This window comes from Mercenaria mercenaria, chromosome 5 (assembly GCF_021730395.1).
Source record: "Mercenaria mercenaria strain notata chromosome 5, MADL_Memer_1, whole genome shotgun sequence".
NCBI classification, from domain to species: domain Eukaryota; kingdom Metazoa; phylum Mollusca; class Bivalvia; order Venerida; family Veneridae; genus Mercenaria; species Mercenaria mercenaria.
Genome location: NC_069365.1, coordinates 46,687,762 through 46,759,850, shown reverse-complemented (window position 1 = coordinate 46,759,850; position 72,089 = coordinate 46,687,762). Strand labels below are relative to the sequence as shown.

At 35.6% G+C, this 72,089-nt stretch overlaps 2 protein-coding genes across 2 annotated transcripts; one reads left to right on the top strand and one right to left on the bottom strand.

Moving 5' to 3' along the window:
- Positions 1–1,653: 1,653 nt before the first annotated feature.
- On the bottom strand, positions 1,654–3,336 carry LOC123558389 (uncharacterized). The gene has a single exon (XM_045350270.2). It carries the CDS (start codon positions 3,334–3,336, stop codon positions 1,654–1,656), a length of 1,683 nt encoding a protein of 560 aa, XP_045206205.2.
- Positions 3,337–16,168: 12,832 nt separating this feature from the next.
- On the top strand, positions 16,169–65,353 carry LOC123557164 (sushi domain-containing protein 2-like). The gene is made up of 20 exons (XM_045348464.2): positions 16,169–16,379; positions 38,584–38,714; positions 39,132–39,503; positions 39,902–40,000; positions 41,970–42,138; positions 45,118–45,227; positions 47,367–47,526; positions 48,907–49,088; positions 49,803–49,969; positions 50,779–51,069; positions 52,007–52,275; positions 53,064–53,204; positions 53,913–54,095; positions 55,461–55,597; positions 56,429–56,546; positions 57,284–57,449; positions 57,774–57,856; positions 58,552–58,737; positions 60,480–60,594; positions 62,534–65,353. The coding sequence occupies exons 1-20, from the start codon at positions 16,304–16,306 to the stop codon at positions 62,598–62,600; spliced, it is 3,222 nt and encodes a 1,073-aa protein (XP_045204399.2). The 5' UTR covers positions 16,169–16,303; the 3' UTR covers positions 62,601–65,353.
- The last annotated feature ends 6,736 nt before the right edge of the window (positions 65,354–72,089 follow it).

The following is a 72,089-nucleotide window of genomic DNA, read 5'->3' as shown; positions in this document are numbered from 1 at the left end:
GTCTTATCAAAAAGCAAACAGTCTTGATTTTTTCTTAAATCATCTCACAAGCGGATTTGCTTGTGTACAAGACCTAATTTCAACCTTTTAACAGCTTTTTTTAAAAATAAACAACCAAACATCAAAACAGTGCAATCATAAATCATATACTACTGTCTTTATAAATGGTTCTTAATAAAATATATCAAAAAATTTTGCTCCTGTATTTATTATTTTTTTTACAAACAATTAGATACAGTTGAATATCGTTACCTCGATATCGGTTAGCTCGATACTCCTGTTAGCACGATGTGTTTGTGTCGGTCCGATTTTTCCCTATTAATCTTAATGTAATTATTTATCATTACCTCGATATGATTAGCTCGATATTTTGTTAGCTCGATAAGATTTTTCAGTCCGTCAACTTATGCTGTACTATTTTACACCTGTTATTGCGTCGAATAATGCTGACAGACTTGTGAAGAAGAATTTAAAATCCATGTTGTTTGTAATGTGTCAAATCAAGCCGAGTGTCTAGTGCGTGCAGGTTGTAATTTATTTTCGTTCAGGAATTTGTGTCCTCATGTCTTTGTTAAGTTAAGATAAGCAGAGAATATCTGCATTTAAATTTTGTCATGAAATTGTCAGTCCTTTAATCAAATTACGGTATAAAACAAAAACACCGTTGAATTTGTATATGGAACAAATACAGATGTGCTAATCCACAAGTTATTATTATGGCCGCTTATTGAGTGTTACCATGAGCTGAATACCATATTCTTCAATCATTTAATTATAAATGTCATGTGTGAAGGAGACGGCAAGCTCTGACTGCTGAACATTGATAATTCATCCGGATGTCTGATGAACATTGTAGCATGAACACCTTTCGTTATTACGAAAGATAAGATTATGATTGCAGAATTACCAAATAATCAGTAGCGGTAACGACCAAATAAATTAAACTTTATGATAAATAATATGTTATATCAATCTACATGCATGCAAATAAGTGTCCTCCTTGTTAGGTAAGTAGACTCGTATATATATAGAAAAATTACACTTTACATTATACGATTCAAGTACGTGAAACATAAAACAATCGTGAACTGTCATAGAGAACTTTCTCAAAAGAAATAAGTAGACAAACAAATAATGAAGGTTCGATTGGAAACATCTTCTTGTGTGTGACTGGTGTGAATTGTTGTGTGTGATTGGTTCAGTTTATATGAATTATGCATGTATATAATGGCAGTTTTTTCATTTCGTTTGAATTGAGTAGTAACACTAATCAATGACTACTCATTCTGAACGCTTAGCTGTGCATTCATATACTTGTTTTCACGACTGAAAGGTAATTACAAAAACATGTAACATATCCTTCATTACAAGTAGACTTTACTGATCTAGCATTAAAAAATTACTGGGTCTATTGATGTGTTTTAGTCAGTGTAAATTCTTCCCTTTCGAAACCAGCTGTTTGCTTAAAATTCAAAGCGGATTGCTTGTTACAGACCTAATTTCAACTTAAAGCTTTTTTTAAAATACAACCAAACACAAAACAGTTCCAACATAATCATATACTACTGTCTATAATTGGTTCTTAATAAAATTATTCACAAATTTTGCTCCTTGATATATGGTTTACGATATTGAGTATTTACCTTTCAAACTCTACTCGAACTTATAAATTTTCAGTTCTTTCCCTTTGTGTTTGCACGTTTCTGCAAATTTTGTCATTATATCATTGAAGCAAATCCCGTAAGGCGAAACGATTCCATTGCTAGATGTTATCACATTTCTTATCAGCACACCATTTGTGTTGATCTGTTGGATACAATGCCCATAAGTTGATGCAACGTAAATGTTGCCGTCGTAATCAATGACACTAGAGGAGGGATAACTAAGATGTTCATTCGTATACTCGAATATGGTTTCACCTTTCTTGTTAATTGTGCATATTTTGTTAGACCCTGACGATAACAAATATAGAACTTTCAATTTGCTATCGAACGCAAAACTGTATGCGCTCTTTGCTGCCTCTTTTCCTTTTTGGTCGAGCAAAATCGCTGAACTTTGTGCACCTACATCATCCATGGGAAGTATGATAAAGGTTTCATTTGACTGCGACAACACTATTAGTTGTCTGTCATCTCTGTTGAATGAAACACCTGCAGTAGTCGATACTCCAGTAAGTTCTATTGACCTTATATGCTGGCAGCAGGAGTTTTCAATTTTCATGATTTTTATGCCATAAGACATTACTGCAAACATTGATCTATCAAGAACTGTCATTGCCCAAGGGTTGTTATTTAGTTGCTTTTCAAAAGAATTGCCACTTTCTTGATCAAATACCTTCAGCTTCATCTCACTCTGGAGAGAAACTACAATATATTTTCCCATCCAAATGCAATATCGTGGATAACAGTCTCCTTCCTGCAGGTCTATTTCTTTTATTAAAATAGCTTCGCGTTTTTTAAAATCATTATATCCTGGGCATGGCGGTAAATTGCGATTACTGACAATGGCGCCGATATCAAAACAATCGGATAAAGAATCCAGGAGTTCTTTTATTGGTGTTTTCTCAAAAAGTTCAATTGATCTTGCACTAGAGCTGGTATGCAGCTTTTTCATACTATCTAGTTTTCGCTGAATATCCCCTCGCAATTCTTTCTCCGTTATGTATGAGTGAACATTATGTCCAAATTTAGCTGCGAACTCTTGACTAGCCAATGATCTTTTCACGTCCGCTTTCAATTCATTAACTGCTTCCTCCTGTGATTTACTTTCTTTTATTGCATCCTCACTCTTGTTTGTCAAGCCGAGTAAAAGTTTCGTTTGTAACCTGTCATACGCTTCATCAATCTTGGTCTTGAAATTTAATAGAAATTCCTTTATTTCATAAGTCGATGCTTCGATAGACTTTTGATATTGTTTTTCATGCGTAAGCAGAGCATCTGAATGTTTGCCAATTTCTTGTAAACGGGCTCTGGTACTGTTTTCTGTTGAAGATTCTTTCACTTCATCAGCAAGAGAAACAATTAGTTCACACTTTCTGTGTGCTGCTATCGCGCACTGGTTACAACATAGTTTGTCATGGTTTTTGCAAAGATATTTCACTTCTTCCGATTCATGATTCGGGCACTTTGATAACTTTTTAATACTGTTCAGTTGGCTTAAATTTTCGTTTACTCCAATGTTATGTAGTTTATGGTTTGCTGACGGCGAATATTTTAAATGATGTCGTTTACATTCTTCGCACATTATCTCCATACAGTCTCGACAATAAAAGGTTGCACTCACGTTTAAATTTTCTCTAAGGCATGGTTCACAAATATTTTTAAATTCTGCCGACATTTTGAATACTTCCTTTAACTTTTAGCGTGAAATTTAACCTCCTTACTTTACATGAAGATTGTCGTCTTTATTGAGAGATAACACGCAGGGTATATTTATAAAGTCTATACATTAACTTCTATAATCTGTATGGCAGAGTGCCTATTGAAAATATTGTGATAAAGATTGTTGTGTTTCATCGCGTGTTTAAGGTTTAGCTGTATATCACAAAACAACAGATTTTTTTAGCAAATGAACAGCATCTTGACACACAACTTATCTATCCAATACATGTTTTACTGTTCTGTCCGACGGAGTTGGATACTTAAAATATTCTAAATGAGTTGTCCCCCTTTAAATATGAATGCCATTTGTAAAGAAATAGATGTAAACAATTGTCAAAATGATGTTTTACCTAGTTATGTAAAGTTTAAACACTCGCACGATGTTGCAAATGCATCAAAACGAAGACATGTAACAGCTTTTTAAAAATGGTGAGTTTTTAAAGGCACTGGACTGTCCAGAAGTATGGCCCCTTCATGCAGTCCCTTTCCGGAATTCAATAATATATGAATAAATTGACAGTGGTTTTGTACAGTAATATGAATGTTTTATATGCTGTTTTATTTTCATGTAAAACAATTCTTTCTTTCTATGATTTGAAGACGTTCGAACTTTTTTTCTCCGAAACATGGACCTATACCGTAAACAAATTTATACTTCAACAGTTACTATAATTAGATAAATCGATTGAGCTACGTATCGTGCAATGAAATCGTGCCATAAAGCTTTGGTAGTATCATGTCTTTCTGTCATACACACTACTGACTACATATTAAAAAAGCTGTTAATGATTTAATGTTTTGAAATGAAAAATTATGGATAAGATATATTTATATTGAAATATTGAGTATATTTATATTTATCGTTATAACTGAAGTAAAAATTTTATTTGCCCAAAAAGCATTTCTAGTAGTATCAAAGTAACAGAAGTGCTTTATATAGGTCAGACAACGCTATTGAATTTAACCTAGACGTATAATAATATAACTTGTAAGAAATGAATTTGTAGGACCCCCTTCAAAACATTCTTCGATCCGCGAGATCTGATTTTCCCAATCCAATAGACTTCCAAACAGGTATAATACCTTTTTTAAATGGACACAGTCAGTCTATTTTTAGCTCATCTGAATTTTGTTCAGGTAGGAGAATGGCGTCAATATTTTTACTTCTTCCCTATTACTACTAGCCAAAATGATACTAAACTTGATTGGTAACATCCTGGCATTGACCTCTATCCAGTGTGTTCAAGTAGTTTAGCTTAGACCCTTTGAGCCTACGCTAGATCTTCCTCAAACTTGGTGTGTAGCTTTATAATAAGGTTCACACAATCTTTTTTAAATGGGGACACTCGGATCATCATCAAAACATGGTCTGAAGCATTATTTTAAAGTTCTCTCATACTTGCATTCAAATAGGGGCACATAAGACACGACATCGTTCAATATGACACATTTCCGAAAACGTCAATTTCAATTCACTGAATTTTATACCATTGAGTAGCATTTTCTGGATGTAAAGTGACAGTTATTTTGTATTTTACATTTATATGACATTCAGAGCGCAGGAAAGGAAACATATCGAAAAGACTCGGAACTGGGCGTTGCACGAAAACTGACGCCAGGGGCCATGTTTGTGACACAATAGCAAAAAACACGAACAATATGGCGACAAAGTAAAACCGTAACTCAATCACATATATCCTGAATTTTGTACAGTATAAATTTCAGGACAATATTCGGCCGTGAAGTATTTCGACCCCCATAGAATAATGACCCCCGTTCATTATTCTATAGAAAAAGTGACCCCCCGGTCATAGTATTATGACCTCCAGATCATAGTACTATGACTCCCCCACGTGAAGTAAACTGAACCTCACGAAGAATATTGACTCCAATAAAAAAAACGACCCCCGGTCATTTGATCAAATTTAGTGATAACTCATGTATCTAAGGCCTAATTGCTGCATTTTATGCCCCCCACTCGGGGGAGAGGGGCATATAGATTTGCCCTTGTCCGTCCGTCCGTCCTTCCGTTTGACCATTAGCCCCAGATACTATCACTTGACACAGAAATCAGAGCATTCCGCAACGGGAAAAGGAATTCTATTTCTAGACGCTGTATCTTGGTGTATACATTTTTTTTCAGGAAAATAACAATTCACAATACGTTCACAAAACACACCAGTGTCAATAATCCCTGCAAACTTCGGTATGAAGTAATTCTTCAGAAGAAAACTGCACAAGAAACTGCTAGCATAGAACTTAGTATTAATAGAAGTTGCAATACTTAGCAGTTGCAGTAAAGTACGGTAGCGGCAACAATAGAAACTAGTAGTAGTAGTAGTAGTTGTGGCAGTGATAGTGGCAGTTGCAGTAGCAGCAGCAGCAGAGGAATAAGTGACAGCAACGACAGCAGCAGGAGAAGAAGAGGTAGATGTACAAGACGTATTAGTGGAAGCAGGTATAGTAGTATCAGTAGTAGCAGTTGTAGTAGTAATAGTAGAAGTAGTAGTAGTAGTAGTAGTAGTAGAAGAAGAAGAAGTACATGTAGTAATAGCAATAGAAGTAGCGGCACCAGTAGTAGTAGTACAATCAAAATGTTAACTATTGGCAATGGAGGGTAATAGAGTTGTAGATCTAGTAAAATTGTCCGTTAGGTTTGGTGGGGATCACTTTTTAATAGATATTATCGTCGAAAGTCTTTTTAGGAGCCGGTGTTTTACACGGAAAGAGTAACGTTTTTAAATAGAATAGTGTCCGGGAATCGATATTGTATGAGAGTTCGAATGTAGTAATTTCGGCAGTGAGTATTTTACATGGAAGGAGTCACTTTTTCTATAGAATAATAACCGGGGTCGTTATTCTATGAGATTAGAAAGGAGTCATCTTTAGGGAGTCAGTATTTTACTTGGAGGGGTCAGTTTTTCTATAAAATAATGACCGGGGGTCGTTATTCTATAGAGTTTTCAAAGGGAGTCAGTTTTTTATAAGGGGAGTCAATATTTTACAGGAAAGGAGTCACATTTTCTATAGAATAATGACCGGGGTGTCGTTATTCTATGGGGTCGAAATACTTCATTACACCGGCAAAAAAATTTGGGGCGCATTCCACCTTAAGTTCATTCAAGTACATCAGAGTGAGGAGCGTAGTATTGTAGAAGAATATAATCAAAATAGCAAAGAAGGGTACTTATTTTTATTTAGACTTTACGAGACTGCAAAGTTTACTCTGGTTACAGAAAAAAGATGGATCAAAGTACAAATGTAAGTAAAAAAATTTGAAACACACAAAATATTGATAACATGGATTGAGCTTTCGTCCACATACAGTGGAAAACAGCAGAATGAATTGCAAGCAAACATGCTTTTGTAGTAAGCGATGTTAACGGCGTTACATAGATGTGCGAATAGTTAAGCTGACCCCATGCCTGCTCATCGTCTGTTTGAGGTTTTTTAAGGTTAATCTCCATAAGGCCGTTACGATTGTCTATACATCTGTGACAGTCTGAAAGCATATTTTGCGATAGAAACCTTGAGCGGTGTAAACATGTTTCATCAAACTTCGGTTAATATGTACATACACTTATTCTAGACAGACACTTCTGTAATATACTTAGTGCGAAACGTCCCTTCCATGATGTGTCTTAATGACTATCATAAAATTAAAGATGGTAGGAAGTCTGATTGTGTTTTTTGTGCTTAAGCTCAGTATAAAATAACTGATTGAACTTTATTTATAACATAACATAACATATCAGTTATTTAAAAATACCAACTTGGCTTACGTGCCGCAAAATTGAAGTAGATGTCCTATTTGAAAACAATGCATCTTTTGTCTTGGTATTAAGTCGTTACCGGACCGGTGCAAGTCGTAACCGAATTGGTTAACTCGCACGAATTATTTGATCAACTTGCAATTAAACGTGCAAGTCAGCCCGTAACCATTTTTTTTTTTTGCAAAATCTAATAGTGCCCAGTCTCCTTAAAAATAGAAGTCAGATATAAGCCAACAAAATACACATTTCATTCATTTCTGTATGAGTACAATGGCTGACTACCAATTGAGACATCGCCTGTTCACAATCTCTTACTGACATGTTCAGACGTAGTTCTGAAGTCAGCTAAATCAGGCCTTTCCATATAATCAGTGTAAGATAAATATCATGCAAACAGTTTGTTTGCATACCCAACAATTCAACCGATATTAGAAAAATATTCACAAATTGCTGTAAAGCGAGTTTGGCAACAATTAACACAAAAATACAGTTGTGCCTGGGCGAAACATTTAGTTTATCATATGCTGTAGAGAAGCGACGTGTCTTTCAATTGTAAGAACATTGTTGATGAAAAAATACAATTGCCCACATAACAGTAACAATAAAGCGTGGAAGTATAATCAAAGGAAGAATAACTGAAACAAAAACATGTTTTGTCTGTCAATGGAAACCAGTCTGGCACAGAAAATCCAAATACCACCTTTTTCTGCATCAAAAAGGTACTGCAGCAAAACTATATGAACAGAAGATACATAGCACAGGACCGGAAAGGTCTGGATGAAAAAGGGTACCATCATTAATATTTCTGATGAATGAAATGAAAAACGCATAATAGATCATTAACATAATGTACAAAAATAAGAAAGTAGAACTTTTGGAAACACTGAATACATCTATTGTAACCAGAGCAACACATCGTGGATCAAGCTTCCTCCGTGTTGTCAACGTAACATATTGTTACTTAAATCAAAATGTGTAAAGAAGCTTACTGTATACCAACGAGATACACTTCAAAAGGAATATATTTAAGTTGAGAAGGTTTTATTTACCTCCAAAATTCTATATGAATAACACCCTATTGTCGACAGTAGCGCGATCAGAGATCTTATCTGTGAGGTTATTCTTTGAAAGCACCGAGCGTAAGTAAGTAAAATGATAGAAAACTTGTTTGATTGAACTTGTTTGTTATAGATTAATGTATTATGCAGCACACAACGCCTGCAGTCAAATTTTCTGTTTAGACAGCAAAATTGTTGAATTGAGGAGAAAAACAATATGGGAAACTAAAAAATGGTTGTCTCCCAGCATAAGCCATGCAAATTGTGATGTTTTCGTTTTCGAGTTAGACATCTAGGATAAGTAATAAGCTTGATTTCAGAAAAAAAATATTGCCCAAACAGTGATATTTAGTTGTTGAGAAATATCACTTTTGAGGTTTAGACACGCAGCAATTATATCGAGGGGGATGTCCGAAATTTATAATTTATTTTCAACGATTAAATCATTGCTTGAAATATTTCGATTTATAACATGATATCCATCAAAACCTTGCCCGTTTTGTGTCGTATTCATTGTTCATTGATGACGTTTGCCGCTAAAGCGTACTTAAATATGGCTTTTCCCACCATTGGTTGTTAAAGACACGGTACATCTGAAAAAAAGATTCGGGGCTATTCAGATGGTCGAGATATACTTATAAAGGCAGAAACTCTAAGACGATTAATATCAAATAAAAAATTTTGGGAGTTTAAAATGTTCAATGCTAAAATGTTCAACTATTTTGATCATAACTGGGCACCAGAACGAGTGTACATTGTTTTGCTAACCATTAAATGCAAGCATGAACTAAAGTAAAAAAAAAAACAGAAGGAAATCTTCCCGCGTAGCAAGGATTTCCTCTACAATTGATGTAAAATGAATAAGATGGCAACACATTTCTGCATTTTTATCAATTCCAACAAATCAAACTGTCAAATTTGGCGTTTTTAAGTAATCAATGATATTTTGGCAACATTTAACGCCGTAATACAGACATGACTAGACGAAAGACTTATGTTGGAAGAACGTAATTTCTAATTTTGATTTAGGATGTATGTGCTTTTGATCTTCCGCGAAAACAGGGATGAAAGAGGTATTAAAACCGTTATATATAATTATTTGATTTGTGTTTGCAAAAAGGTTACGGCAAAAAGCTAGCAGCTAATATTTAAGCAATAAAAAACTTCAAGCACAAATTTTAACGGCCTAGAATAACAGCCAAGAAAGAGAAGTGAGAAATATATTTTAAAAGAACAGTCCAAACAGATACACATAAAAATGATATTTTTAGAATATAAGTGTATAAATTGTCGTGAAAGTTGTCTGGAACTTCCTATGGGTATATCACTGCACTGATATTACGACCGTCTAGATATTTGTGAAACAGTTTTAGTGTCAAAATTGTAATGGAATATCTTACATAGCTGATGTTATGCTGGTATCTATTCTAAGATTTGCGCACACGTCACTTTATTAGCTGCTCTGACTTTTCGAAGTTACACTTGATAGTCATTTTCAATTTTCTAATGCTGCTTATAAGCAAACAGATAAAACATCTTTAGTAACAAAGTTAACACTTAACTGTATATACCGGACTTTGTACAATATAATACAATATATGAGTAAAACTTTAGTGAGAAAAAAACTGCGTTTTACATTACAGAAACTTTTGTTTGTTTGAGATATAGTGTCGTTTTACAAACAGTATTTCAAATATGTAACAGTCGGGAATTAACCTAAACAGTGTTGCTGGAGTCTTTACAAGTTCTGTTACCTGTTATCCGCAAGTAACAGCCAACTTCTCCACATAAATGGGATATAGAAGATGGAAGATTTCAAACAAAGTCACTTCTATCAAATTGTTAAGGTGAATGCACGCATTGACTCTACCCCATGATCCGTAGAATAGCAATGCTGTTATTGAGTAGCTTTAGAAACTTAACAAACTAGAATTAATTGAATGCCTAATGGTAGTTTAAAACGCCCTTTCGGTAAACATATGTAATTGCCACATTTTGTTTTGTTCGATGTAGCATTGTTTACAAAAATGCCATAAATCAGACCGATTGTGAGAATGAGACTAAATGAGGAACTGGCACAGAAATCTTTTATAGATAATGCTGCATGTATTTACAGAAAGTCTGTGAAGCAAAGCAGCATCTTGCCATTAATTTTATTATAATTCGATGGAAGTCTCTGTCAAAAAATGACCTGTAACAATTTCATCTTTCCAGTTATAGCCATAATGCTTTTTCATCAACGTTAAAACATTGTGGATTAAGTCAATAAATAATGAAATTGCTTTTTGTGATTACCAGTAGTAGTATATGGAACCATGTTTGCATTATGCTGTAATTATAATTTATTACTTTTCCACTAATCAAAAGTTCTGCAGTTGTGTACCGTGGTCTAAGTACCCTTTTCAAAGTACACGTTTTGATATTCTGTTCTCGATGGGGATATCGTTTCTGAATAACAAAAGAAAATGGTCATCTAGATGCCACTAGCTGTAAGAATGATGATAAAATGAAATTTTATTTAGGCTTGCATTGTCAAGAAGTACCATATATGACCGTACAGTGACAAAGAGAAAGAAAAAGCTACTTTGGATTTGAAATCGGAGAAGCATGTTATCTACTATTTTATCCACAGTTTGCTCTTGATTTCTCTTTAAATATAAGACATTACATTGATATTATTTATAATTCAAAAGATACTATAGAGACATTTGAAATTTTCAAAATTTCTTGATTGATTTTGACCATTTTGGACACCAACTTAAGTTTCTTAAAATTTAGAATTTCACTGTATTTGTTGATGGATTATTATTAAACTTTCATGATATCTTTGTTAGCATCAAACAAATATTTCCATGCTAAACAAATTATCAAATTTCTAAAAAGTATTTGCTGACGTTGTGATATAGCTTGGTTTGTACAATGGGAAAATACATTTTGCTGGAACTTTGACATAAAAAGTTCTTATAGATGCTTTGAAAATTCAAAACACTTTCTGCTATCATCCCTTGAGACCTTGACAGTAATGTGCAACTATAACTTATATCTGGATCTTGGAAAATATAGCTGCAAATCTCGACAAACTCTGTTTAAGATTAGGTGGATCAAACAGTGGAACCTATCGGTTATACACATTCATGGTCTTTTAAAATGTTTAACACAATATTCTCTGGTTTTATGTCTTGAGAACGATACAGGTAATTTATAACGATTTATCTTTTGCTATTCAGACATAAACCTTTGAAGGATTGTAATACAATAATATGTTATAGTTTTTGAAAAAAAAAAAGAATACGTTTCTGTGGTGGTATTTCAATTGTAAATTCTTCCATTTTAGATCAAACTGCTTCATTCTAGATAAATTCATCTAAAACTGATAGGAGGAAACAATATAATATGTATCTTTCAATAAAAGTTTAGAACTGTTTTGTTACGGAGGGAATTTGGCCGTATCGTAAAAATTATTAAATCGAAACGGCTCCTCTACCACTATAGGGTTTTAGAATGATCCATAGTATCAAAACCTTATCTAATATGAAAGTTTGTCCTTGCGTAAAATGTAAATCAAACAATTGCATACCTATGTCTGCAACTGTGATGTCTAAAGCACTGGCACCAGACCAGAAAGAAAATGCCGCTGTACATGCTATACCCCATCCCAAGGTATACTATAAGAACCACGGTCATGAACGAGAAAATGCCCTAACCCGTTTCAGACGTACACTTTTAAAACGCACAGTTCGACGAATGAGTACCAGCGTTAATTTATCTTCCATCGTGCACCAGTCACATTGTCTCAATATTTCATATTTATATTGAGATATTCAACATATTTTATACTTTCGCCAATGTTACAAAAATATAAACAAACAAAAACAAAATGCAAACTATTCATAGTTATACAATAAAATGGAATTATCCTTTGAAATAATTTTGAATTTGAAGTCATACATTGGTTCGTATATGTATTGTATATCTAATTCACATTGCTGCATATACACATTTTATCGTACACGTGTAGTAAAACGACGACTGACATACATTTCACATCAGCCAATCAGAATGATTTTGTAATCTAGGCCGGAACTTCTGTAATCATTAGGAATTTAGGGAATTTCAGTTCTGCAACATTGATGAAACTTTAAACTACGCATTGTTTCTCTGGGATAAGAAATATTGAAGACACGATGGAAGATGAATTTACAGTAACCGCTTGCTCAATATCCTTAGTACACATTTACTGAAATGCGCGTTTTAGGTGAGAAATGCGCGATGGTACAACATGTACAACATGTACAGTACTGTGGGCATTTTCTTCTGGTCTGGTGCCAGTGGTCTAAAGTGTATGATTGATATCATGTTTATGAACTGAAAGAAAAATCTGACAGTGTCGGCTGAACTCTATTTGCAGATTTGAAACAATCTGACATGTGGAATATTAACAATCAGTTTCATATCTTCATGCAATACTTTTGCGAAAATATTTCGTTGATATTCGTGGTTCTATTTGCGGAACGAGAAGAAGGTTTTAAAACATAAGGTATTAAGCAATTGCATCACAGAACGTGCTATAAGCAAACTTGCTTTAGAATCTAATTAACCAGTGAAACAAAAAGTATTAGCATTCTAATCTATTTAATTTCACTTTAACAATAAAATGAGTGAATAAAATGCATACAGGAAAAACGCAATACCATAGGCATGCAGAATATTTCTTGTAATCATTATTTTAGGCATGAAAAAGGACTAAACATTAAAATGCATCATTGCCTTTTACATACATCATTTAGATTCTATTGTCGTCTGAGTTGTTGACATATTTGCAGCAGCCACAAACTACAACATATAAGGCAATGACGCGTTTAAAAACATTCACCACTGTCACAGTTCAAGAATAGCTAAATATAATATACATGAAACCGTTCTATGCTAGAAATGGCTTCCACTGTGTTCCATTGTGTTCCTTTCAGAATGTGGCTTGATCCTGCTGGATATTCATCCTTACTTTTTTTCCATTATGAATGAACACATTTAGCTTTATCCACACCCATTTACGTAATATATAATTACTTTGCCATCTAAAACAAACAAAACGTAAAAATAAATCTTTTTGGTATAAATTAATGACAATACTATTTATTACTGCTGTTGCAGCGGTATATCTGCCTTACCCATGACTACCGGTTCGTTGTGGCTGATCACTACCTAATCAAATGTAAGCCTACGCGCGCAGATCTGATCTCAAGTAGTCTAATAGTCTTTCTTCATTTTCTTGTGCCATTTCTCAAAAGCATCGTGTTTTCTTTTATTCTGCTGCATTTCAGTATGTATTTGTCGAAATCGGCATGTTCCTGTTTTATGCTCGATAAAAATGGCAAGAAGTGAACTTTAAGTCTCGGAAAGAGACATTGAAAGAAGCCAGAAGGAGTAAATTCAGAGGGTTTTATTCAATAAGTTAAGAATTGGAGCTTTCTTACATAAAAATTAACACCTGGCCTTCTTATTTTCCTATACTAGCGATATAATTCGTTGTGGGTTTATAAGGTTCTGAAAATATGATGTTCTAGAAAAGGTCGAAATAACGTTATCAACTAAATGGATTTTATATGAAATAATGAACAGCCAGATTGAATGGTGTTCAGCTTGTCAGATGAGTGTTCCAATTAACTCTCAATTTATTGACAACGACCCATTCTTCATTAGACGTTGTTTTAGGGTTAATTTGTGTTATATACCTTTCCAAAACGGATGCGTTTTGCTTTTCTAAAATGACATTGATTGTCATATTGTGCAATGATTTATATTTTTGGAAGTTAGTTTTACTACTGTAACAATGGTTCTTTTCATTCTCCCTTTTTAACAGCATTAAATTTTATGCATTCATTTATCAATCAGGATTGTTCCTTTCTGTTATTATCGGTGTTCTTGACCATAGGTATTTGTTTCTTTTTAGCTCATCTGATTTTTTGAAAAAAAATAATGAGTTATTGTCATCACTTGAGCGGTTGTCGGCGTCGGCGTCGGTGTCGGCGTCGGCGTCGGCGTCTGCGTCGGCGTTGCCTGGTTAAGTTTTATGTTTAGGTCGGCTTTTCTCCTAAACAATCAAAGCTATTGCTTTGAAACTTGGAATACTTGTTCACCATCATAAGCTGACCCTGTATAGCAAGAAACATAACTCCATCTTGCTTTTTGCAAGATTTATGGCCCCTTATGTACTTAGAAAATATCAGATTTCTTGGTTAAGTTTTATGTTTAGGTCAACTTTTCTCCTAAACTATCAAAGCTATTGCTTTGAAACTTGGAATACTTGTTCACCATCATAAGCAGACCCTGTACATCAAGAAACATAACTCCATCTTGCTTTTTGCAAGATTTATTGCCCCTTTTTGACTTAGAAAATCAGTTTTCTTGGTTAAGTTTTATGTTTAGGTCAGCTTTTATCCTAAACTATCAAAGCTATTGCTTTAAAACTTGCAACACTTGTTCACCATCATAAGTTGACCCTGTATAGCAAGAAACATAACTCTGTCCTGCTTTTTGCAAGATTTATGGCCCCTTTTGGACTTAGAAAATATCAGATTTCTTGGTTAAGTTTTATGTTTAGGTCAAGTTTTTCTCTTAAACTATCAAAGCTATTGCTTTGAAACTTGCAACACTTGTTCACCATCATAAGCTGACCCTGTACAGCAAGCAACATAACTCCATCCTGCTTTTTGCAATAATTATTGCCCCTTTTGGACTTAGAAAATCATTTTCTTGGTTGAGTATTATGTTTAAGTCAACTTTTCTCATAAACTATCAAAGCTATTGCTTTAAAACTTGCAACAGTTTTTCACCATCATAAGTGGACACTGTACATCAAGAAACATAACTCTATCCTGCTTTTTGCAAGAATGATGGCCCTTTTTAGACTTAGAAAATCATGGGTAGGACAATATTTCTATTACACAAAAAAAATCAGATGAGCGTCAGCACCCGCAAGGCGGTGCTCTTGTTTATAAACTGCGTGTGAGTTTCGTTCACTGATCAGTGCTCTAGTGAAAGTGCTTAAAAAACAAAGTCATGGTATTGACCCCAGTTTGCTCTACCTATTTTATGTCTACGGGTGGTATGAGTAGCATCTAACACTTTAGAGAGATGACCACTGCCGAATGTACTAGCCAAATTTAATGCGGAATCCCCATGGTTTGAACTGAACAGTTTTACTAGTTACATTTAGGTGATTTAGAATAACTTTTTTTAAAATAAGAAATTAAATGTAGCTTCAGAAACTAAACGTCCGGGTGTGTGTGTAGTGGATGGGGGTTCCAGAAGGAGTCTCTAAAGTTGAAACCCGATGGGTGGAAGGGAGGGGAGGTGGGTAGTTTCCCATTGTGGCATGTGATATTGTTCTGTATTTTCATTTTAATTAATTTAATTGCTTTGATATCTAGGAGGACTACCTCTGTTATAAGGGCTTGGTCTAGGTTGTTTCTTACACCCCATCTATGTGTAGATGTTGTTGGTTGCTCACTTGTGTTGCTGCATTTTATAAGGACCTCAACAATTGATTGTTCTCTGTCTTGGTCATAAAGTTGTTGTCCCTGCAGTTTTGTTTCTCTATTTTAAACGATATGTTTGAGCTACGATTTATGTATCTGATCGTCTTTGTTCACTTGCTTACCTAATGATTTGGTAGTTTTTAAATGTTTTAGCACGTAATTAAGTTTATAGTTAAACAAAATGCCGAAGATCTATATTAAACTATCTGGGGATTAAAAACAGTATCCCTAAATATCCGAGAAAGCTTGCTAAATAAATACTTGTTTTGTCACTAGTTAAGAATGTGAGTGAAATAAAAGTATTCAAATTAATGTGTGAAAAACTAGCTTTAAACCGCAGTAATGTGTATTGTAAGGCTTTTTTTTGTGTGAGTTACGACACATTGTACCGTTATTGAATACATACCTAGTTTCTGTTTCGGTTTATATGGGAAACCGAACACCTCAAGGCCAGCTTGTCAGTGTTAAATTTTGTTCTTTTTTTTTAGGGGTTATGCAAATAATTATTTTGTAGGTGCGTTATCTGCTCCGATTTCCGGCATTTCAAATTTGAAATGGCAACAAGTACACATATTAATTTAAATGGAGTTTATCTAAGTTTTGTTTTTATTTCTATTCAGTCTACCGTAGGTAAGTGTTTAAACGTTTAGTATTCATTCTGAAATAATAATGATGATAATATAATGATAATGATAATAATGTTAAATAATAATAACGATAATAAAAAATAATGATATTAATAATATTACCAGTTCAAAAGTACGTCCTATGATTGTGGATATCAGAGGATATCGGTATCGGACATAAGATGTTTTATCTAATATTGAGTCAATTAACTTAAATAACTTGGGATAGAGTTTTCACATTGCCGTTCCATGATTATGTCCGTCCGTGCGTTTTCGTGTCCATTCCATATCTTTTAAAGACTTCAATCAGAATTATATTGTTCCATTTACCACGCCAAGATCATAAACATGGTCATGTGAAAACTTGTTCATATTTTCTGAGCCCATTAAAGGATATATATTCAACTTGAGTTGAATGTTTCAGAAGTCGAAACCACCTGTAGAACCCCTGTTCCAATATATATATTTTCACATTGTTATGTTGCTTATGTTACTTCAGCCCTGGCCGAAGGTCTTCTATCAGTCCTATAAGCCGATTTCATCCCTACCTCAAACCAGAAATATATAAAAAAGTAAATTGTTATAAACTTGGAATAAAGCCACGTCAGTAATTTACATAACATGTTTTAACACGTTAGTAACTCGTAATACCGGTAAACCAGTTAGTAACTGGTATAAAACAATATCGCAACTGGTAATAACCAGATAGTGACTGGTGCAATAACCATATCGCAACTGGTAATAACGAAATACTGACTGTGTAATAACCATATCGCAACTGGTAATAACAAAATAGTGACTGGAGCAATAATCATATCGCAGCTGGTAAGAACGAAATACTGACTGGTGTAATAACCATATCGCAACTGGAAATAACAAGATAGTGACTGGTGCAATAACCATATCGCAACTGGTAATAACTAGATAGTGACTGGTGCAATAACCATATCGCAACCGGTAATAACCAGATAGTGACTGGTGTAATAAACATATCGCAACTGGTAATTACCAGATAGTGACTGGTATAAAACCAGTAAGCAACTGGCAATAACCAGATAGTGACTGGCGCAATAACCATATCGCAACTGGTAATAACTAGATAGTGACTGGTGCAATAACCATATCGCAACTAGTAATAACCAGTTACTATATAACCGGTCATTACCAGTTAGAAGAAAAACGCTGATATGACATAGATTATAAATCGGAAAATATTTTATACCAAGTTTACAGTCACATGGCGCAAACTTGTCGGTTCTTCTCAGTCAGTGATGTAGCCTCTATATAGATGTGAAAATTAAATATCATACTTTACATAAAGTATATTACATAAATTAGAAATAAATATTTTCTGTAAAACACTTCCCACTTAAAACATTTTCTAAAACTCGCGTAAGTAAACGCAGTTAAGTCTACACTTTTATACTTTATTGTTTTATTTTTAGCGTATTCTTAAAGAAATATATGAAAATCATAGGTGACCGATTATAAAAATGTATATGAGTGTATTTGAATTCTGAGAGTTAACTAGAGTTATCGCACACCGTTGAATTGAAGTGTTATGAGCACTGAACCGTGATAAGATACAGAACTGTTTGTGGTATTTCTTTAATACAAATGCATGTATTTATGTATTAAACTTGGTTTCACATTCCGTCATATGTTTACACACAATTCTATAAAACATGTGCAATTTTCTTCTAATTATGGCCCTCTTCGATGAAGGAGGGGTATATTGTTTTGCAGATGTCGGCCGGTCGGTCTGTCGGTCCTTAGACCAATCGGTTTCCGGATGTTAACTCAAAAACGCTTGGGCCTAGGATCATGAAAGTTGATAGAAATGTTGGTCACGACCAGCAGATGATCCCTTTTGATTTTGAGGTCAGTAGACTAAAGGACAAGGTCACAGTGATCTGGAACAGTTAAGCCATTTCCAGAGTATAAGCTGAGAAAGCTTGGGCCTAAGATTAATAGGGAGTTAATCATGACTAGCATATGATCCTTATTGATTCTGAGTTCAGTATGTCAAAGATCAAGGTCAGTGACCCGAAACAGTTACACCGTTTCTAGACGATAACTTGAGAACGTTTAAGTATAAGATCATGAAACTTAAGAGGAAGGTTGATCATGATCTGCAGATGACTCCTATTGATTTTGAGGTCAGTAGATCAAAGGTCAAGGTCACAGTGACCTGGAACAGCTAAACCGTTAATGGAAAATAACTTGAGGACGCTTGGCATAGGATCACGAAACTTAATAGAGAGGTTGATCATGACCAGCAGATGACCCCTAATGATTTTGAGGTCAATAGGTCAAAGGTCAAGGTCACATTGACTCAGAACAGTAGAACTGTTTTGCCAAATAACTAGAGAATGCTTTTGTCTACGATCACATTTGATTCGGAGGTCAATTATGACTGGTAAATGACCCATAATTATTGATTTGAGGTCGGTATGTCAAACGTCCAGTGCGCAGTGACCAAATGATATTTCTTCTGTTGTTCCTTGTGCAGTTACTGAATGCATCAAGGGTGTGTGTTTGGGGAGGGCGGTGCATTTCGTGTTCTACGAGCTCTTGTTAACAACTGATACGGCATAACATAAACATTGCAAGAGCAAACATGAATAACGAAGATAACCTGTGTGTCAAAATATTGTACATGCAGTATTCAATGATATTTATCCCTGAATACGCCAACCTACCCTAGCTGCCGATTAGTAAGTTTAAGTCACGTGCTTTTTATCTTCTTGGCCGGGTATATTTAGATTATTCCAGTTGCTACTCGTTGACATGATCTTTTTATGAAATAAGCCGACTCTCAAGTACACACCAACGCGTAACTATTATCTTTCAAAAACGGTGATTTAGATAATATGATAAACATAATACGTTTGATACTTGTTTACAGATTAAAGGCACTGGTCTCCAGGCTGTACAACAAAAACAAAAGAAAAATATTAGGTATCAGGAAATTAATGCTATATTCTAGCATAAAACTGCTGTTATTGTCACTTTTCGGGGGTGTTTTAACAGGAGAGAAAACGTGTGTTAACAAGGAGATTCTCGCGCTAGCGTGCTGTTATAACACCTTTTTATATGTGCGCGTTCCGTGGCAAAGCGTAAACGCCATTCGGCCCCAAAACGGATAATTCAAAACGAAATGAAGTCAACGTAAAAAACAACTCAGACATTCCCGCGCATTTCATGGAAATTCAATGACGTTGAGTGACAATGTGTTCATTTATCATTTTTTTACTCGTTTTATGCTGGAATAGCGTTAGCGAATGTTGATTTCGTGTTATAACATCTGCAGAATCCCTCGGGATACGTTGGTACCCTCGCCCTAACGGGCTCGGGCACCAACCAATCCCTCGGGATTCTGCAGATGTTATAACACGAAAAAACATGCGTTATCGCTACATTTCTAATAAAACTTTGAAACTTCAACTGACAGATTATACATTTTTATGCTCTGGAAACGTATGAGAATTAGATGTTTTTACCAATATTTACATGGGAAATTGAACAGTGTCTGTAACGCTTTAAGCGAGGTAAACTGCCTTAATTAATATCTATAATCAAGAATCGCTAGATACGTATTCATCCTTGGTGTATAGGTCAATACCGCGGTTAAGTTTTTATTGCCGCGGCGGCCCGGTGTAATGGTTAGTTTTTTCCCCTCAGCTTTTTCACCGGGGGAAAAACCAACCGGTTGATTTCTTCCCAGGGAAAAAAACAAACCGGTTGGTTCTTTCCTCCCTTAGTTGGTTTCCACCCCCACTGGCGCCAGACCAGAAAGAAAATGCCTCTGTACATGTTATACCCTACCCCTAGGTATTCTATGAGAATCATGCTCATGAACGGGAAAATATAATATGAATTAAGGCACCGCCTAGCATTGGGGATTTATCTTTTATATATCCGCTTAGAAAGAAATATTCAACGCTCAAGAAAGTGAAACTTTGCTCTAATCTGTAGTTTACATTTTGTGTCATCATACCTCTTACAGCGAATATCATACTTTGCAAAATTTACGGAAGCCGTGACGGTGACGTCATTCAGCATTCTCCACTAGCTTTTAGAATTTTGTTTGTTTGTTTGCACTCCACGCAGAAACTTGACGGCCTTTAGACTTCCTTACTGTTTTTAAAGTGTTTTTCAGTTGCATGTATAGTTTTCATTACGAAAAAGAAGTAAAATAATCATGTTAGCGCGGTTTACGAGTTTCTATGTATGATTCGGGGTGCTCGGATGTTCATGCAGACAACCAGTCTGCGGTGTGTATATAAACCGGAACCGGAAAACATCGAAAAAATTGCCTCAGTATATGCAGACAACAAAGACGAATAACTATATACGGACGTTACCGTCTCGGGGATTTTCATCCCCGGCGCTTTGCGCCGTGGATAAATCCCCTACTAACACGTTTCAATCGCGCATTTCATAGAGAACTTCTGGAAACCAGTCTGGCACAGAAAATCCAAATACCACATTTTTCTGCATCAAAAAGGTACTGCAGCAAAACTATATGAACAGAAGATACATAGCACAGGACCGGAAAGGTCTGGATGAAAAAGGGTACCATCATTAATATTTCTGATGAATGAAATGAAAAACGCATAATAGATCATTAACATAATGTACAAAAATAAGAAAGTAGAACTTTTGGAAACACTGAATACATCTATTGTAACCAGAGCAACACATCGTGGATCAAGCTTCCTCCGTGTTGTCAACGTAACATATTGTTACTTAAATCAAAATGTGTAAAGAAGCTTACTGTATACCAACGAGATACACTTCAAAAGAAATATATTTAAGTTGAGAAGGTTTTATTTACCTCCAAAATTCTATATGAATAACACCCTATTGTCGACAGTAGCGCGATCAGAGATCTTATCTGTGAGGTTATTCTTTGAAAGCACCGAGCGTAAGTAAGTAAAATGATAGAAAACTTGTTTGATTGAACTTGTTTGTTATAGATTAATGTATTATGCAGCACACAACGCCTGCAGTCAAATTTTCTGTTTAGACAGCAAAATTGTTGAATTGAGGAGAAAAACAATATGGGAAACTAAAAAATGGTTGTCTCCCAGCATAAGCCATGCAAATTGTGATGTTTTCGTTTTCGAGTTAGACATCTAGGATAAGTAATAAGCTTGATTTCAGAAAAAAAATATTGCCCAAACAGTGATATTTAGTTGTTGAGAAATATCACTTTTGAGGTTTAGACACGCAGCAATTATATCGAGGGGGATGTCCGAAATTTATAATTTATTTTCAACGATAAATCATTGCTTGAAATATTTCGATTTATAACATGATATCCATCAAAACCTTGCCCGTTTTGTGTCGTATTCATTGTTCATTGATGACGTTTGCCGCTAAGGCGTACTTAAATATGGCTTTTCCCACCATTGGTTGTTAAAGACACGGTACATCTGAAAAAAAGATTCGGGGCTATTCAGATGGTCGAGATATACTTATAAAGGCAGAAACTCTAAGACGATTAATATCAAATAAAAAATTTTGGGAGTTTAAAATGTTCAATGCTAAAATGTTCAACTATTTTGATCATAACTGGGCACCAGAACGAGTGTACATTGTTTTGCTAACCATTAAATGCAAGCATGAACTAAAGTAAAAAAAAAAAACAGAAGGAAATCTTCCCGCGTAGCAAGGATTTCCTCTACAATTGATGTAAAATGAATAAGATGGCAACACATTTCTGCATTTTTATCAATTCCAACAAATCAAACTGTCAAATTTGGCGTTTTTAAGTAATCAATGATATTTTGGCAACATTTAACGCCGTAATACAGACATGACTAGACGAAAGACTTATGTTGGAAGAACGTAATTTCTAATTTGATTTAGGATGTATGTGCTTTTGATCTTCCGCGAAAACAGGGATGAAAGAGGTATTAAAACCGTTATATATAATTATTTGATTTGTGTTTGCAAAAAGGTTACGGCAAAAAGCTAGCAGCTAATATTTAAGCAATAAAAAACTTCAAGCACAAATTTTAACGGCCTAGAATAACAGCCAAGAAAGAGAAGTGAGAAATATATTTTAAAAGAACAGTCCAAACAGATACACATAAAAATGATATTTTTAGAATATAAGTGTATAAATTGTCGTGAAAGTTGTCTGGAACTTCCTATGGGTATATCACTGCACTGATATTACGACCGTCTAGAGATTTGTGAAACAGTTTTAGTGTCAAAATTGTAATGGAATATCTTACATAGCTGATGTTATGCTGGTATCTATTCTAAGATTTGCGCACACGTCACTTTATTAGCTGCTCTGACTTTTCGAAGTTACACTTGATAGTCATTTTCAATTTTCTAATGCTGCTTATAAGCAAACAGATAAAACATCTTTAGTAACAAAGTTAACACTTAACTGTATATACCGGACTTTGTACAATATAATACAATATATGAGTAAAACTTTAGTGAGAAAAAAACTGCGTTTTACATTACAGAAACTTTTGTTTGTTTGAGATATAGTGTCGTTTTACAAACAGTATTTCAAATATGTAACAGTCGGGAATTAACCTAAACAGTGTTGCTGGAGTATTTACAAGTTCTGTTACCTGTTATCCGCAAGTAACAGCCAACTTCTCCACATAAATGGGATATAGAAGATGGAAGATTTCAAACAAAGTCACTTCTATCAAATTGTTAAGGTGAATGCACGCATTGACTCTACCCCATGATCCGTAGAATAGCAATGCTGTTATTGAGTAGCTTTAGAAACTTAACAAACTAGAATTAATTGAATGCCTAATGGTAGTTTAAAAACGCCCTTTCGGTAAACATATGTAATTGCCACATTTTGTTTTGTTCGATGTAGCATTGTTTACAAAAATGCCATAAATCAGACCGATTGTGAGAATGAGACTAAATGAGGAACTGGCACAGAAATCTTTTATAGATAACGCTGCATGTATTTACAGAAAGTCTGTGAAGCAAAGCAGCATCTTGCCATTAATTTTATTATAATTCGATGGAAGTCTCTGTCAAAAAATGACCTGTAACAATTTCATCTTTCCAGTTATAGCCATAATGCTTTTTCATCAACGTTAAAACATTGTGGATTAAGTCAATAAATAATGAAATTGCTTTTTGTGATTACCAGTAGTAGTATATGGAACCATGTTTGCATTATGCTGTAATTATAATTTATTACTTTTCCACTAATCAAAAGTTCTGCAGTTGTGTACCGTGGTCTAAGTACCCTTTTCAAAGTACACGTTTTGATATTCTGTTCTCGATGGGGATATCGTTTCTGAATAACAAAAGAAAATGGTCATCTAGATGCCACTAGCTGTAAGAATGATGATAAAATGAAATTTTATTTAGGCTTGCATTGTCAAGAAGTACCATATATGACCGTACAGTGACAAAGAGAAAGAAAAAGCTACTTTGGATTTGAAATCGGAGAAGCATGTTATCTACTATTTTATCCACAGTTTGCTCTTGATTTCTCTTTAAATATAAGACATTACATTGATATTATTTATAATTCAAAAGATACTATAGAGACATTTGAAATTTTCAAAATTTCTTGATTGATTTTGACCATTTTGGACACCAACTTAAGTTTCTTAAAATTTAGAATTTCACTGTATTTGTTGATGGATTATTATTAAACTTTCATGATATCTTTGTTAGCATCAAACAAATATTTCCATGCTAAACAAATTATCAAATTTCTAAAAAGTATTTGCTGACGTTGTGATATAGCTTGGTTTGTACAATGGGAAAATACATTTTGCTGGAACTTTGACATAAAAAGTTCTTATAGATGCTTTGAAAATTCAAAACACTTTCTGCTATCATCCCTTGAGACCTTGACAGTAATGTGCAACTATAACTTATATCTGGATCTTGGAAAATATAGCTGCAAATCTCGACAAACTCTGTTTAAGATTAGGTGGATCAAACAGTGGAACCTATCGGTTATACACATTCATGGTCTTTTAAAATGTTTAACACAATATTCTCTGGTTTTATGTCTTGAGAACGATACAGGTAATTTTATAACGATTTATCTTTTGCTATTCAGACATAAACCTTTGAAGGATTGTAATACAATAATATGTTATAGTTTTTGAAAAAAAAAAGAATACGTTTCTGTGGTGGTATTTCAATTGTAAATTCTTCCATTTTAGATCAAACTGCTTCATTCTAGATAAATTCATCTAAAACTGATAGGAGAAAACAATATAATATGTATCTTTCAATAAAAGTTTAGAACTGTTTTGTTACGGAGGGAATTTGGCCGTATCGTAAAAATTATTAAATCGAAACGGCTCCTCTACCACTATAGGGTTTTAGAATGATCCATAGTATCAAAACCTTATCTAATATGAAAGTTTGTCCTTGCGTAAAATGTAAATCAAACAATTGCATACCTATGTCTGCAACTGTGATGTCTAAAGCACTGGCACCAGACCAGAAAGAAAATGCCGCTGTACATGCTATACCCCATCCCAAGGTATACTATAAGAACCACGGTCATGAACGAGAAAATGCCCTAACCCGTTTCAGACGTACACTTTTAAAACGCACAGTTCGACGAATGAGTACCAGCGTTAATTTATCTTCCATCGTGCACCAGTCACATTGTCTCAATATTTCATATTTATATTGAGATATTCAACATATTTTATACTTTCGCCAATGTTACAAAAATATAAACAAACAAAACAAAATGCAAACTATTCATAGTTATACAATAAAATGGAATTATCCTTTGAAATAATTTTGAATTTGAAGTCATACATTGGTTCGTATATGTATTGTATATCTAATTCACATTGCTGCATATACACATTTTATCGTACACGTGTAGTAAAACGACGACTGACATACATTTCACATCAGCCAATCAGAATGATTTTGTAATCTAGGCCGGAACTTCTGTAATCATTAGGAATTTAGGGAATTTCAGTTCTGCAACATTGATGAAACTATAAACTACGCATTGTTTCTCTGGGATAAGAAATATTGAAGACACGATGGAAGATGAATTTACAGTAACCGCTTGCTCAATATCCTTAGTACACATTTACTGAAATGCGCGTTTTAGGTGAGAAATGCGCGATGGTACAACATGTACAACATGTACAGTACTGTGGGCATTTTCTTCTGGTCTGGTGCCAGTGGTCTAAAGTGTATGATTGATATCATGTTTATGAACTGAAAGAAAAATCTGACAGTGTCGGCTGAACTCTATTTGCAGATTTGAAACAATCTGACATGTGGAATATTAACAATCAGTTTCATATCTTCATGCAATACTTTTGCGAAAATATTTCGTTGATATTCGTGGTTCTATTTGCGGAACGAGAAGAAGGTTTTAAAACATAAGGTATTAAGCAATTGCATCACAGAACGTGCTATAAGCAAACTTGCTTTAGAATCTAATTAACCAGTGAAACAAAAAGTATTAGCATTCTAATCTATTTAATTTCACTTTAACAATAAAATGAGTGAATAAAATGCATACAGGAAAAACGCAATACCATAGGCATGCAGAATATTTCTTGTAATCATTATTTTAGGCATGAAAAAGGACTAAACATTAAAATGCATCATTGCCTTTTACATACATCATTTAGATTCTATTGTCGTCTGAGTTGTTGACATATTTGCAGCAGCCACAAACTACAACATATAAGGCAATGACGCGTTTAAAAACATTCACCACTGTCACAGTTCAAGAATAGCTAAATATAATATACATGAAACCGTTCTATGCTAGAAATGGCTTTCACTGTGTTCCATTGTGTTCCTTTCAGAATGTGGCTTGATCCTGCTGGATATTCATCCTTACTTTTTTTCCATTATGAATGAACACATTTAGCTTTATCCACACCCATTTACGTAATATATAATTACTTTGCCATCTAAAACAAACAAAACGTAAAAATAAATCTTTTTGGTATAAATTAATGACAATACTATTTATTACTGCTGTTGCAGCGGTATATCTGCCTTACCCATGACTACCGGTTCGTTGTGGCTGATCACTACCTAATCAAATGTAAGCCTACGCGCGCAGATCTGATCTCAAGTAGTCTAATAGTCTTTCTTCATTTTCTTGTGCCATTTCTCAAAAGCATCGTGTTTTCTTTTATTCTGCTGCATTTCAGTATGTATTTGTCGAAATCGGCATGTTCCTGTTTTATGCTCGATAAAAATGGCAAGAAGTGAACTTTAAGTCTCGGAAAGAGACATTGAAAGAAGCCAGAAGGAGTAAATTCAGAGGGTTTTATTCAATAAGTTAAGAATTGGAGCTTTCTTACATAAAAATTAACACCTGGCCTTCTTATTTTCCTATACTAGCGATATAATTCGTTGTGGGTTTATAAGGTTCTGAAAATATGATGTTCTAGAAAAGGTCGAAATAACGTTATCAACTAAATGGATTTTATATGAAATAATGAACAGCCAGATTGAATGGTGTTCAGCTTGTCAGATGAGTGTTCCAATTAACTCTCAATTTATTGACAACGACCCATTCTTCATTAGACGTTGTTTTAGGGTTAATTTGTGTTATATACCTTTCCAAAACGGATGCGTTTTGCTTTTCTAAAATGACATTGATTGTCATATTGTGCAATGATTTATATTTTTGGAAGTTAGTTTTACTACTGTAACAATGGTTCTTTTCATTCTCCCTTTTTAACAGCATTAAATTTTATGCATTCATTTATCAATCAGGATTGTTCCTTTCTGTTATTATCGGTGTTCTTGACCATAGGTATTTGTTTCTTTTTAGCTCATCTGATTTTTTGAAAAAAAATAATGAGTTATTGTCATCACTTGAGCGGTTGTCGGCGTCGGCGTCGGCGTCGGCGTCGGTGTCGGCGTCGGCGTCGGCGTCGGCGTCTGCGTCGGCGTTGCCTGGTTAAGTTTTATGTTTAGGTCGGCTTTTCTCCTAAACTATCAAAGCTATTGCTTTGAAACTTGGAATACTTGTTCACCATCATAAGCTGACCCTGTATAGCAAGAAACATAACTCCATCTTGCTTTTTGCAAGATTTATGGCCCCTTATGTACTTAGAAAATATCAGATTTCTTGGTTAAGTTTTATGTTTAGGTCAACTTTTCTCCTAAACTATCAAAGCTATTGCTTTGAAACTTGGAATACTTGTTCACCATCATAAGCAGACCCTGTACATCAAGAAACATAACTCCATCTTGCTTTTTGCAAGATTTATTGCCCCTTTTTGACTTAGAAAATCAATTTTCTTGGTTAAGTTTTATGTTTAGGTCAGCTTTTATCCTAAACTATCAAAGCTATTGCTTTAAAACTTGCAACACTTGTTCACCATCATAAGTTGACCCTGTATAGCAAGAAACATAACTCTGTCCTGCTTTTTGCAAGATTTATGGCCCCTTTTGGACTTAGAAAATATCAGATTTCTTGGTTAAGTTTTATGTTTAGGTCAAGTTTTTCTCTTAAACTATCAAAGCTATTGCTTTGAAACTTGCAACACTTGTTCACCATCATAAGCTGACCCTGTACAGCAAGCAACATAACTCCATCCTGCTTTTTGCAATAATTATTGCCCCTTTTGGACTTAGAAAATCATTTTCTTGGTTGAGTATTATGTTTAAGTCAACTTTTCTCATAAACTATCAAAGCTATTGCTTTAAAACTTGCAACAGTTTTTCACCATCATAAGTGGACACTGTACATCAAGAAACATAACTCTATCCTGCTTTTTGCAAGAATGATGGCCCTTTTTAGACTTAGAAAATCATGGGTAGGACAATATTTCTATTACACAAAAAAAATCAGATGAGCGTCAGCACCCGCAAGGCGGTGCTCTTGTTTATAAACTGCGTGTGAGTTTCGTTCACTGATCAGTGCTCTAGTGAAAGTGCTTAAAAACAAAGTCATGGTATTGACCCCAGTTTGCTCTACCTATTTTATGTCTACGGGTGGTATGAGTAGCATCTAACACTTTAGAGAGATGACCACTGCCGAATGTACTAGCCAAATTTAATGCGGAATCCCCATGGTTTGAACTGAACAGTTTTACTAGTTACATTTAGGTGATTTAGAATAACTTTTTTTAAAATAAGAAATTAAATGTAGCTTCAGAAACTAAACGTCCGGGTGTGTGTGTAGTGGATGGGGGTTCCAGAAGGAGTCTCTAAAGTTGAAACCCGATGGGTGGAAGGGAGGGGAGGTGGGTAGTTTTCCCATTGTGGCATGTGATATTGTTCTGTATTTTCATTTTAATTAATTTAATTGCTTTGATATCTAGGAGGACTACCTCTGTTATAAGGGCTTGGTCTAGGTTGTTTCTTACACCCCATCTATGTGTAGATGTTGTTGGTTGCTCACTTGTGTTGCTGCATTTTATAAGGACCTCAACAATTGATTGTTCTCTGTCTTGGTCATAAAGTTGTTGTCCCTGCAGTTTTGTTTCTCTATTTTAAACGATATGTTTGAGCTACGATTTATGTATCTGATCGTCTTTGTTCACTTGCTTACCTAATGATTTGGTAGTTTTTAAATGTTTTAGCACGTAATTAAGTTTATAGTTAAACAAATGCCGAAGATCTATATTAAACTATCTGGGGATTAAAAACAGTATCCCTAAATATCCGAGAAAGCTTGCTAAATAAATACTTGTTTTGTCACTAGTTAAGAATGTGAGTGAAATAAAAGTATTCAAATTAATGTGTGAAAAACTAGCTTTAAACCGCAGTAATGTGTATTGTAAGGCTTTTTTTTGTGTGAGTTACGACACATTGTACCGTTATTGAATACATACCTAGTTCCTGTTTCGGTCTATATGGGAAACCGAACACCTCAAGGCCAGCTTGTCAGTGTTAAATTTTGTTCTTTTTTTTTTAGGGGTTATGCAAATAATTATTTTGTAGGTGCGTTATCTGCTCCGATTTCCGGCATTTCAAATTTGAAATGGCAACAAGTACACATATTAATTTAAATGTAGTTTATCTAAGTTTTGTTTTTATTTCTATTCAGTCTACCGTAGGTAAGTGTTTAAACGTTTAGTATTCATTCTGAAATAATAATGATGATAATATAATGATAATGATAATAATGTTAAATAATAATAACGATAATAAAAAATAATGATATTAATAATATTACCAGTTCAAAAGTCCGTCCTAGGATTGTGGATATCAGAGGATATCGGTATCGGACATAAGATGTTTTATCTAATATTGAGTCAATTAACTTAAATAACTTGGGATAGAGTTTTCACTTTGCCGTTCCATGATTATGTCCGTCCGTGCGTTTTCGTGTCCATTCCATATCTTTTAAAGACTTCAATCAGAATTATATTGTTCCATTTACCACGCCAAGATCATAAACATGGTCATGTGAAAACTTGTTCATATTTTCTGAGCCCATTAAAGGATATATATTCAACTTGAGTTGAATATTTCAGAAGTCGAAACCACCTGTAGAACCCCTGTTCCAATATATATATTTTCACATTGTTATGTTGCTTATGTTACTTCAGCCCTGGCCGAAGGTCTTCTATCAGTCCTATAAGCCGATTTCATCCCTACCTCAAACCAGAAATATATAAAAAGTAAATTGTTATAAACTTGGAATAAAGCCACGTCAGTAATTTACATAACATGTTTTAACACGTTAGTAACTCGTAATACCGGTAAACCAGTTAGTAACTGGTATAAAACAATATCGCAACTGGTAATAACCAGATAGTGACTGGTGCAATAACCATATCGCAACTGGTAATAACGAAATACTGACTGTGTAATAACCATATCGCAACTGGTAATAACAAAATAGTGACTGGAGCAATAATCATATCGCAGCTGGTAAGAACGAAATACTGACTGGTGTAATAACCATATCGCAACTGGAAATAACAAGATAGTGACTGGTGCAATAACCATATCGCAACTGGTAATAACTAGATAGTGACTGGTGCAATAACCATATCGCAACCGGTAATAACCAGATAGTGACTGGTGTAATAAACATATCGCAACTGGTAATTACCAGATAGTGACTGGTATAAAACCAGTAAGCAACTGGCAATAACCAGATAGTGACTGGCGCAATAACCATATCGCAACTGGTAATAACTAGATAGTGACTGGTGCAATAACCATATCGCAACTAGTAATAACCAGTTACTATATAACCGGTCATTACCAGTTAGAAGAAAAACGCTGATATGACATAGATTATAAATCGGAAAATATTTTATACCAAGTTTACAGTCACATGGCGCAAACTTGTCGGTTCTTCTCAGTCAGTGATGTAGCCTCTATATAGATGTGAAAATTAAATATCATACTTTACATAAAGTATATTACATAAATTAGAAATAAATATTTTCTGTAAAACACTTCCCACTTAAAACATTTTCTAAAACTCGCGTAAGTAAACGCAGTTAAGTCTACACTTTTATACTTTATTGTTTTATTTTTAGCGTATTCTTAAAGAAATATATGAAAATCATAGGTGACCGATTATAAAAATGTATATGAGTGTATTTGAATTCTGAGAGTTAACTAGAGTTATCGTACACCGTTGAATTGAAGTGTTATGAGCACTGAACCGTGATAAGATACAGAACTATTTGTGGTATTTCTTTAATACAAATGCATGTATTTATGTATTAAACTTGGTTTCACATTCCGTCATATGTTTACACACAATTCTATAAAACATGTGCAATTTTCTTCTAATTATGGCCCTCTTCGATGAAGGAGGGGTATATTGTTTTGCAGATGTCGGCCGGTCGGTCTGTCGGTCCTTAGACCAATCGGTTTCCGGATGTTAACTCAAAAACGCTTGGGCCTAGGATCATGAAAGTTGATAGAAATGTTGGTCACGACCAGCAGATGATCCTTTTGATTTTGAGGTCAGTAGACTAAAGGACAAGGTCACAGTGATCTGGAACAGTTAAGCCATTTCCAGAGTATAAGTTGAGAAAGCTTGGGCCTAAGATTAATAGGGAGTTAATCATGACTAGCATATGATCCTTATTGTTTTCTGAGTTCAGTATGTCAAAGATCAAGGTCAGTGACCCAAAACAGTTACACCGTTTTCTAGACGATAACTTGAGAACGTTTAAGTATAAGATCATGAAACTTAAGAGGAAGGTTGATCATGATCTGCAGATGACTCCTATTGATTTTGAGGTCAGTAGATCAAAGGTCAAGGTCACAGTGACCCGGAACAGCTAAACCGTTAATGGAAAATAATTTGAGGACGCTTGGCATAGGATCACGAAACTTAATAGAGAGGTTGATCATGACCAGCAGATGACCCCTAATGATTTTGAGGTCAAAGGTCAAGGTCACATTGACTCAGAACAGTAGAACTGTTTTGCCAAATAACTAGAGAATGCTTTTGTCTACGATCACATTTGATTCGGAGGTCAATTATGACTGGTAATGAACCCATAATTATTGATTTGAGGTCGGTATGTCAAACGTCCAGTGCGCAGTGACCAAATGATATTTCTTCTGTTGTTCCTTGTGCAGTTACTGAATGCATCAAGGGTGTGTGTTGGGGAGGGCGGTGCATTTCGTGTTCTACGAGCTCTTGTTAACAACTGATACGGCATAAACATAAACATTGCAAGAGCAAACATGAATAACGAAGATAACCTGTGTGTCAAATATTGTACATGCAGTATTCAATGATATTTATCCCTGAATACGCCAACCTACCCTAGCTGCCGATTAGTAAGTTTAAGTCACGTGCTTTTTATCTTCTTGGCCGGGTATATTTAGATTATTCCAGTTGCTACTCGTTGACATGATCTTTTTATGAAAAAAGCCGACTCTCAAGTACACACCAACGCGTAACTATTATCTTTCAAAAACGGTGATTTAGATAATATGATAAACATAATACGTTTGATACTTGTTTACAGATTAAAGGCACTGGTCTCCAGGCTGTACAACAAAAACAAAAGAAAAATATTAGGTATCAGGAAATTAATGCTATATTCTAGCATAAAACCTGTGTTATTGTCACTTTTCGGGGTGTTTTAACAGGAGAGAAAACGTGTGTTAACAAGGAGATTCTCGCGCTAGCGTGCTGTTATAACACCTTTTTATATGTGCGCGTTCCGTGGCAAAGCGTAAACGCCATTCGGCCCCAAAACGGATAATTCAAAACGAAATGAAGTCAACGTAAAAAACAACTCAGACATTCCCGCGCATTTCGTGGAAATTCAATGACGTTGAGTGACAATGTGTTCATTTATCATTTTTTTACTCGTTTTATGCTGGAATAGCGTTAGCGAATGTTGATTTCGTGTTATAACATCTGCAGAATCCCTCGGGATACGTTGGTACCCTCGCCCTAACGGGCTCGGGCACCAACCAATCCCTCGGGATTCTGCAGATGTTATAACACGAAAAAACATGCGTTATCGCTACATTTCTAATAAAACTTTGAAACTTCAACTGACAGATTATACATTTTTATGCTCTGGAAACGTATGAGAATTAGATGTTTTTACCAATATTTACATGGGAAATTGAACAGTGTCTGTAACGCTTTAAGCGAGGAAAACTGCCTTAATTAATATCTATAATCAAGAATCGCTAGATACGTATTCATCCTTGGTGTATAGGTCAATACCGCGGTTAAGTTTTTATTGCCGCGGCGGCCCGGTGTAATGGTTAGTTTTTTCCCCTCAGCTTTTTCACCGGGGGAAAAACCAACCGGTTGATTTCTTCCCAGGGAAAAAAACAAACCGGTTGGTTCTTTCCTCCCTTAGTTGGTTTCCACCCCCACTGGCGCCAGACCAGAAAGAAAATGCCTCTGTACATGTTATACCCTACCCCTAGGTATTCTATAAGAATCATGATCATGAACGGGAAAATATAATATGAATTAAGGCACCGCCTAGCATTGGGGATTTATCTTTTATATATCCGCTTAGAAAGAAATATTCAACGCTCAAGAAAGTGAAACTTTGCTCTAATCTGTAGTTTACATTTTGTGTCATCATACCTCTTACAGCGAATATCATACTTTGCAAAATTTACGGAAGCCGTGACGGTGACGTCATTCAGCATTCTCCACTAGCTTTTAGAATTTTGTTTGTTTGTTTGCACTCCACGCAGAAACTTGACGGCCTTTAGACTTCCTTACTGTTTTTAAAGTGTTTTTCAGTTGCATGTATAGTTTTCATTACGAAAAAGAAGTAAAATAATCATGTTAGCGCGGTTTACGAGTTTCTATGTATGATTCGGGGTGCTCGGATGTTCATGCAGACAACCAGTCTGCGGTGTGTATATAAACCGGAACCGGAAAACATCGAAAAAATTGCCTCAGTATATGCAGACAACAAAGACGAATAACTATATACGGACGTTACCGTCTCGGGGATTTTCATCCCCTACTAACACGTTTCAATCGCGCATTTCATAGAGAATAACAGGCTACGGTCTTTTGATATCAGTGTTGTCAGGTCGAGGCTGATATGAGCTGGAAGGGGTGAGGGAACCGAACCCCTTCCGCCCATATCAGCCTCGACCTGATAACATTGATATCAAAAGACAGTAGCTTGTTATTCTATTTATCATGAAACTCATACAAACTGCCTAGAAAAACATATGTCTTCATCTCTTATTTCGTAAAAAATGTCTTCTGAAGCAAAAAAATCCATGTCATTCATGCATGGATTTTAAAATAACTACGCATGAATGTGTGGCACAGTAAGACGACGTGTCGCGCGCAAGACCCAGGTCCGTAGGTCAAAGGTCCTAAACTCTAACATCGGCCATAACTATTCATTCAAAGTGCCATCGGGGGCATGTGTCATCCTATGGAGACAGCTCTTGTTTAAATTACGTTTTTGTTTGTTTACATTTCGCCAAACATGTGCACACTGCCGTGACCCCTAGACCGGATGTTCATTAGGGAAGGTCAAGCAAGTTTTTTCTGTAACGGTTGACGAAAGCATAAAATATGTTGATAATCTCAGCAATCTGGAATATTGAGCCAATGTGACTGGTGCACGATGGAAGATAAATTATCGCTTGTTCAATATACTAGGTACCCATTCACCGAACTGCGCATTTAAGTTGAGAAATGTACGATTGAAACGGGATAGTATATTTTCCCGTTCATGACCATGGTTCTTATAGAATACTTAGGGGTAGGGTATAACATGTACAGAGGCATTTTCTTTCTGGTCTGGCGCCAGTGCCCACTCCCTTAGTTTTTGTGCACAAAGAAGGGAGAAAAAACTGACCAATTGTTTTTTTTCTCCCCTGGTTAGTTTTTTCCCCCTATTTTTTTCTTTTCACACAAAAAAAAAAGCGAGAAAAAAATACAGTTATTTTTTTTCTCCCCATCGGTTAGTTTTTTCCGCCATAGTTTTTATACACAAGGAGAAAAATAACAGTTGGTTATTTTCCTTCCCCCTGGTTATTTGTTTCCACCTTAGTTTTTGTACAAAAATAAGAGAGAAGAAACTGACTGATTGGTTCTTTCCCCTGTATGTATGTATGTATGTATGTATGTATGTATCTGCATGTCTGCATAATAGACAATGAAGGAGGAAGACACTGACTAGCTGGTTCTTTCCCCTTGCTCCTAGTATGTATGTATCTACATGTCTGAATAATAGAAAGTGATGAGGGAAAAAACTGACTAGTTGGTTCTTTACCCCCTTGTATGTATATATCTACATACCTGAATGATAATAGATGGTGAAGGGGAAGAAACTGACTAGTTGGTTATTTCCCCGAATGTATGTTTCTACATGTCTGAATAATATACAGTGAAGGGGGAAGAAACTGACTAGTTAGTTATTTCCACCTATTATGTATGAATCAGCATGTCTGAATAATAGGCAGTGAAGGGGGAAGAAACTGACTGGTTGGTTATTTCCCCATAAAGTGTATGTATCAGCATGTCTGAATAATAAGTGAAGGAGGAAGTAACTGTATCAGCATGTCTGAATAATAAGTGAAGGAGGAAGTAACTGTATCAGCATGTCTGAATAATAAGTGAAGGAGGAAGAAACTGACTGTTTCGTTCTTTCCTCCTAGTGTGTATGTATCAGCATGTGTGAATAATACACACTGAAGGGGGAAGAAACTGACTGGTTGGTTCTTTCCCCCCTAGTATGTATATATCGACATACCTGAATGATAATAGATGGTGAAGGGGAAGAAACTGACTAGTTGGTTATTTCCCCGAATGTATGTTTCTACATGTCTGAATAATATACAGTGAAGGGGGAAGAAACTGACTAGTTAGTTATTTCCACCTATTATGTATGTATCAGCATGTCTGAATAATAGGCGGTGAAGGGGGAAGAAACTGACTGGTTGGTTATTTCCCGATAAAGTGTATGTATCAGCATGTCTGAATAATAAGTGAAGGAGGAAGAAACTGTATCAGCATGTCTGAATAATAAGTGAAGGAGGAAGAAACTGACTGTTTCGTTCTTTCCTCCTAGTGTGTATGTATCAGCATGTCTGAATAATAAGTGAAGGAGGAAGAAACTGACTGTTTCGTTCTTTCCTCCTAGTGTGTATGTATCAGCATGTCTGAATAATAAGTGAAGGAGGAAGAAACTGACTGTTTCGTTCTTTCCTCCTAGTGTGTATGTATCAGCATGTGTGAATAATACACACGGAAGGGGGAAGAAACTGACTGGTTGGTTATTTCCCGATAAAGTGTATGTATCAGCATGTCTGAATAATAAGTGAAGGAGGAAGAAACTGTATCAGCATGTCTGAATAATAAGTGAAGGAGGAAGAAACTGACTGTTTCGTTCTTTCCTCCTAGTGTGTATGTATCAGCATGTCTGAATAATAAGTGAAGGAGGAAGAAACTGACTGTTTCGTTCTTTCCTCCTAGTGTGTATGTATCAGCATGTGTGAATAATACACACGGAAGGGGGAAGAAACTGACTGGTTGGTTCTTTCCTCCTAGTATGTATATATCGACATACCTGAATGATAATAGGCGATGAAGGTGGAAGAAAATGACTGGTTGGTTCTTTCCCCGTTTGTATGTTTCTAAATGTATGAATAATACACAGTGAAGGGGGAAGAAACTGACTAGTTGGTTATTTTCCCCTAGTGTGTATGTATCAGCATATCTGAATAATAGACAGTGAAGGGGGAAGAAACTGACTAGTTGGTTCTTTCTCTCCTAGTATGTATCAGTCTGCATGTGTGAATAATAGGTGTAGGGGAAGAAACTGACTTGTTGGTTCTTTCCCCCTACTATGTGTCTACATACCTGAATGATTAATTGGTTCTTTCTCCACTAGTATTTCTAGTTCTTACATGTTTCCCTTAGTCAGCATTTTTGTTGATCAGTCTGTCTGATGAGATTGCTACATTTTTGTACAGCTAACATATTTTCATTTTTGTGTACAAAATCTAAGGGCGTAAAACTAACCAGGGGGGAAGAACTAACCATGTGGGGGTGGGGGGGGACTGTTTTTTTCTCCATTTTTGTACAGGGGGCGGGGGATTAAAAACCATAATGGGGAGAAAAAACCTACTGGTTAGTTTTTTCTCCCTTTAAGTGGGGGAGGGATATGACCAGGGGCGAGAAAAAAACAACCGGTTACTATTTTCTCCTTTTAACTAAGGGGGAAAAATAACTAGGGAGATAAAAAACCAACTGATTATTTTTCCTCCCTTTTCTGTGTTCAAAAATGTAAGGAGAAAAACAAACTAGGGGGTGGGGGGGATAACCAGCTAACATATTTTTGTTTTTGTGGACAAAAAACTAAGGGTGTAAAACTAACCATAGGGAAGAACTACCCATGTGGGAGAATGAAAAACAATGGGTTGTTTTTTTCTCCATTTTTGTCCAGGGGGTGGGGTAGATAAAAAACCATAGTGGGGAGAAAGAAAAAACAACAACCAGCTTTTGTGCACAAAATAGTACGAGGGAAAAACTATGGGGGAAAATAGTCATACTGGGGAGGTGGGGACCAACTGGTTGGATTTTTCTCTCCTTTTGTGTACACAAATAAAGGGGGCGGGGGAGACAACCGGGGTGGGGTGGGGGGAATCTTTCTTTCTTATTATCTTTTTATTATTATTTCGGCATTTTTAATATAGTTTAGAATCAAAAACTTTTATTCTAATGTTCATAATATGACCAAACTTCAATTTTAAAGAAAGATCATTTTTAGCCAAAATCTGGAGGTCAGTGCCTTTAAGTTTTTAAAAGGGAATTCATACAAGGAACATATCAAAATATTTACAAATAACTTTGCTAGAAAAAACCATATAAGCGATGTGTCTGTGAGGCGTTTCATCTGACAGTTGTAATTTTAAAAATTATGTGAAAAAAATAATCTTACATTTATTTACAAGGTTGTGGCAATTATATGTAGTTTATGCCTAAGTTGATCAAAATTGTGAAAGATACAAGAATCCCGTCCTTAAATTAACTGTTGCTAGTCGTATTTGACAATACTCGCTAATGCGTAATATATTTTCAGTCAGGTCTTGGAGTGTGTTTAATGTATAAAAGAACACTTTTGTTAAATCAACAAACATTTGTTTGGAATCAAAATGATATATCTAAATAAATATACGTTTGTATGTATTTCCCCAAATAAATCCTGTATTGCATATTGAAATACCGCGAAACAAGTTTCTCTTTGCATCTAAGTCATACTATAACTCCCACTTCGGGGCATTATTTCAGAAGTAAGGGGTGTGGACTAGAAATAGGATCACCTTTGTTCTACAGGTCAGCAGTTAAAAATTAATTCGACTCTCGCAGTCGCAACAGCGGGAATGTGCTAATTGCAGGAAGTCTAGTCGAAAATTATAGCGAACGACCTTTTTTCCATTAATTATACACGCCCTTAACATTCACCTTGGTTCAGTTCATTTAAATGTAAAGATACCAGATAAGCTGAAATAATTATGCAGTTCATCTTTAGATATATTAAGAGTATAATGGTCATCTAAGTATTTCATTCTTCTCTATAGGGAAGAACTGTTGCTAATGTTGAGAGAACTTGTGGGTCATCTATTAGATAGTTAGATTACATAAATTTAACATACGAGGGTCGTTCAAAAATACGTACACTAGTGCCATAACTTTAGAACTAGCAAAAACTTGTGGACTCATTCTACGTATTTATTGAACAACCCTTGCATATTCATGAACAATTCTTAAGACAGCTTACAGTATTTTATTACAGGAGCGTCACCAATATTTATGCTTAATGGTACATACCGTGCAAGGCAAATTAATCCAAGCGAACATAGCACTCATCTGGTGAATGCACCCCTGCCAATCATATTCAAAGGAAAGCCCTACAGAGAATTTGTCGTAAGAATTTCTTACTTTCTGTTTTAACAACGTATCACCACACATGCCTCCAGTCCGAACAATCTATGACAGTACATTATAATTAGTCTAAGAAGCATTGTATGTTTTCCAAGAATCAGAAGCATAAAAAGACTTCACAAGTTTCAAAACACGTAATACACAACATATTCTATATCAATGTTACACAATATGCGAATTTTTATTGAGATAGTTTGAGTGTAACATTCTTTAAACTGATACGTTTCAACGGGATATCGCTTACTTACTTGTAACATAACTTTAAGAAACATCGGCTTGTAGCAATGTTACTTTATAGTAACAAATCTTAAATAACACACGTTTGTGTATTAAGATACAAATGAATTATCTTTTTTCTGTTTTTGTTTAATACTTTACTGATTCATATGTTACTTTCACATTAGCAAAGATGGACTTGTTGTCTTTACTAAAGACAAATCTGCGTTCACTTACCATGCTCAAGATTGGACAGCGGCCAATGTCGCCCCTTCTACCGATATGCCTTTCATAGCCCCTTACTACCACAATGGACAAGCCTTGGACAGTCTCTCAGGATACACTGGACATGTGTTCTACCGAATAATCGACAGTGGTAAAAGTAACACCCGCGACAAAGATCTACTATTCTTTGGAGAATATATTCGAGAACAGGTCGTAGGAAGTGCGAATTTTAGTCCGACCTGGGGCATCGTCATCACTTGGGAGAGTGTGACGTCAACTCCTATAATCGAAGCAGGCCGTTGTAGAGGAACAACAGTTGATCCGTGTCCGGTTTGTTTGTTATTCCACTGACCAATCTCAAAGTATAAGGACACTGCTTTCACGCCACCGTTTCTATATTTAAATAAAAACAAGAAACATTGTCTGTTTCTATTACTAGAGTATGGTCTTTTGCAGGAGTATAGATTGCACAAACGTATTTATTAAAGGAAAATGTTCAAAAGATGAGTAATTTTACAAGTAATTATAATAAATTTATTACATGGAAGTTGCGTTATTTGCCCTTGAGAAAACGATATCTAATAAGTTATTTGAATTAATCCAGTAAACTTAGATGTTAATAGTTTACGTCAGTGATCCAATTTTGAAAAACAATGTAACATTTCACTCCAACGCAACACGCACGATATTTTCATATCTAATGTTTTTTTTTGTTGTTTGTTTTTCAGTCCAATACTTTCCAGTTAGTCATCCTTGCAGATGGGAGTCAGTCGTATGCCATCTTCAACTATGGTACAATGGAAATGACTCCATCAACTTACGACCAAGTATAGTATCCATTAAATACCTTACAACGCAAGAAAACCAAAATTTTGTGTTAATACAACTATAAATCTGGTTTTTGTTAATCCCCCGCCGTGGCGGAGGGATTATAGGAATGGTCTGCGTCTGTCCGTCCTTCCGTCCTTCCGTCTTTCCGTCCTTCCGTCCGTCCGTCCTTCCGTCCGTAACAAAATTGTGTCCGGTCCATATCTCCTAAACCCCTTGAAGGATTTTCATGAAACTTGGGTCAAATGATCACCTCATCAAGACGATGTGCAGAACCCATGAGTCAGCCTTGTCGGTTCAAGGTCAAGGTCACAACTCAAGGTCAAAGGTTTGAGCCCGCCATTTTGTGTCCGCTCTATATCTCCTAAACCCTTGAAGGAATTTATAAAACTTGGGTCAAATGATCACCTCATCAAGACGATGTGCAGAACCCTGAATCAGTCATGCCGGCTCCAAAGGGCAAGGTCAAAACTTAGGGTCGAAGGTTTGAGCCTTCCATTTTGTGTCCGCTCTTAAACTCCTTCCCGTCCGTAACAAAAATTGTGTCCGGTCCATATCTCCTAACCCCTTGAAGGATTTTCATCAAACTTGGGTCAAACGATCACCTCATCAAGGCGATGTGCAGAACTTTTGAGTCAGCCATGTCGGCTCAAGGTCAAGTTCACAACTGAAGGTCAAAGGTTTGAGCCTTCCATTTCGTGTCCGCTCTATATCTCCTAAACTCCTTGAAGGATTTTCATCAAACTTGGGTCAAACGATCACCTCATCAAGGCGATGTGCAGAACTTTTGAGTCAGCCATGTCGGCTCAAGGTCAAGTTCACAACTGAAGGTCAAAGGTTTGAGCCTTCATTTCGTGTGCGTCTATATCTCCTAAACCCTTGAAGGAAATTTTATAAAAACTTGGGTAAATAATTATCTCATCAAAAAAGATGTGCAGAAAATTATGATCAACCATGCCAGCTCAAGGTCAAGGTCACAGCTAAGGGGCGAATGTTTGAGCCTTCCATTTTGTGTCCACTCTGTATCTCCTAAACCCCTTGAAGGATTTTCATCAAACTTGGGTCAAATGATCACCTCATCAAGAACTCATGAGTCAGCCATGTCAACTCAAGGTCAAGGTCACAACTGAAGGTCAAAGATTTCAGCTCTGTATCTCCTTAACCCCTTGAAGGATTTTCATGAAACTTGGGTCAAATAATCACCTCATCAAGACGTTGTGCAGAATTCATGAGTCAGCCATGTCAGTTCAAGGTCAAGGTCACAGCTAAAATCAAAGGTTTACCCTTTCACTATCCATAGCAGTGGCGGGGGATTTAACTGTCTTTCAGACTGCCTTGTTACATATATAAGTTCATCCGCATAAAGATAATGAATCGATTTGTTTGCTGTGTGTGTATTTTGTTTTACATCACATCAACACAATTTTAGGTCATTTGGCGACTTTTCATCTTTTCTTGGGGGTGTGTGTGTGGGGGGGGGGGGGGGGGGGGGGGGGGGGGGGGGGTGTATCAGGAGCTCGACAACATTATTTGTTTTGAGCATGAGCGCCTCAATCAATCTTCTGCAAGTCAGCTGGATGACTTCTTCACTTCAAATAATTCTACACATCTAGAGGGGTTTGAAACCGCAGAGGTGAGGGGCAAGTGATTCGGAGTAGCTATCTTAACCACTAGAATATTTTTGACGAACGTAGATATGAGATAGACCATTTCACGCTTCAGTGGTTTCAAGCACCGTATCTTTTATATATTTGAAACTCTTACAAATCCATTTTATTGATGGAATGAAGACATTGACCACAAATGTGATCACGAGCGACATCATAAATTGTCGTAAAATGGTTGTGCAGCAAAACTGGACAAACGAACCTATATATTATTGACTTTTTAAAATCATCTTTCCGACGAGCCCATTTCTCTGTAACGAAACAATTATGTGAAGTTGATTGAAATTCTGTACTTTTTCAGGCCGGTTTTAACGGTGGAAGCGGTACGGGGTTTACAGATATTGTCACAAAGTCACAGTCCATCCAGCAGTTGAATCAGGCACAGGGAAGTGATCAAGTAGGAAGGTTTATTTTCAAAATATCTCCAGGGAAGATACTCCGCGGCGGATGTTCCAATGATCTAGCTTACAGTAAGTGTCATAAAAGCTAAATTATTGTGTATAAATATACGAGGTTGATGTATAACATTCCCCGAATATTTCAATGTTTTATAACGAAAAGGAAACGGTGTCAAAATTTGTTATATTTTCAAAACAATGTTTTAACCTAGTTGCTCAGAACTTTCTGTTAGTACTACAAGTTGTAATCATTATATTTGATAGCATGTTTGTATTTGTCTTTTTTTGCTCAGTTTGAATTATTCTAAGAAATCTATTTACACTAAAGGTTTATGTAACATGCAGAAATAAACAAATAACCATAAAAACAGCAATATTGGTCTATTCAAAAGATTTAACACCGTTTAAATCAGCCTCAATAATATGAATCTTGTACTAGCCAGTTAGTGGAGAAAAAGGTTAAAAAACTCGGACCAACCTTTTCAAAAATGAAAAGAAAAGTCTGATTTAAGACGACGTATTAAGTAAGAAATAAAATAATTTTTTTCGGTGTTCATACGAAATGAACGACAGAATAGGATCGGCAAATCCATGAGTCGCGCTAGCGATTCATGTTTAATTTGCGGATCCAATTCTGTCGTTAATTTCGCATGAACACCGAAAAAAAAAATTTTCATACTTATATTTACATTAGATTTACTTTCCATTTGTAAACTATATAATATTATGAATTGCATATAATTTGTAGCATTTAACATTAAATCAGCTTCCCGGCCATTCTGTTCACCAGACGGAACAACTGCGACGTCATCTGTGGAACGTTCTCCCTGACCATACGCGGACGTCGTCAAAACAGCAGTCGGTTATCACTTAGCAGCGATGACGTAACATTCGCGCCTTTCCATTTGCTGTTCATACCAGATGAACGTCAAAAGTTTCAGTGGAAAAGAATGTAGGGATAATACACGTTTTTTGTGTATTAACGTCTGCAGAAGCCCGCGGGATTGTTTGTGACCGAGACCGTGTATTGTCGCTATTCTTGCATTAAAAAAAACATTACACGACGACTAAATGCATTGTTTTCATATGTGATGACTTGACGATTCCGGTACATTTTTATTTACCATTCTTGTTGTTCTTGGACGGTTTAAAAGTGTTTTAAATATCCATAACCGGGGCACACATAACACAACACTACTAAAAGCGTGATTTGAAGGTTTTGAGCATCTTATTTTTATTTTTAGTTATTACAAACGTTACATTACACATAATTTTGCATATAACTTAAAATTTGATAAAACAGGAACACAATTATTTAAGAAAAACAACTTTACATTCGAATTATTTTGAGTACGAACAAACAGTACGGATGATACGAAGCTAGTGACTAGCTTTCGATGTTTTTAATATATGAATTCTGCGAAAAATCAGGTAAAAACAAAACCCACTGATACAACAAAAATCATTAATATAATACTAAAAATGGGAAATAGCACAAGTTACCTGCGATACGTATTTATTCACAGTTATTTACAATAACTGAACAGACGCTTTGTAAAGGGAGCAAACTCTAAGAGAAGCTAGAGCGTACATTGATGGGGACGGTTCCTTTGGGGTTGGAAACTGATACAGCTAAACATACTATGAATTACATTGTATCTATAATGCTACAAGAAGAGGTTATTATGGAAGAAACAAGATGCAAATGCCAAATATCAGTCTGCGCAGAAATACATACATACGTCCCTGGCAAAGCATTTCAAAAATAAAAATCATGTATTAACAGCACGTGAATTGTCTTGTTTGCACACGATTTTTCTCCCGTTTATACATGGGCGGATCCAGTGAAAAAAGTAGTTTTTATGCAAGAATAGGGCGATGTAAATATTTCGCTATAAAGCGTCAGATGCATTTATTGCAATCCAGAAAATGCGATTTAGATAGATACAAGATAACTCACACCTTCAAATGCGTAAAATGTAGTAGGGCCTAATTATCTTCAAATCAGAATTTCAAATAAATTGTTACCAACCAAAGACATCAGTTGTCAAATGTACATCCCTATGATGTAACAAAATGATGAAATTCAGGCGTTTATCTGTCTTCGCTAATTAATGAATTCTTGTGTCCGGTAATATATTATGATCCGTGCCATGAGAAAACCAACATAGTGGCTTTGCGACCAGCATGGATCCAGACCAGCCTGCGCATCCGTGCAGTCTGGTCAGGATCCATGCTGTTCGCTTTCAAAGCCTATTGTAATTAGAGAAACTGTTAGCGAACAGCATCGATCCTGACCAGACTGCGCGGATGCTGGTCGCAAAGCCACTGTGTTGGTTTTCTCATGGCACGGCTCATATGTATAATGTGAATACTACACAAGTTCTGGAACAGTTCTAGGTTTACGGTATGAAACTCTTAGACTAACAATCAGTATCACAATCATATTTAGATCGATGACTTTAATGACTTTTCAAACCTGGAAATTAGCCTATATGTAAAACAGTATTATCGGAAAGCAGACATTACTCTCAATGATGAGCTTAAAAAAGTAAATGTGTGAGGTAAATAAAACATTCTGAAGACAGTTACATTTGTTGGTTATTAATTAAAACATGTATTCTACAACGACCAACCAATAACCTGCATACATGTAGAGCAAAATCTATCTCGGGTTACTCTGCAGTAAACCTACTCTTCAGTAAACCACTCGCGTGCAATGACGTTATCCGATCCAGGTGCGTGGAACGGTCGTAAAAAGTAGTTACCATTTTTTCTAACTCTGTTGATACTAGTATGTCGTGTTAGAATCGAAATAACAAGTTCCCAAGTGTGATTTATCGTAGAATAACCCGAGTTTTTCGTTCTTATGCAGAACAATATATCACTCAGGCCTACGGCCTTCGTGATATATTCTTACGCATACGAACTCAAAACACGGGTTATTCTACGATAAACCACGTTTGGGAACTTATTATTTCTTAAATATTAATACAATGTTGATGTCATATCCAAATTATCTTTCTGTAATTATTCTTTTATTTATTGCAGCACAGCTTAGTGTGAATCCTAATTATGCTAGTATGTTTGGAGGAAAACTAATTGACATTTCTGGTCCCTGTTTCATAAGAAGTCAAAATATTTATTGCAGGTTTCAAGATGTAAGTACGTGAGTTGGAGAGGCAATTTGCTAAATTCAAAATGAAAGTCACCTATTTTAACAATTTTGAGCATGTCCACTTTAATTTGAAATACAAATCAACTTGAAAATTATAAAAAAGTACTAGTGGCCAACATAGTGGGTTTGCGACCAGCATGGATCCAGACCAGCCTGCGCATCCGTGCAGTCTGGTCAGGATCCATGCTGTTCGCTAGCAGTTTCTCTAATTCCAATAGGCTTTGAAAGTGAACAGCATGGATCCTAACCAGATTGCGCGGATGCGCAGGCTGGTCTGGATCCATGCTGGTCGCAAACCCACTATGTTGGTTTTCTCATGGCACGGCTCATTTATATATTAGAATGACATTTATTTTCGTAACAGTGCACGCTGAGTTGCAACACTTACAGCTTGGCAGACATTTGACCCAAGTTACCAATTGATGACGTAATTGTAACATTATCGTAGTAATAAATGACTCTTTTGATGTATTGTACCATTGTTTGTACAAAATGAACACTGATCAATAGAAAAGTCATTTGTTGTTTAAAAATCTTGAAAATGTTTCATGTAAATACTGAAATTAAAGGGACAACTTATATTACTACAACTGTTACAATAGGACTTCATAAGACTACAAATTCAGCCTGCTGGCGGCAAGTGATTCTGCCTTTACGATCCGTGCAGATCCGTGCAGGCTGATCATGGTTTTCACTGTTTGCTGTTAAGTCGAACATCCCTAAGAGTACGAGATAAGTGGTACTGCCCAAATTAAATGATAGACCAGTCCATTTTAGAAATTTAGCAGGCTACAGGTTCATCTAAAGGTTTTTACCTATTTATCTCACGTTATATCACTTCATGTACCTGAAATAATGTAATATGAAATAAATACATGTACGAAGAAGGGGAAGGAGGTTTTTAGCTCGACTATTCATAGAATAGTAGAGCTATTGGACTCGCCCATGCGTCGGCGTCCGCGTCCCGATTTTGGTTAAAGTTTTGTATGTAAGCTGGTATCTCAGTAATCACTTGTGGGAATGTATTGAAACTTCACACACTTATTCACTGTGACAAACTGACTTACACTGCACAGGTTCCATAACTCTTTTTTGTTTTTTTACAAAATTATGCCCCTTTTTCGACTTAGAAATTTTTGGTTAAGGTTTTGTATGTAAGCTGGTATCTCAGTAACCACTTGTGGAAATGGATTGAAACTTCACACACTTATTCACTGTGTCAAACTGACTTACATTGCACAGGTTCCATAACTTTTTTTTTCTTTTTTACAAAATTATGCCCCTTTTTCGACTTAGAAATTTTTGGTTAAGGTATTGTATGTAAGCTGGTAACTCAGTAACCACTTGTGGGAATGGATTGAAACTTCACACACTTATTCACTGTGATGAACTGACCTACATTGCACAGGTTCCATAACTCTATTTTGCTTTTTTTACAAAATTATGCCCCTTTTTCAACTTAGAAATTTTTGGTTAAGGTTTTGTATGTAAGCTGGTATCTCAGTACTTACTAATGGGAATGGATTGAAACTTCACATACTTGTTCACTGTCATGATCTGACATGCACTAAGCAAGTCCCGTAACTCTACTCTTTTTTTTCAAAATTATGCCCCTTTTTCGACTTAGCAGTTTTTGGTTAAATTTTTGTATGTAATCTGATATCTCAGTAACCACTAATTGGATTGGATTGAAACTTCACACACTTGTTCACTGTCATGATCTAACATGCACTGTGAAGGTCCCATAACTCTACTTTGCATTTTTACAAAATTATGCCCCTTTGACTTAGCAGTTTTTGGTTAAGTTTTTGTATGTAAGCTGATATCTCAGTATCCACAAATTGGAAAGGATTGAAACTTCACACACTTGTTCACTGTCATGATATGACATGCAGTAAAGAGGTTCAATACCTTTACTTTGCATTTTACAAAATTATGCCCCTTTTTCGACTTTTGTATTCACTCAATTGACAAGGCTGTTGAATAGTCGAGCGTTGCTGTCCTCCGACAGCTCTTGTTATTATGATTATATAAAAAACACACATGCTCCGGCAATGTAATACAGCGGACATTGTTTTAGTGTAACAGGTGTTGTTAAAACAGGCGAACACATCTTCTTCAGCCGAACACCATGACATACTCACCAGAAGGAAAAGCTATATATGTAAGCCAAACACGTGTAAGATGTGTGGTGCCACAACTCCTCGTGCGTGACCGCGTGATTCTTCAGTTATCAACAGACGATGGGCATACATATCCTTACACTACAAATTTCACTATTGGTAAGGGGTGATTCAAATTTCTAGTAAAGTGCTTCAAATAATGTAGTATGAGGATTTATAATATAAGAGTAAAAAGACCGATTCAGTTTTGTTTTCACCCTGTGTATGACTTCTACTGTAAATAACTCGTTTAAACCGGCAATAACTCAAAACTGGGGTTTACTGGAGTTTAATTACACAGGAACCTTTTATGTAACAAGGGTTAATGTTTTAGTCTTCTAAATTCAAATCTTATATTGAAGTATGTGTACTTTATTGAATATCTTTATAGAAAATTAATATATACTGTGCAATCTGTCATACAAATGCATATCAAGTTTATCCTTTCTTTTTGGTAGAATATTGAACTACATTTTCTTGAATATCTTACGGAGACAAGCATATGTCAATATGTTAAATCAAATAATTACGCAAAGCTAGAAGTCCACTATTTGTACAAAAATCGGACTTGGTTCGCGTGGTAGAATATATTCGCGAAATATGATCAAACAGTGAAATTTATTGAGGTGTCCATAACAATAAATCGCGAAATATGATCAAATGGTGAATAATCCGCGAATTATGGTGAAATGGTGAAATGATTTCGGGGCTTTCATAACGATAAACTGCCAAATTTGGTCAAATGGAGAGAAGTTCCGGGGATATCATAGCAATGAATCTCGAAACTATCGAAATTGTGAAGACAATAAATCTCAAAATATGTTCAAATGGTAGAACTTATTGAGTGTTCGTAGCAATAAACCGCGAAATATGATCAAATATTAAAAAATATAGAGGTATTCATAACAATAAATCGCAAAATGTGGTCAAGTGGAGAAAATTGTAGAGGTGTTCATTACAATAAATCGCAAAATGAGGTCAAATGGAGCAAATTGTAGAGGTGTTCATAACAATAAATCGCAAAATGTGGTCAAATGGAGAAAATTGTAGAGGTGTTCGTTACAATAAATCGCAAAATGTGGTCAAATGGAGAAAATTGTAGAGGTGTTCATAACAATAAATCCCAAACTAATGTCAAATGGTGACACGTATTGAGTGTTCGTAGTAACAGGTTATGAAATATTGTCAAGCGGTGAAAAATATTGGGGTGTTCATAACAACAATAATTATTCGCAAAATTTCTGATTTTACAGTACAACTAACATAGGGTGACATAACGTGTTGGGTGTTTGTTGAATTCTTACTGCTAGTCGAAAATAAACTTTAAGGCAGAGGGATATATTAACAACCTTCTTGCCGCTTTAAGTAATTATTTTCCGAAAATATAAATAGAAAATATAGGCAATAAATTAAATGTTAAAATAATATTCTATTTGAGGAAAACATAAATATAAATATAAGCTGGCTATAAGCAATAAAACTAGTTCGATATTTTTACAGTTTTCCCTGGCAGGATGGCGGGTTCTGAATTCGTATCGACTGTTTCTAAACCAGATGAACCTGGTTGGCGTTCGCATAATCCTACCTCTTTGAGCATAGCATGGAATGGCTCGTTGCTAAGTAACGATAGGAACTCTTTCGTTGACATAGAACTTATTGGTTACAGTGAGACAAAGAATGAGGTAAGGATTATTGTTTTGTCATGAGCTTTCATTACAAACTGTTTTCCTTCTTACTAGTAAATGTTTTTGTTTAGTGTGGGTAGTCGATGGAAGTTCCCATCTGGAACATATGGAACAACGTTTTTCCAGCCGAGCCTACTGCGGTGTCATATTTACCTCCCCAGTATCCCGTCTAGGCCTATACTGCTAGAGACAGTGCCAACTGTAGTATAACCCCTAGCATTGAACACTAGTCGGGTAATCAACCCGCGACCGTGAATCTAAACCAGATTGCTGGCATTTTACCGCTACGTCACTGATTCCATTCTTGCAATGTAGAACCCGAACTTTGTACCGTGAAATGAAAGTTCAATGTTACGATCACACGAGTAATACGTGGTGCATTTGTTTTACACACAGAAACGTGGTATTGATAATGATGATGATGATGATGATGATGATGATGATAATAATAATAATAATAATAATAAATATAAACTTATTACCTCTCTTTTACCGTAAAATCAGTGAAAATATAACAAAAGTAATCTACTTCATTTGCCTTATTGTAAACAACAAGATAATCTGGATATCAAATATATGACCGCGGTTTTTAAAAGATACTATATTTGCTTACAGTCTCATAACTTACGTAGCAATTATTTTTAAAATAAAGCTGAATTGAGCGTTCTAAAATTAGAACTATTTACTAAGTTAAATGCAAATAATTTCCAGGTTGTTTATTCGAATTTGGCCACACTGGGCAAAAACATTCCAGCTACGAGTGGTCAGTTTACCTTTGATCCTCGAGATATTCAGTGTAGTGGACAGACCTGCTATGATTATGGGGTCGCTTTAGTTGAAGTAAGACTTCACGAGGAATACGTGCCAAACAGCCACAGGTAAGGCAAATTTCGAAGTTCGATTTTCATACTAAACTACATTTTGAACAGAAAATCGTTTTGTGGTCAATAATCAGTGGGGTCACATACCACTTGAGCATTTACACACAAACTGCTCATACACGTAAGTGGTGACGTCACGTCGACTTACTTGTGGCGATATCATTGTATGTGTCCATTAAAATATGTAGCAGAAGCTAATATTAAATTATTTAAGGCACCAGAAAATCGGTTAGACCCAGCAATGAATAGTTCATACCGGCTATTCCAAGACGAAATATTCCGCGGTACGTATACTTGAAATGACATATGGCAGTGAAACCCGTAACTGCTATACTCATTACATCGAACTAAATTCAAAAGAACATCATTTCTTTCATCAGGAAAAGTACATTGGTTTCTGCAATCTTCAACTGAGCAAAATCATATGATATATTGTCAGCATAAATGAGAAATCCAGACAGTTTTGTCGTTTCTTGTCTGCTTATTTAGTATGAAATGCCTTTCGAATGTCAATACATTTAAATGTAATCAAAAATATGTCACGAAAAACGTGAACGTATTATTATTTTCCAGACATTTCATTTTGTCTAAACATAGACTAATGCTTGGTACAGAATATTTAAAACAATAAAATATCAATTTTTTTTACTGTAGTCAAAAATGCGAAAAATGATAAACAGTCTGCAAAACACTTAATGCGTAAAAGGAGTGAGATATCCTGTAAGAAACTCAAAACATAATATTATTGAATTTTAAAAAAACTGAATGGTTTATTTATGATTTAATTATTAACTTATCAATCCTAGGTTCCTTTCAACAAAAGCTGTTCCGCTAGGCTGGTATATGCAGACCGCAATGACGGAAGAACATGGCGAGGAATGGCCTTCCAAGTTGTGTGAGAACTGGTATAACAAAGCTTCTCAGGATATGAAATGGGTTAACTCACTACTAAGTTGCCCGTGCTCTCTTGCTCAAGCAATATCAGACTTTGGAAGATGGCAACCTGATCATGGCTGTAATTTGCAAAATGCAGACAACCCTCGCAACTGCTTCTATCACAGTGCAGCCGTGCATTGTGTACGCTCCGTACAACCAGTGTAAGTGCGTTAGAATATAAGGATCTTTCACTGGTATAAGTAGTGGATGAAAATGTCTGGCTCGAAGGTAACTGTTTAGGCAGTAACGAGGCTCTGCCGAGTTACCGCAAAACAGTTACCCGAGAGCCAGATATTTCCATCAGCATAATCATTCACTTAGTGATAGATTCTTTATTTTTACATGCCGGATTCTTCAATTATTAGAAGAAATAATCTAAAGCAAAACCTTTTCTTTTAATCACTATTTTATTATTTTAGCGTATGAATTTATGCATTAATTCATAAATAACAGCAGGTGAGTCATCTACCGGGATGTAAGACGAGTTTTTCCAGCACCGGCAATAACACGGGAAATTCCTGACTGACCGGCATGCAAGCATGCTTGATGGATAGGTCTTTTGTTATTCATTTTATTAAGTGGGTCCATGTTTGTGATATATTATTTACAGGCAGTAACTGTTTCATATTTCTTAAAGCAACAATGAGATAAAAACAAGCGGGTTTGTAGTCTGAATGAAAGCGAGGTTATTACTGGGACTTATTTGAACAAGCAGAAATGTATGAAAGTGTCATACTAAAATTATCAAGAAAATAAAAAACACTAGGTTTTTTAAAAATAAATCCTAGGTTTGCCCGGGAATGGCCTGTGTATGCACTAAAAGACATGTATCATGGATAATTGTCTGAGAATCTTTCTATTTCATGTTTTCGTTTCTGCAGAGTTGAGTGAAATATTTAGTTGGCTTGACAGCAAGATAAGTTGAAACTTTGAAACATTTCGTTTCATACTGTGCTAAACCATTGCTGTTATTACATTGTGAAAGTTCTTTTTTAATTCGAGAAAGGTTTTGGCGATTTTATTTCTGACAGTTTTTACATATAATTTGATAAATGACTGTACAGGAAAGAAATAACAAATGTATACAAATTCTTCCAGAAATGGTGCAGGCAACCAGTGTTGTTACAGTGGAAGTGGATATCTGGTCTTTGCAGCCGACACTTTTTTCGGAAGTACCGCAGACAAGGGTCACGACTGGGGAGCAGCCCCGTATGGAAAACCGCTGCATGTTCCGAGTCTGTCACATTGGGTAGAAGATTTGGTCCCTCTGTTTCAATGTTGCCAATGGACTAACTTTAGTTTATGCGACAATTATGTAGATTTAAGGCCAACAACGGACTGCACAGGGTATAACCCTCCTGTTCCAGGTATATAATTTTGCTGAATAGGTTATAAGAATCTTTCCTTGATTGAAGGTGCGGATGGGAATATCTGGCTCGAGGGTAACTGTTTAGGCGGTAACGAGGTTCTGCCTAGTTACCGCAAACAGTTACCCGAGAGTCAGATATTTCCACCTGTACCTTCAGCTAGTGATAATTATTTTTCTTGCATGCCTTGTTCTTCAATCTGTAGAAGATATAAAGAAGAACGGAGGTTTTTCTTTTGAGCACTATTTTATTATAGTAGCAAATGAATTTCCTAAATTATAGCACGTACTCCTGTGTGTAAGATGAGTTTTTCTAACACGAGAAAAGCACGGGAAAGTTCTGTGTGGCATGCAAGAAAACATTGTCTATTATATATCTACAAATTTTCTGTCTAAAATAAAGCATGTATGTCACTAACGAATACATATTTCCCTAAGATTATAGTTTAATTGTGACTGATATACCACTAGACGTATGAATATGAATATAATAATAGGGTCATTAAAACAGTACTAGTCCTTCATTTGCAATGATGCATTCGGCTCTTTTGGGATCATACTCGGTGCAACGCTTGGAATTCAGGCCTGGCAAAATCTGCTCGAACCGAATACAACATGATTGCAGATCAAGGTACTGTTAAATAACGCTATTACATTTGTTTCAACAATCATTTACAATCACACTGAAATGACTTTGCACTTGCTGGCATAGTCCGACGAAATAGTGGATATACATTTGTACGACATTAATTTTGTGTTAAATTTTACTTTGCTTTTTCTTGCTAACAGCGAGTGTATATGGACAAGGGCATATAGCGACATTTAAAGGTTTAAAGTTCCGTATACTAGGACCTGGGGATTATGTTCTACTGAGAGCTGGAAACACGGAGGTGCAGGCCAGATTCCAAAGAAATCTCTTCCCTACAGAAAGTGAGCGCTTCTTTGCATGTAAATGTCAGTCAACTGTAAATAAGATATACAAAACTAAAACTGAGACAGGCATTTTGGTTGCAGAATCCAGGCATACTATAATTACTGTTTGATCTAACTTCTACGTAACAAAGGGCTTCCTTGATTTCTACGTTTTGTTTGTTGATGTATTATTATAAAACTTTCATGGTATCTTAGTAAGCATAAATTCAATATTTCTGTGTAATATTTTGTAGAATTTTGATTTTTTTATTCAAAATTATGATTTGGCCCAGACCTTTAAAGGGGACTAAAACATTTCTACCAACACAATTGACATTATTCAATATCTCTTTAGAATTTGAAATGTTCTAACTACTAGTATCAACCCTTGGGACTTTTAGAATAATGTGCAACTTATATCAAGATCTTGTATTATAATAAAGCAGCAGATATTGACAAAAACTCTGTTACGGATTCAATAAATCAAACAATAGAAAATAAAAGATGAAGTTGACAAGTCAAGACCCCAAAAACTATCATAATGTTTGCATCGCTGTCTAATGCTTACCTTTATCTCTGACTTTTGAATATTCTGGAAAAAATGCACATTCTAATAACTCTATTATTATATTTATTTGATTTGTAAATGGATAAACATCACGCTAATTGCCGCCTCAAAAAGCCAGACAGTTATTAACTTGTAAACACACTGTTCTTTACCAACAGAAAATCAGTTGACTACGTATTCATTGACTGCTGTTGCGGTGCAAGACCGAGGCACATCTGACAGAGTTGAACTGCGCCTGCGCGGACCAGAATTCAGTAACCAATATCAACATATTGATGTGTTTGTAAATGGGCAGTTCATGGAATTCAACGAAGATTCGTTAAAATGGCAGGACTTTAGAGGTAAGCATTACTTTTGATACCATTTTTATGGCTTAAGAGAATTTTCATCAGACGTTACGGCAATTGCGTGTTAATATTATTGGTACTTGGTAAAAATGTCGGTCTCTCAGTATTGCATTTGACAGGAAAGTTTAGCACACACATTCCTTACCTAAACCAATAAATTTTGAAATAGAGCAAACGATTAATGTCATTCCAAGCCATGTAGTGAATTAGTGAAAAGACTGAGATTCGATATATCTATTCAAGAGAATACCGAATGATAAAGTTAAAATTCTGTTATAGAGAATATACTAGGAGATTTAATGCTATCAATTTCTTGTCTTTTATGGTGGTCTTATTCAAAGCCTGTTACAAGAACTAACCTGGACTAGAGTCATAGGACGATCAGTTTTATTCATCGTAGATCGGGGTCCTCCGTGGCCGAGTGGTTAAGGTCGCTGACTCCACTTGCCCCTCATCGATGTGGGTTCGAGCCTCACTCGGGGCGTTGAATTCTTCTACCCACCGACCTACATGGCTTCCTCACATGAAGAATTCTACCCAGGTGTCCATCCGTGATGGAATAATGTAAGGAACGGCACCTGGGTTTTTTCTCCATTACCAAAGCTGGAAAGTCGCGATATAACCTGTTATTGTGTCGGTGCGACGTGAAACCCGACAACACAAACAAAAATCTTTAGATATTTATTTTGTAAATTGTTTCTACTATTCTCTCTTACTTAATTTTATTATATGCATTAACGATAAGGTCCATATTGAAAAAAATAAAACTCAAGCAGCACCAAATCATAGTAAGAAAGAGTTATTTTAAATGAAAATTAAACAACACATAAACATGTACATTACAAAACGACAGCCAATTAACTGATATATGCCTTGAATCAAGAAAAGGACTGCATAAAGGGGAGCTACACGCCTTTAAATAACTTATAATTTAGACGAACTGTTATATATCTTCGATTTGATGCATTTGCAATAATATTCCAGGGCTGACATTCCAAATAACAACGTTTAACGTAGTTTTCAGCAATATTTTATTTCTATTTCTTTACAAATGTCATTTATTTTAAAGGGGGGGGGGGGGGGGGGGGGGGGGGGGGTTGGGGAGAGGGGTTGGAGGGGGGCAACTTTTCGAGAATATTTCAAGTATCCAGTCGTGAGTAAGGTTAAACATATATCAGACAGGATGATTGTTGGTAAAGATATTGAATGTTCATTTACCAACTATTCCCGTGGTTTGGTGATATACTACTAAAGCTTAACAAATTTTATTTTAACAGCCAATATTTATATGTAAACATGTGTAAGCTCCTTTAAAAATATACTTGCTTGACTCAATTTGTCGGCTCTGTATCTTTTCAGGTGTGGCAGTTATAAATACCGATATCAGAGAGGTCAAATCCAACTTTACGGTACTTCTTACCAATGGCATAGGATTTCAAGTAGCAGATGTAGCTGAAACTTTACAGCTATATCTTATGATGCCCTCAGATACACGCGTATGTATTAACGAGTAATGTTTATATATAGTCATTTATAAACATTTATAAAGCAATTCGTAACTGAAAAATATCTGGTGTAATATCAGTGTTATAAGGACGTATTGTGTGTGTTTTTATTTAATACTTTAGCTGCTCATTAAAATGCCAGTAAGAGGATTTTTCTGATTCACAATGTCCATTACAGGTTTTTCGTCCTAAAGGTCTTGAAGGGTAGAAGTAGGATATTTCAAATTTTCAAAATATCTTTTTTTTTCCAATTGTAAAAATCGGGTAAAATCATAATTGTGAAACAAAATGTCTAAGAAATTTTACTAAATATTTACGTAGAAATAGTGCATGTTTATGCTCATTAAAATATCCTGAAAGTTTTATAACTACCCATTCACAAATTAAACAAAACTGATTTTTTTTTTTAAAAAGAAATGTTCGATGTCAAAAAAGCTGAAAAATTATAATGGGAAAAGTTATTATAATGAAAATACCATATCAAAATCGTTTTGACGATAAATTCAAAATTAGTCAAGATACTACGTAAATTTTAAAAAAGTTCAAACTTCTCACCCTCGGAGTTCTTTACAATGGTATTGTCTTTTAAGAGAAATCCGAGAAAATCCTCGTTACGGCACAGATGAATCAAATATTAGAAACCCCATTCCTTTCATTGTTAGTAAATAACTACAGAAAATAATTTGTTCTTTACTTGATATCGCTAAAACACCTGCATACTATTTTTTTCTACTTAAGCAATAAAAAGTAATAAAAAAAACGGTAAATAAACACGATTTGATATTATATTAAATTAATAAACGTTTTTAATGATCAATTTAGAAAAAGACATCTGGATTACTGGGTGACATTGATGGTACCAAAACCTTACCAGATGGAACATTATTCAGTATTAAAGTAAACAGTCCAAATGAACTGTACAACAAGTTTGAACTAGCATGTAAGTTTGTATATTTTAACCCTTAGCCTGCTGCAGGCGAGTTCAACAGCCTTTGCAAACAGCTTGGAACCAGATCAGACCGGCGTCTGATCAGGCCCCAAGCTGTTTGCTACTCTGACAATATTTCTTCCAATTTTGGAGCAAATTGAATGAACTTTACAATTTTAGCAGACGACATTTCCAGCAGACGACAATTTATCTAGCATGCTAAAGGTTAAGCATATACGCCGATTTTCGGACCTTTATTAGAACTGCGTTGTATCTTTGCTTTGTTGCGGATGATCATTATTCACTTTAACCTGCATGTCTTTGATCGATGCTATGTTTAAACTTCCAAATCTAGACTTTATTGCGCTTGACACTATGTATCATTGAGAACAAAAGGATAATATGATTGCATAAGTTTCTTTCTGTTGTACATGTCACATCACCGGCGCTTAATTAAGGTCGAGAAATATGTTATATGTAAACGGCGGTCATCAAAGTTGCCTGTTTTCAGTCTAAGTACTATTCAGTTCTAATCAGTGGTGACAAGCTAACCATTCCAGGATGTTAAGAATCGCTACTCTTTAGAAGATTTAAAACTATCACATAGTTTGAATTAGTTAAGTTGAGTTAGTTGTAATTAGACAAACAAAACAGCCACCGCGGTCATCAGAGTCATTTAAAAGTCTTATAATTACAGTTCGCATTCAAAGTATCATAAGAAAATTGAATGTGATTTTGCGTATTTACAGGGGCAGTGGATAAAAACAGAAAATTATTTAGCGACTTTCTTCCTGCAAACAGAACATATGAAGGCCAGGTCAACCCTACAGAGAAACCAGGACATATTTCAGGCTTTCTCAGTTTCTGTGTAATCTATCAAGAAAAGCTGTCGGACGAATGTCTATTTGATTACAAGTAAGACATAAAACTATGTGCTAACGATTCAAGGAATAAACTAGTGAAAAATAGATCGATATTGTTTTTTTTCTGATACAAGTGCTCTTAATGCTGTTATGCATTTGAGTTCCGTAGTTCTGTACTTTTTCCCGAGGACTGATTATTCTAAGCGGTCAACTTTGTCATTATCGTTAAATCAAAATTAATTGAGAAATTAAAAGAGAAAATAAATTTCTTTCAAATCTGTATACATCAAATTCAATGTAACATTTCATATGAAGTCAAGTACTCAGTTTATAGAAAACATATTGTATCAAAGTTTTCTTTTCTTTTATATGAAAGGTTCACTGGTTCAGAAAATATGGCAAGGGCTACTCGAGACGCTGCAGTACGATATACTGAATTGAGCACCAATCTTCAGCCAGGTACTTGTAGCGAGAGCTTTTCCTTTCTACTCTATATGTAAAGTCAGTATACGTAATCCATTAAAGTGAAGATGATCGAATAACCTTTACCTTGGCAAGATGTTGCACAAAGCGTATGCGATGCATCAGACCCGACAGACTCCTTCAATTATCCAGAAATGTTAGTTTTTAACCCTTACCCTGCTAAATTTCTATAATGAACTTGTCCATCTTTCAATTTGGACAGTATCATTAACTGTTAAAAGGGGTGCTTACCAAAAAAAAATACTGACTGAATAGCGAACAGTGCAGATTTTGATCAGACTGCACGGATGTACAGGCTGATCATGATCTACAATGGTCGCAAAGGCAGAATCAATGATAAGGGTTAATGATGAAGCCATAATTAGGATGTGTTAGTGTTAACTGTCATGATGTCGACGCATAATCTTTCAAACATTTCACAGCTTTTATGATACGAATTTTACTGGAACAAGATTTTAGGTTTTGGAGCATTTTTTTAAAAATATATATCCATACGAACCAAAGGCTGCTAAAAATGACACGAAAATTTAACTAGCGCCATATCCATCAACTTCTACATTCTTTGCTTCTGTATATGTTATACTTGTTTTAACATGCATAACTCTTCAAAGAAAACGAAATACACTTTCTTAATTCCTTATTTTAACGTGTGAATGCAATATTATTTACAGTGCGTTCCTGTGGTCTATTGAATGTTCCTCGCTCCGAGAAGAGCAACTATCGTTACACGATAGGTACAAACACGACTATAATAGGGTGTCGGACTGGTTCCCTTTCTGGTACTAGATCGTATACATGCTTGGAAACATCTAACGTGACTCAAGAATGGTCACCGGCTGTCACAGCAACATGCGAAGGTAATTGATAAATTTACTAGTGATATCAGATACACAACGGTTATAACATATCAAACGGGATAGGACAAACTAGTTCCAATGACCAGCTTGCCCTTTTTTAAGGTGATAATCATACCCAGTGTTCTACGCAGTGATCTCCCCTTACAGTAGCGACATGGGAGGTAACCACTGCTTGGAATTTGAATCATACCATTAACACACTGATAACACTCACCAAAAAATGTAACCTGTATCTGATGTTTTAACCCTTACCCTGCTAAATTTCTGCAATGAACTTGTCTTCCAATCTTCCAATTTGGACAGTACCATTTACTGTTAAAAGGGGTGCTTACCAATAAGATACTGACTGAATGGCGAACAGTGCAGACCATGATCAGACTGCACGGATGTGCAGACTGATCATGATCTACACTGGTCGCAATGGCAGAAGCAGTCGTGTCCAGCATTATAAGGGTTAAATAGTAACAAAAGTATATGTGTACATTATTACTACAAGACGCTTATTTTTTCATACCCTTATACTTGAAGTGTATGACTGATACGTGATAAACCAGTTCCGACCAGTTGTTAATTGGTCTACAAATTTGGTATGCCAATGGATGATGTGTTTGCTTTAAAGTCGAAAATTGTATATACATGACTGTAAGGCATTCGTAACTTGTGTACAGCTAAATCTTTTCTACTTCAGGCAAATGATTTACTAAGTGACTTACGCAGCAAAGTCTGCAAATATTTATTTACATTTTGGCCTAAAAACTGTTAGTTTCCAGTATCCCGACCTACCCTGAATTTTTGGCCCGACCCTAAATGTTTTTATGGCCTTGGAGAAATTGTTCTTTAAACATTTTAACAAAAAAGTTGCATAACTGCACTTTTTATGCTTTAAACATGGTCAGTGATGTTAGAAATCTACTTACTGATGCTGTAAGGGCATGGCCCCCTTATTTGTATTCAATTTTTGACACAAAAATAATTTCCGAAAAGTCCCACTTTAAAGAAATATTAAAGAAATATATCGACCTACCTACCCTAATTTTTGACCATGTTACCGGGAACTGACAATGATTTTGATAGACCTTATGAACAAATGAAAGCACACTCTAAAGTTGACTGTGTACACATTTGGAGACAAATCAAGCCTACGTACAGGAGAGGGAAAGTGCAACCTTTTAACGCATTTTGCAATTTGAATTTGGATTTTGGTTTCTGAGATTAGAATTACGCATTCACAGGAGAAAAAAAACAACAAAATATTGTCATGACTTAGGAAGATGTTTCAAGCATTTTCTATCTATTTGACTAGGTTAAAATACTCATGATATAAGGGTTTTTTTTAGTTTTTATACCAAGTCACACTGACATAATATAGAACAGGTGGTTAACTTCAAGCTCTTATAAAAAGAGTCCAGTAGAGCCAGTAACTGGATGGCTTTATCACATGAAAGCAAATAATGTAAAGTCAGTCGTTTACAAACAAATACGTGCTTATACGTTTGGCTTACACATACAGCAGTTCATTTCATATATGAAATCGGCTTAGTGGATGCCACCGCCCGAACATCCTTTCGACAAAATATATCCTCCCCATTATAACTATCGTATAAGTAAAAAAAAATGAAACTGAAAATTAATTTCGCAAGTCATATGATAAAACACTTATTGAATGTCTTGACGGTCAATAGTCAAAACGGTCCAGATGATATATCACAGATGCTTCCATTATTGTTTATATTTACCTTCAGTTGTGGCAAAGACAACAGATACATGGATGATAGGTATCGCTGTTGTTGCTGGGATAGTGGTCGTTGGTATTGTTCTCCTTGTCGCCTTTGTAGTGTTTGTAAAGTTAAGGAAACAGTAAGTCGTTATCTTGTTAAAATTCTAATTGTACGTTTAATTTCAAATCTTAACAAGCAATGACTGTGCCAATATAATGCTTTCATTATTTTTTTTTTTAGTTTTGTTTTTTGATGATTTATGATACACAGTAAGTTAAGGTGTTATTTATAATTAAACTTCACTCGTGCCGTAACGAGATTTTTTTTATATTAAATTACATGTTATAAAAGTTGTTTAACATTTTGCGTTTAATGGGTAGTATAAGTGTTGTAATAGTTTATATTATGTTTCACTCATGTTTAAATAGATTATAGGTTAGGTTTCACGTTTATATAACCATTTAGAGTGTTATCACTTGTATCATATTATCATATTACACTCTGTCTAAATATTCTTTACTTTTTAAATGCATATAAGGCTTAGCTCAAACAGATATGAAACCTTGGGTATCATGGCATGATGGCCGAATAGTTTTTTTTCTTCATCTTATTTCATATCGTATCTTACGCTACGATTTTCCCGCTGTAAGTAAGTTGTAGTGAAGCACTGGCCGTGTCTCCGTTGACAATGACAAGGAACATATATGATGGAAGACGTTGACTTTTCCCCAAGTACACAAGAGACACCATAGGAGATCTCATAATATCTCAAACATTACTAATCATATGAGCCGCGCCATGAGAAAACCAACATAATGGGTTTGCGACCAGCATGGATCCAGACCAGCCTGCGCATCCGCTAACAGTTTCTCCAATTCCAGTAGGCTTTAAAAGCGAACAGCATGGATCCTGACCAGACTGCGCGGATGCGCAGGCTGGTCTGGATCCATGCTGGTCGCAAACCCACTATGCTGGTTTTCACATGGCGCTGCTCATATGAAATTTAGGGATATACTTGCATTCTTCATATTTTTTCAAACAGACTTTAGATTTTGAAATAAATCATTTGCATTTTGATAACCAACTGTGCAAAATAACACATCATGACACAATTAGATATACAAAAGTACTTTTAATGGCAGACGACTTACAAGGTATATTAACAAATGTAATACATACATTTTAAACCACCTTTTCAGCATAAAAACGACATAAACGATTCGACACTTTCAGACCAAACTGCAATATACATTGGGTTTATTATATTGTACTTTTAATTGTGTGTTCTGCTTAAATTGACCGCCAATAATTTCTAGATAATGCAGTACTAAAATAGCACAAAAGCAGTCGGCCACTTATTATATTGCACCCCTTGCTGTCAGCAAATATAAAGAACTTTTCATTTAGGTTTGGCTTTAACGTCTAACACACACAACAACCATAAAGAGTTGCCAGCTTTTCGTGGTACAGGAAGACACTAGGTGCTCATTCGATAGTTATTTTATGCAGGGAAAGGCACATGGGTAGAACCAATGAGCTTCTCGTAAGAATGTTTGATTGGTTGAAGGTGCGGATGGAAATATCTGGCCCGATGGTAACTGTTTAGGCGGTAACAAGGCTCTGCCGAGTTACCGCAAAATAGTTCCCCTAGCCTGATATTTCCATGCGCACATTCAACTGGACTAAGTGATAAATTCTTTTTTGCAAGCCGTATTCAACAATTAATAGAAGAAATAAAATCGAACCAGTGCTAATTCTTTTAAGCATTATTTTATCGTAGTAGTGTCAATATCTATGTAACTAGAATAGAATTTACGTATCCATTCATAAATTACAGCACAAGAGTGTAACACTGTTGTTTCTAATATCCCGGGGAAGATTTTTTCTCGTGTATTATTTGAAGAATACGATATTCAAGAAAAAAGTCTACCACTGGTAAAGGGTGCGGCTGTATATCTGGCTCTAGTAACTTTATGCGTGTATTTGGTTTTGTTTAGTATCACTTCTGCTAAAAGGCAAAGCGAGGTTTTCTTGTATAACATTTAGTTACAAAACAGACACTGGTGTTTTCTTTCCAGAGACACGATAAGGTCTGGAGTACCGAAGACAGAGGAAGAGACTGTTGCAATGAATATGGCGGAGTGAATTGGACAAGACCAAGTTGTAGTCAGAAGAACGGAACAAGAAGAAGAATCGGTTGAGAATCGACTTAATGCCTTTATTGATTTCAAATTATTCAATACCTACGCACAACTTTTTAGCTCACCTGAGCCAAAGGCTCAGGGTGAGCTATTGTGATCGCTCACCGTCCGGCGTCCGTCCGTCCGTCCGTCCACACTTTCCTTTAAACAACATCTCCTCCTAAACCACCAGTTCAATTTTGATAAAACTTCACAGGAATAATCCTTGGATGGTCCCCTTTCAAAATTATTCAAAGAATTGAATTCCACACAGAACTCTGGTTGCCTTGGCAACCGAAAGGAAAAACTTAAAAAATCTGCTTATCCAAAACAGCAAGGCGTAGAGCCTCGATATTTGGCATGTGACATCATCTAATGGTCTTCTATGAAGATTATTCAAATTATACCCCTGAGGTGAAAAGAGGCCCCGCCCCAGGGTTCCCAAGTTTTACATAGACTTATATAGGAAAAAACTTTAAAAATCTTCTTGCCTGAAACTGCAAGGCCTAGGCTTTTGATAGTTGGTATGTTGCATTGCCTAGTGGTCCTCTACCGTAAATGTTCAAATTATGCCCCTGGGGTGAAAAGAGGCCCAGCCCCGGGACCCCAAGTTTTACATAGACTTATATAGGGAAAAAAATTAAAAATCTTCTTGTCTGAAAGCTCAAGGCTCAAGCATTTGATATTTGGTATGTAGCATTGCCTAGTGGTTCTCTAACAAGATTGTTCAAATTATGCCTCTTTGGGCGAAAAGAGGCTCCTCCCCAGGGGGTCAGTTGTATATGAGTTATATAGGAAAAAATACTTCAAAAATTATCTAATTATATTTCTTAGATTGTTTAATTATAATTACCTGATGACCCCAAGTAATTAGGGGTTACTTGACCTTGACCTACTGAACGACTTTCTTGTTTTTTAAGATACAGCCTTAAAATTTGGATGACATATACAGTTTTGCACACCGATCATAACATCATAAAAATTTGGACCTCGTCAATAACTTTCGATAAAGATTTCAATACTCATCTTTAGTGTTCTTAGCCATGACCTACTGACCTACTTTCTTGTTTTTGAAGCTACAGCAAAGAGATTTGTATAATTTTTCAACAGATTTCAGTACTTATCTTGAATAATCTTTACCATGACCTTCTCATCTAGACATTTTTTAAGTTTTAGCAAAGAAATTTGTTCAAGCAAGCAATTAAACTCAGGTGAGCGATATAGGGGCATCATGGCCCTCTTGTTAAATGTTTGTTTCCATATATGCTGAAACTGCTTTGCAAACAGGACATTAACCTGAAGGTGATCAGCTGACTTCTAGTTATAGTTGTTTTGTATTTGTGTTTTATATTCTGTTCGAGACAATTTATACCAAACATAAAATTGAATTGGCGTTCCCTTATGAAAAAAAATATGTAAAGTTTGTGAACGCTTGAATTGCTTTGTGTGTCAAGTAAGCGACTTGTGTTGACGTATTAATACATGTAATAGTCTGGCACCACGTTAAATGTTGCACGTTGCACATTGCTCTGTATGCACAGAACATGCTTGTTTGACATGTATTCAGTAGCACTATAATTATAATATGCAATTATAACTATGGGCCAGCAAGGAGAAAATTCATTACGGAATGCTATATTTATGTTTTTAGCCAGTTCCGTTGTCTTGAATAAGTTTAATCGGCACGTAAAATAAGAGCATAATCTTCAGACCTAAACTTGTAATATTATTTGAGCCGCACCATGAGAAAACCAACATAGTGCATTTGCGACCAATATGGATCCAGACCAGCCTGCGCACCCGCGCAGTCTGGTCAGGATCCATGCTGTCCGCTTTCAAACCCTATTGCAATTAGAGAAACCATTAGCGAATGCGCAGGCTGGTCTGGATCCATGCTGGTCGCAAATGCACTATGTTGGTTTTCTCATGGTGCGGCTCAAATTTTATTGATGTATGCACCAGTCAAGCAATAAATTATATTTTTTGTGCATATAAACTCTATATGCATATGCTACGGCAGCTTTTAATCATGTTACAAAAGTAAATGATATGTAGTTGTTTGATAGGTAGATTCATAGCTTTTGCAAATGCTTGATTTTTAGTTTTTCATTTTATCAGGTCTTTGATTGAGTGGTCAAGTCATGCATTTTTCAACGACATACATGATATTTTTAAATCTAGATTAAGGCTTTTAAAATTGCTGCTTCTCTGTAAACTGTAACCAGATTCACCAATCACGTATGGACTGCCAGTTCATCTTATGTGATATATGTAGAAAATCAGATCAAATAAACCATAGTCATGCCATGCACTTTGTAAATAACATCATTATGAAAACCATATGAGCCGTGCCATGGAAAAACCAACATAGTGGCTTTGCGACCAACATTGATCCAGACCAGCCTGCGCATCCGCGCAGTCTGGTCTGGATCCATGCTGTTCGCTAACAGTTTCTCCAATTCCAATAGGCTTTAAAAGCGAACAGCATGGAGCCTGACCAGACTGCGCGGATGCGCAGGCTGGTCTGGATCCATGCTGGTTGCAAACCCACTATGTTGGTTTTCTCATGGCACGGCTCATATATCATCTGTATTGCCTTTCATTAACTTTAATACATGTTGACCTGTATGATTTGAAAATGTTCAGCCCGGAAATATTGTAGAGATATTTTTACAATGTAGATTGTGCATAATAAATAAAATATTTTAACTTTTACAATCTTAATTTGATTTATCACAAGTTTATTTCGTTAAAATCACCGTACTAAATGACGTTGTCATTGGTAAAACGTTACACCGACACAACTCCAGGTCATATGGCAGATTTCGGTGGCGTATGAATTTCCCTTATTTCAGGCTAGACCGGACACCTGACCTTTCTCGTTAAGCCATCTGAATGGCTTTCTCGAAAAAAAAAGAAATCTAGATACCGAACGAGGGTTCGAACTAACAGCGACGAGGGAAAAGTGATTCGATGTCAGCGACATTAACCTCTTGGCCACTCAGCCAACCCCACAAAATGAAAGTGGATGAAACTGATTATTAATAAGTAACTGAGTAAAGCATCTGCAAGAAAGGTGCACTGGGCTGTATGTATAGCAAACTTGAAACAAAAAATTTTTATGGAGAGGGAATAATTTGGGAAAATTTTCCGGGGTTAACTAAAGTCTATACCATACTGACTATTAATCTTTTACATTTTATAGAAAGGAAAGTTTGCTGTTTAATACCGGTATCCAGTTTATTTAATATATATTTTGTATCACGTATTCTTTTGTAGAAAGGACTTAATCCAGATTAAAGTAAGCGTTATCATACATGTTTACTTTTCTGTGCATTCAGAAGTCAGTTTTACAATGAAAATATATGATAAGTACAATTTAGGATCTGAAAACACTTATGTAACTTAAGCTTCATACAAGTGGTAAATACTGGGTACAGGAAAGCTAAAATATCTATTTCACTTGTACTAGATATTCGGGGAACGTGTGTAATCTTGAATTAAACATTTGCTTTATCATATTTTGCAGATAGTGGCACTTTGTCAGGCTCGAAGCAATTCATGGAACAAAATGTATTAATATTTGCTAATATAGTTAACCCTACAACCGATAGGGTACTACGTGATATTAAAAGGTGTAACAACTGCATTCCCACCAAACTTAACAAATCAAAGTTAACGATATGTTCATTCCAATTACTGAAATATAACAGTGGCTTATAATTCAAACAGTGGAATTTTCATTTTATATTTTGTATCTTTACGTATTACACTTTGAATAATGGGAAAGAATATGGATCATAAATTATCAGAATTTCTTTCAAACATTTATATAAATAAAGATGTAAGGAGAAAAGAAATACTTACAAACATAAGGATACGCGCTACATGTTATTGAAATGAAAAACAAGTTTAAAAATTTCAAACATTGTGACGGCCTGATTTTGCGTATGATTTCGAAGGATGCGCGTGATTTGGCGCTGGTAAAACGAGTAAAATTTGGTAGAATCACAAACAAGAAAGAGTAATGAAAGAGATGATAATGCTGATATATTTTTAAAATTGGAAACTATACGCCACTTTCCATGTAACTGTATGGAACAATATTAAGGCAAAAATTGCATATTGCCTTCTTGTGTACACGTGTCTCTATCTGACAAGTTGACTGCTTGATTTTGACATTCGGAATCCCATCTTGCATACTTACATCTACATGCCTTTATTTGATATTCAGTTTGATTTGATTTTGCCTGCTTCATATATTCGTCTCGCTTTCGGACATGCTGTAATCTGATATACTACTTCATCATACTGACTAGTGGTTCCGTACATCTTGTCTTCTCGGACCGTCAATGGTGTAAACTTATTGATGAAGATAACATCTAGCTATCGGACATGCTGTAATCTGACATACTACTTCATCATACCCAACTAGTGGTTACTTACATCGTGCCTTCTTGGAGCGTCAATGGTGTATACTTCTTAGTGTTAGAAGTTTCTTAACTATGTGATTGCAAGGAGCTGGGTTATGAAATAATTTCAGTGCATTCTTAAATTCTTGTTCAGGTGGAGATAACCCTTTGTACGGAAACACACGAACTGTACCGAGAGTGTTAAGACTACACGTCCGGTAACCGCACTAAACACCATATATTCCTGTTTGAATCCAAGTAAAATGAGTATATTTTTCGAGACTCTACCTTTAATCAGATATATAAATAGCGCGCTATAAATAGCCTACAGATCAGAATTATGTCATCACCTGAGTACTAGTCGAAATAATTACACGTTCATACATGTATTGTTTTATATTTGTGACGCTGACGGGCAATCTAAATGGGGATATATTGCCCATATGAAAAAATATCTCAATATTTCCTGGGATCGCGTCAAATTAGTTGGACTACAGTTGCTTATTCAATGGAGACATGATATCTAAGATTTTGAGATTTGAGATTTTGTTTTTTTTGTACTTGGGCCTTTTTGTACTTTTTTCTTTCTTTTTTCTTGGCAGAGGCCCTTTTTTCCTTTTTCTTTCTCTGTTTGGTACCTCTTGTTCTCTAATGAGAGGCTTATAGACTAAGAGAAATAATAAGACTGGCTTAAAATTACATAATGACATACATTTTGGTCTGTTTTATGAAAGATAAATAAGCTGCTTGATAATACCTCTCTCTCTATTAAAAAATCCCCTGTTTCTAGGATTGAAAATTCTTAGAACTATTTTGTAAGATTAATCCTTTTGAACAAGGCAATAGATATATTGATTAGCATGTGAACTAGGTATTGTAGTTAATCTGATTTATAAATCATTGTGAACTAGGTATTGAATAGTTTGATAACATTGTTACTACACTAAGTATATACTATGCTCTGATATTTGTTTAACTTATATCTATGTTTATATTATGTCTGTAAGATGTGATGCGGGATGGGTCCCCGACCCCATCACATCATGGACGGGGATAATAAATGGGCCCCCTTGTGGGCTGAAATTAAAAAAAAAAAAAAGATTTTGAGAAATGTGAGTACATTTTAGCTATTATAATTCAGTTAATTTCAAATGTAAATAAACGTTTGACCTCACACAACCTATTGTCATATGGGGCATATGGGGCTGATTAAACACAAATATTCATTACATTTTCTGGAGAGTTTAAGTAGGGGAGGTTTGGGGGGGGGGGGGGGGGGGGGGGGAAGCGGAGTGGCAAGCCCGATCCAGTGCTAGATAACCCGTGTCCTACCTCCTTCCCTCTCCTATCTCCCCACTTGGCTGCAGAGTTTCAGAGGAAATTCCGAAATAGATTTGTGCAAAATATTTAAGTGTATGTTCGTTTGCAACGCCATTTTTCAGCAGTATTTCAGTTAAGTAACAGCGGACAGTTAACCTAACCAGTTCCTGGATTCTGTACCAGTACAAACCTGTTCTCCACAAGTAACTGCCAACTTCCCCACATGAATCAGAAATGGGGGACGAATGATATCAGACAGTTCATTTATCAAATCGTCACGGAGAACATACGCCCCGCCTGGGGATCGGACTCAAAAACCCAAAATCAGTAGATTTGTGCTATGATCCCTACTACACTAAACAAAATTCCTAATCGGTCAGTTTTTATTGCATTACTATTTTGTTAATAATGCAAGTATTTATTATTTTTTTTAACGACTCACCGCCAAAGTAACTGCTTTAGGCGTTTTGGCCAATTTAGCATGTGCACCAATATGCACGTGTTAATAAGCACTTTTGGCATTACTGACGAAAGTCCTACTAGAAAAACACATATCATCGTTAAATTTACACAAGAGCAACGCGCCCGGGCTGTCGGAATTATACAACAAAATTTAAAATCGGTCATTTCAATGAATTGTACTTTGGTTAAATTTCGAAAAAAGAGCGCGGATGGTAGATAACCAACGAGTGAAGGTTCTTGTAAAAGGAAATAAGATTACAAATGGAAATAACCATCAAAGTAACAGTTACAAACAAATAACATCAAAATTCTATGAAATTGTAAAAACAATAACACTCTTGCCGTAAATATGTCCCAGCTAGCAACATTCTGACAGCTCGATCCCATTGCTCTTGTGTCAATTTCACCATAATATGTGTTTTTCTAGTTGGACTTTCGTCAGTAATGCCAAAATTGTAAACGAACACGTGCATGTTGGTGCACATGCACTGCACGTGCAAAATATCCAATATTAGGCAAAATGCCTAATGCGGTTACTTTGGCCATGAGTCACCAAACATAAATTAGTAATTAGCTGCAGTACCTATTAAAATGCCGGCATGTAAAATTTCGTGCAAATACCTGCATTATTGACAAAATAGTAATACAAAAATAAAATGGCCGATTAGGAATTTTGTTGAGTGTATTGAACTAAATGAGTGAGTTTTGGGGAGAAACTGCTTGATTTGAAAGAAACTTGGTGAGGACAAAGGATGTTACTAAAGTGTCTCAGAGAAAATAGTCAGCATTTTCAGATTAGCATTACAAGGACATTTTCACAGTCTTTTTAGTGTTAATAAAAATATATAACATACACAACTACATGTAGAAATTCAGTGTGCACATTTTGATTAACATTTCGCTACCGTAGGACATTTTCTTATCTGAAACCTGCCATGAATATCTGTCAAACTTTCTTTGTGTCTTTGAATTTTGGTGTTTTGCAGTACCTGATATGTATTTTGAAGGATTTTTTTTCTTCAGAGCACTGTGGTCAGCATTTGTCTCACGTGAACTGTGGAGAAATTTGGATACTGTACCTGAATGTTCATCACAAAGTGCTGGTGTTTTGATATCTACAAGGTGTGTATGTTTTATATAAATATGTTAAAGCCTTTAGATAATTCTTAAAAAAAACGAACGTTCTAAGCATTTTGCATTTGTTAAGTATGTGTTTGTTAAGTATTGCTTTATAAATGAATATTTTTAACAACATTTAGTTTTATTATGGTGAAAAAAACCCACTAAAAATGGCCTTACTGAATGATGAATAACATCAAAATATCATTTTATACCCCCGCTTCGAAACGGGACGTATTATGTGATCACTGAAGTTGTCCGCTTTATCCAACGTTACAGTGTATCTTGGTATCATAACTCGGTAAAGTTTGACAGTCAGCTGGATTATCCCAGTGTCTGTTGTATCACGGCCGATGGTTTACTTAAACTAAACTAAAAAAAAATCTGACAGACTGAGTGTAAACTGTTACTTAGGTACTTTTTATCCAATGTTCACCAACCTTGCCACAATGTTAATGAGCATAAAATCTCAGACAAATTCGATAACCTAATAATACTCTAAGGCACTCTGGAACAATAGCCCTTTAACAAGAAAATCGCGATATTGGCAGTGTCCCTCGTTTATCATATCCAATCTTAATCAAACTTAGTTATAATGTTATATTGGCCAAGTTCAATAACAAACAGAATAGTCCTCGAGGCTCTGGAATCCGTCAACATTTAGAAAACTGACAACTAGTCTGCTGAATAGGACTAGTACTCAAAAAGTCAAAAGTAATGTTTTGTGACGGGTGTATATTGTGACAGTTTGGCTCTCATGTTTAACTAGTATTGAGAAAATAAAAATGATTAACCATTGAAACATTTTAATGTTAATGAAAAAAAAATTTACAGCTTAATTTCTTCTATTTTTATCACATTTCAGTTCTAGCGCCACAAGTTTCTATATTCACAAAAGAGTGTTTTTGTGAAACAAAATCTTCTGAAATATGAACGGCGTCACTGTGGAAGTGTTTTTTAATGAAATCTTTTTCTAACTTTCGAAAAAAAATGAAATAAAGCTGGAGGCATGTAACTGAAATCACTGTTTCTTGCTTCTGTACCGGTTCTTGCTGTTCTTCGTTTCTTAACATGAACTGCATTAGAAGAGCCCGCATGCGTTTTCTAACTTTCGAAAAAACAGAATAAAGCTAGGGGTCTGTATTAAATTTATTCACTCAACAGTGTTTCTGGGTTCTGTACCGGTACTTAATGTTCTTCGCTCCTAACATAACTGAATTAAAGGTAGAGGCTTAATGACTATATGTGATACGAACACACTGAAGTCACTTATAATTATATCAGGTATAAAGAAATCAGTTCGGCAAAACATGTTTCTTTATGTTCCGTATTACCATGCCCCATTTATTTTTTTTATTCCTCCAATGAAATGAATCTTCATATACACCATCAGCATGAAGTGGACATTTGCATATTATCGACACTTCTATGTCCGGTTATTTATTCTGGAGTTATTGCCAATGTGAGGGAGACTTTAAGTTTGTACTTTTTCAGTATGAAGACATGTTAGTTTTTTAAACTTTGTGTTGTCGCTTTCTGATTAACTCTCCTTCCTGTTATTTTCTTCTTCAGAGCAGACGGCAACAGAACTGGAGATTACCCAAATCTAAAGATGTTGAGGAGTACAAGAAACAACAAAAAAGCTATGAAAAATAAATGAAATAAAAACAACGTGAAATTATATTGAATCATGGCCCTGGGTTCCAGACCGTTCGACAACAATGAAAAAAAAAATTTTTTTTTAGCTCACCATAGCACAAACTGCTTAAGGTGAGCTATTGTGAGTGACCGGCGTCCGTCGGCGTGCGTCTTGCGTAAACATTTGCCTTGTGAACACTCTAGAGGCCACATTTATGACCCAATCTTTATGAAACTTGGTCAGAATGTTAGTCATGATGATCTCTAGGTCAAGTTTGAAAGTGGGTTATGTGGGGTCAAAAACTCTGTCAGTAGGTTTGATCAAAGAAAATGCCTGTGAACACTCTAGAGACCACATTTTTGACCCAATCTTTATGAAAATTTATCAGAATGTTAGAATGTTAGTCTTGATAATCTCTAGGTCAAGTTTGAAATTGGGTCATGTAGAGTTAAAACCTAGGTCAGTAGGTTAGATCAAATAAAACGCTTGTTAACACTCTAGA

What these genes read in the sequence shown, in the direction of transcription:
- LOC123558389 (XM_045350270.2), bottom strand. Translation starts at nt 3,336, where the DNA reads ATGTCGGCAGAATTTAAAAATATTTGTGAACCATGCCTTAGAGAAAAT.
- LOC123557164 (XM_045348464.2), top strand. Translation starts at nt 16,304, where the DNA reads ATGGCAACAAGTACACATATTAATTTAAATGGAGTTTATCTAAGTTTT. An exon ending in CAACAAGTTTGAACTAGCAT is followed by an intron (nt 56,547 to 57,283) that starts GTAAGTTTGTAT and finishes GCGTATTTACAG; the next exon opens with GGGCAGTGGATAAAAACAGA. An exon ending in TTTGTAAAGTTAAGGAAACA is followed by an intron (nt 60,595 to 62,533) that starts GTAAGTCGTTAT and finishes TTTTCTTTCCAG; the next exon opens with AGACACGATAAGGTCTGGAG.